Source organism: Dryas octopetala, chromosome 8 (assembly GCF_963921425.1).
Source record: "Dryas octopetala chromosome 8, drDryOcto1.1, whole genome shotgun sequence".
Lineage (NCBI taxonomy): Eukaryota > Viridiplantae > Streptophyta > Magnoliopsida > Rosales > Rosaceae > Dryas > Dryas octopetala.
In genome coordinates, this window is record NC_141373.1 from 10,664,366 (window position 1) to 10,732,623 (window position 68,258).

At 35.9% G+C, this 68,258-nt stretch overlaps 7 protein-coding genes and 1 pseudogene across 8 annotated transcripts; 5 read left to right on the forward strand and 3 right to left on the reverse strand.

The window, feature by feature from the left end:
• Positions 1-277: 277 nt before the first annotated feature.
• On the forward strand, positions 278-4,165 carry LOC147277119 (polyprenal reductase 2-like). Its single transcript, XM_086254490.1, has 7 exons — positions 278-391; positions 536-780; positions 1,953-2,305; positions 2,892-3,126; positions 3,460-3,558; positions 3,674-3,745; positions 3,880-4,165. Exons 2-7 carry the CDS (start codon positions 625-627, stop codon positions 3,982-3,984), a joined length of 1,020 nt encoding a protein of 339 aa, XP_086110616.1. The 5' UTR covers positions 278-391; positions 536-624; the 3' UTR covers positions 3,985-4,165.
• Positions 4,166-4,961: 796 nt separating this feature from the next.
• Positions 4,962-9,578, reverse strand: LOC147277120 (NADP-dependent D-sorbitol-6-phosphate dehydrogenase-like). The gene is made up of 6 exons (XM_086253480.1): positions 9,266-9,578; positions 8,137-8,231; positions 7,898-8,015; positions 6,492-6,624; positions 5,510-5,729; positions 4,962-5,381 (listed from the first exon to the last, which is right to left on the reverse strand). The coding sequence occupies exons 1-6, from the start codon at positions 9,396-9,398 to the stop codon at positions 5,151-5,153; spliced, it is 930 nt and encodes a 309-aa protein (XP_086109606.1). The 5' UTR covers positions 9,399-9,578; the 3' UTR covers positions 4,962-5,150.
• A 9,728-nt stretch (positions 9,579-19,306) lies between these two features.
• On the forward strand, positions 19,307-24,115 carry LOC147277121 (Basic-leucine zipper (bZIP) transcription factor family protein). Its single transcript, XM_086254042.1, has 5 exons — positions 19,307-19,575; positions 19,707-21,141; positions 21,253-21,385; positions 21,491-21,575; positions 23,503-24,115. Exons 2-5 carry the CDS (start codon positions 19,856-19,858, stop codon positions 23,760-23,762), a joined length of 1,764 nt encoding a protein of 587 aa, XP_086110168.1. The 5' UTR covers positions 19,307-19,575; positions 19,707-19,855; the 3' UTR covers positions 23,763-24,115.
• A 1,771-nt stretch (positions 24,116-25,886) lies between these two features.
• LOC147277122 (FMN-linked oxidoreductases superfamily protein) lies at positions 25,887-31,837 on the forward strand. The gene is made up of 10 exons (XM_086253545.1): positions 25,887-26,327; positions 26,609-26,725; positions 26,833-27,069; positions 28,014-28,353; positions 28,440-28,696; positions 29,694-29,966; positions 30,231-30,512; positions 30,714-30,834; positions 31,120-31,289; positions 31,382-31,837. Exons 1-10 carry the CDS (start codon positions 26,076-26,078, stop codon positions 31,478-31,480), a joined length of 2,148 nt encoding a protein of 715 aa, XP_086109671.1. The 5' UTR covers positions 25,887-26,075; the 3' UTR covers positions 31,481-31,837.
• Positions 31,838-33,079: 1,242 nt separating this feature from the next.
• Positions 33,080-35,438, reverse strand: LOC147277123 (amidophosphoribosyltransferase, chloroplastic-like). Its single transcript, XM_086255453.1, has one exon. It carries the CDS (start codon positions 35,308-35,310, stop codon positions 33,550-33,552), a length of 1,761 nt encoding a protein of 586 aa, XP_086111579.1. The 5' UTR covers positions 35,311-35,438; the 3' UTR covers positions 33,080-33,549.
• A 6,070-nt stretch (positions 35,439-41,508) lies between these two features.
• Positions 41,509-44,039, forward strand: LOC147277124 (uncharacterized). The gene is made up of 3 exons (XM_086254444.1): positions 41,509-41,637; positions 41,797-41,862; positions 43,703-44,039. The coding sequence occupies exons 1-3, from the start codon at positions 41,590-41,592 to the stop codon at positions 43,736-43,738; spliced, it is 150 nt and encodes a 49-aa protein (XP_086110570.1). The 5' UTR covers positions 41,509-41,589; the 3' UTR covers positions 43,739-44,039.
• Positions 44,040-45,035: 996 nt separating this feature from the next.
• LOC147277125 (ribosome-binding factor A family protein) lies at positions 45,036-49,281 on the reverse strand. 2 transcript variants are annotated; one of them, XR_015123930.1, is made up of 4 exons: positions 48,762-49,281; positions 47,113-47,286; positions 45,943-46,149; positions 45,036-45,356 (listed from the first exon to the last, which is right to left on the reverse strand). XR_015123930.1 is itself a non-coding variant. In XM_086254711.1 (3 exons), the coding sequence occupies exons 1-3, from the start codon at positions 49,104-49,106 to the stop codon at positions 46,006-46,008; spliced, it is 663 nt and encodes a 220-aa protein (XP_086110837.1). In that variant the 5' UTR covers positions 49,107-49,281; the 3' UTR covers positions 45,763-46,005. The 2 variants fall into 2 exon arrangements, 1 of the variants encoding a protein (XP_086110837.1); XM_086254711.1 differs by lacking the exon at positions 45,036-45,356 and having other exon boundaries at positions 45,763-46,149.
• Positions 49,282-56,957: 7,676 nt separating this feature from the next.
• Positions 56,958-57,741, forward strand: LOC147277126 (protein SMALL AUXIN UP-REGULATED RNA 12 pseudogene; annotated as a pseudogene).
• Positions 57,742-68,258: the final 10,517 nt, after the last annotated feature.

Genomic DNA, 68,258 nt, shown 5'->3' on the forward strand with positions numbered 1-68,258 from the left:
AATGTGTGAGATATTTGAGTAGGTCGAACATTTGGAGAGTGGGTATAATCAAATGGCTAAAAAATTTTGATTTAGGAGATTTTTTTATAAAAATGTTCTTTTTAGTGTGGCTAAAAAATAAACGGTTTAGATTATATATCATGTGATGGGCCTAAAAAGATGATTAGTTTCATATTAATTTTCTAACTAGTTAAATTTAAAGTATTTATGATAATTAGTTTAGTTGAGGTACTAAATTAGCACACGGTGGATAGATGTCACCAACATAGCTAGAGACTGAAAGGGAACAGGCAAACTGAGACGCAGCAGATCCAAACTGAAGCAAAGAGTAAAGGCGCAAAGCTTGGGAGCATCGGGCTGCCTTCTATCCCAACACTTCACGTCACGCCTGGTATCTCGACTAGTAACCCAAATCGTGATTGCATTCACTTCTTCTACAACAAATTTTCTTTTTCATTTTTCACTTTTTATTTTTATTATTTATGGGCATTGCATGCACTCTCTACTAAAATGGCGCTTATTCTTCAATACACAGTTGAGCCAGTAGTGTGTTCCTATGACAGAGACTAGCATTTTTCTGTTTTCCAACTCATAAGCTCTGTTCTGAAGTGGGTGCTCGCTAAAATGGAGGTGGGTCTTGTTGGGTTGCTTAGAACAGCTTGGATTGCAGCCACACTGCCTATACTCTTAGCTTCTGTACCCTCTTCTAGGCTGAGCTCGTTTCATCAAGCTGTTTTGGGGTTTTCCAAGAGAGGGAAGATCATGCAATCTTCCTCTCAGGTAAGTGATTGATTGTTTCACATCACTCTGATGGTCCTTTTTGGTCTATGGTCTGTTTGGTTGGAGAGAAAGTGGAAGAAAGTGGAAGAAAATGGAAAGAAAAAAAAAAGGTTTAAAATTTAAAATGAAGTTTGGAGACAATTGTTTTTTAAATCTCTCTCTCTTTTTTGATACGTCTTCAAGCTGTCTCTCTCAAGTCCTGTGTTCTCTTGGGTTTTAACTTTCTTTACTACTTTCAATGTTATTGGTTAAAAAATTCATTATTTTTTCTGTGTGGGTTTTTTTTCTGTTCATTGTCAAGGAAGATACTTGACATGAGATTATGTTTGATAATGAGTGAAAGTTGTTTGATGAAATGTTTGAGAGAAGTGTTGTTTGGCTATTCTAGTGTTTGAGTGACCCAAACCTTGGTTTATGTTATGTGAAACACCTCATAGGGGATTTTTCGACGTATGAATTTTTACCTTAAGGTATTGTGTCAACTATCTTTAGGTTGTAGAGTCGTAGACATTGCTATTTTACTATACGATTTTTTGTGACTTTTACTGAGTATAATAATCATTTCATAATATAACCCTCAAAATTTCTTAGTAATAGAATGATCATTAATTTTTAACGAAGACCCTTTGATTTGATCATTTGAGCACTTTTTTCTTTTAGCCTTTTTGAGAGTAGCATTCATTATATTTGTCATTTTTAGAAATTAGTACCAAGCTCGTTTTACTGGTTTTTGTTCTTAGAAAATTGTTTTTGAATTAAAGTGTCAGACACATTCTTGTATCTTGAAAATTTAAAATTTAAAATTTAAAATTCACTTTCTCTTTTTCGTTTTACAAAACAATTTTTGAAATATCAGTTTGTAAAATGTTATCAGGCGGGCCACCAACTAAGTGTTTTTGTCCTGGGCTGGGTAGAAGTGGAGGCTTTCTGGCACTTACTCTCATAATAATTTCCAACATTTTTTACAAGAAACGTAGTTTTGTTGAATGTGGGATGTTTCTATGGTTTATAACATGCCTTATGTTTTAGATAACTCCATCTTTTCCTTCATAGAGTTTTCAAGAATTGTAGCAAGTGAAATCTTCTCCATCTATTTATGTTCTTTAGTTCATCGCATTATCAATTTTTCTATCTTCAAGCTTCACAAACTTGCCCTTTTGCTTGAATTGCAGAAATTCACAGTTCCTCAAAAGTTCTTCTGCCATTTCTATTTGGTCGCTGTGGTATGGACAACGCTACTCCTTGTTGCAACTTGGATGTATGCATATACAATGGTTCCATTCGTTTCGGAGCCGTTCCTTTATCCTACATTTGCCAGCCACTTAACTGGAGGTTCACATATCTTTTCATGGCGTAAGTCGTCTCATCCGGTCCCTTTAAGTTATAGATATAGCGTTTGGCGTTCTGTCTTTCTACTTTTGTTGATGGAAATTCAAGTCTTGAGGCGCCTCTTTGAGACAATTTATGTATTCAACTATAGCTCCTCTGCTAGGATGCACATTTTCGGATATCTGACTGGCCTCTTGTAAGTTACTTCAGAAATCCTTTTCCTTCTAGTTTTCTTACTATGATTAGTTTTTGAGTGTGTTAAAAGACACTGGTTTTGTGCACGCATATGTTGAGCTGTAGCATGCATCTTATTAACTGTACTTCAAGGTGCTCTTAATTTATGACATCTGTAATGATATTTTTGTTGAAATAAGTATTTTTATGAGATACCCGTTTTGAATTGTACCTGTTCGGCTGTTCTTAGTAAAAACCAATTCTCAACTGATGGTGTGTCCGAAGCTGGCTGCAATTCATATTTTTCTTAACTGTTACTGCAGGTTTCCATAAGTTAGGCCTGGTTAAAACATCTATGACATTCATCTCGCTGTCAAGATATAGTCTCTTCTAAATGCTAGACATCACTTCAATAGTTGTAAAACATAATAGTTTTTTAATATCTATGGAAAGTCTTCAAAGTCATAACTGACTAACCTTTGTGTTCTGGAATGAGAAATGTTAAAATTGACTATTGCAGATAATTGTCACTTTCTCGATTTTCCTTGATGTTTTCTGTATACCTGATAGAAGTTGCTCTACTGATTTATGTTCTTTTCTGAGGTTAGTTTCTACACAGCAGCACCATTGTCGCTTTGCAGCAATAATGCTCTGGAGGTGTATAAATTTTCATTAAATAGAGTGGTCGAGTTCATTGTCAAAGGCAAGAGTAGTATGCAAGACATGGAATTTGATTGGTTGGAATTTGTGAATTCTCTTACGAAGCTTGGGTGGCTCCAGTGGACTGGTGCAGCTATATTTTTTTGGGGTTGGATCCATCAGCGCAATTGTCATGCAATTCTTGTATGTCTCAGTGCCCCCATACACACACACACATTCTGCAATTCTTTTTTTTTTCTTTTTTCTTTTTTTGGCCATTGCACATTCTGCAATTCAAAGAAACATATATTGTATGCCCTAAGAGAGCATTCTAAGTTGTTTTAATCAATTAATAAAACAATATGGAATGACATAATATCCATGAGGTGCTGCAGACGATCATATATACTTAACTGAATCATTTCATAAAGCTGAAGTAGGGAATGTAAATATTCAGTGTTTCTTACTGGAGTCCCCTTTCAATCTTCCTTGCGTTTACTTGTATGCTGTCCACTGACATTACAAATATTTTAACAGGGCTCATTACGGGAACACGGTGAACAAAATGATGAATATGTGATTCCTCATGGTGATTGGTTTGGAATTGTTTCATCTCCACACTATCTGGCTGAGATAGTAAGTTTCTCTTGCTTTGCCCCACTGCCTGCTTTAGTAGAGTCCTCGTGTTATAACTTAAAATTCTTCCAAATACTTGATTTGTAGTTTAATGGCTTTTTTGATGATGGTGAAGGTTATATATGCTGGTCTTGTTGTTGCTAGTGGAGGAGCAGACCTCACAATCTGGCTACTTTTTGGATTTGTGGTATGATTTTACTATACAAAAAATATATGCTTGCACACGCTTACAGAGACACATATGTTTTCTATAGTAATCCTCTTTCTCCATTACTCTGGTCCTGTTAAAATCACTCACCTCTCTTATTGGGTGCCTTTCAGGTGTCAAACTTAGTGCTTGCAGCAGCAGAAACACATAGGTGGTACCTTAAGAAATTCAAAAATTACCCCAGTAATCGGCTTGCCATTATTCCATTTGTATGCTAAGCGCAAGTATATTTTGCTATTATTCTATTTTTATACTAAGGGCAAATATATTGCTTTTGAAAAGGTGATTGAGTGTAAAGCTTAATAGATGCTTGAACGATCGTGTATTGTAGCTTCTTTGCTGCGCCCAAATAAGTTAATAAGATGGAAAAGTTTGCCTTCACCTAGAAGGCTTGGGACACAGGATTCTGAAATGACAATATTTCGTGTTAAACAACTACCGAATCTTAAAAGTTTAAGCTAGGGAGAAACATGCACATGCAATCTTAACTTGCACTTTGCTACAAAGAAGTAAGTAATGAGATTTGGAGGCTCCGAATTCAGGCTCTCTTGCAACTAGAGTTTTAATATGATGTTAAACAATCATTGGACCCCAAAAGCCTAAACTTTTAGGTAACGAATTGATAATATAAATGAAGCTAACACTTTTAACTGAAGTGTAAGTGAATCTCCAATTTGAGCCTCTAGCAAGTCTCGTATCGATATAACTCGTCTGACAGGTGAGGAGTATATTAAGTCTGTAACTCCATACTATTTGATTCAAAGGAGCAACAAATTGTTATGAAAAGATGGTTGCTCCATACATTGTATAGCAATTTATGCAATCTGTAGTGGTTTACCTCAACCACACATCAAATTTCCAATATAACGCCAATAATACATCCTAGAACAATTAGTCCCGGTTTTGTTGCTCTTACATGCAATCAGTAGTGATTTTGTAGAAGGCAGTGTTGCCATCAATTGTCATGGGACTCTGCTATAATTCTAATTCCTTCATGCTTTCCTATCTTTCCAGAGGAACTAGTAGGACAGAAATTTAACATTTTCCAGAAAGCTCTATTAAAAGATTGATAAATATTCCTAACTGGAGAATTCTGAGTATCTTAGATTTTTCTTTCCTTCAGTTATTTCAAGGCACAAACATGGAGCCACCGAGCCAAGAATTGAGACTGAAAAGGCCAAAAGCAAACAGGCCATGCAAGCAACGGCAATGAAATTAAAAAGAGTCAGTACATCGATATTATCTAGCATATCCATTGAGCTTTCAAGACTGATTTAGATCAGTTAAGAGTTTACAAGTCGAAAGAACGTCAAATAGCTACTGCATTCTGGTATTCTTTGCAAGCGCAATAAGAATACTCCCATGGGTAGAATTACAGGCAAATCTATGCATACAGATCAATGCCCCAAAACTTGGCAGGTTGATTGGTCCGGAGCTTCCTGTCCGCCTTTTTAATCAGGTCCATGTCCTCTTTGGTAAGCTCAAAGTCAAAAACTTGGAAATTCTCTATCAATCTCTCAAGTTTTGATGTCTTCGGGATGACAACTGTGTTTCGTTGAATGCCCCACCGGAGAACAACCTGGGCTACACTCTTTTTGTATTTCTCAGCAAGATTCTGACAGAACAGGAACGTGATGGTGAAGGCACAATTTTTATAAATTAGCATTGAAAATGATCATTCTTTTTCCTGGCAATTTGAACATGAAACTAGAGCTTCATGTGATAGAAAGAGGACTAGCTTACCTTGAGAACTGGGTCATCCAGACATGAAGCTGAACCAAACCATTCGGTGTTGGCAGCAGCACCTCCAAGAGGAGTGTGGGCTGTGACACAGATGCCATGCTTCTGACAGAATTTGACAAGAGAATCACGCTGGAAATATGGGTGAGTTTCAATCTGATTCACAGCAGGCTTCACTTTGGAATAGGCTAAGCAATCTCTAGTTAGAAAGATGTCATAGTTGCTGCAATTAATTGTTCCATCAGAGCACAATTCAAATTTATATGAACTGACGAATGAATAAAATTTAAATGCCAGAACATAGAATATGAATCTCTCACTAGGGCTGGTGGCAAATATTGCACTAAGCTGGAACAAGGAGATAAAGGTCTAATTTATACGTTTATCCAAAAATCTAAATTCTAAGTGGCAACAATAACAATCCTTACTTTCAACAGGGCCCTAGGGGCGCAGAGCAATAACAAAGTGATATGACGGGATAGGAGTCTTTGTTCATATCTTTTTATATGTTTTCAGAAGCACAAAAATATGTTACTCATACTTTCTGACTAATACAATTACAGCTCACAGAATCAAGGTTTTCAGACTATTGAAGTAAACCAATGTTATTCCCACATAATTTCTAATCTTTCTCCATCTGCACATAAATTAATCTGAAGAGAATGTGCAATGAACAGCCACAAAGAAAAAGACACAAAATTAACCCTTTCCTGAACTCACTTACTATTATTTTACTCCAACTGAAACTGTACTCATAGAAATTTATCACCATTCTAACCACAATGCAAACAATATTGCAAGGCTTCAATTTTCTTCAGCATATTCACTTATATTTTCCTGATTTGGTCTCCTAAATATGCACAGAAAAGTATGTGTAGAACCTTAATACTGCACATGGAATATAAGAAAAGGGAATATAAAGTCACACTATCATTAGTATTGATTCAAGTAGTCACTGTGATGTGCTTAGAGTTTTAAAAATCACCTAATCCCAATGCTACGAACTAAACCCATAGAAACCAGATCTTCCATAGCATGCCAGGTAGTTTCCAAAGATATAGTTGTGTCTATTTCTAGCACCCCATCCTCATCCAAAGCACTGGCAGTTGCACCAACTCCTGCATGTATGTATATAAAAACACAGATGAGACTAAAAGAAAACAGTTCGGAAACCAATTAAATATAAGGATGTATATGTTTTTGGTCGTTTCTAATCACTAAAGGTGCCATTATTTGAACCCAATACCAGTTTCAGATATAGTGATAATTTGTTAACCAACACACAAGAGAAAGGAACTAAGGTTGTGTCTGGTACACTCAAATTGGTTGTCCAGTATGTTGCGAGTGGAATGCCCATTCCCCAATACATTGGAATGAGCATTCCCCACTTTCATTCCATTCCTACTAATTCACTCAAAAAAACAAAAAAAAAAACAAAAATAAGGGAACAAAAGAAAAGGAAAACCTGATACTACCATCATCAACCCTTCTCCTCAATCTTTCTAGCTTCTCTTGCCCTCCTCACCGTCTCTCTCTCTCAACTCTCTCCTCACTCACCCTCGTTAGACTCTCTCTCCTTACCCCAATCTCCCTCACACTCACTGTGGCTCTCAGCCCTCACTGGTGAGTCATAATTTTTCTTTTTCATTTTTTCAAAATTTTAAACTTTCCCTCAAACTTCCATTTGCATTTGAATTTTCATTTTTGTTTTTTTTTTTTTTTTCTCATCTAGCTTGTTCAACTTGTGAGAGGAGTCCTGCGAATTTTGTTTTTGTGATTTTCATATATTATTTTTTCTCTTTCAGTTCTTTGAATATTTTTTTTTCCTTTCTAATATTCGATGGGATCTTTGTTTTGCTGTGGGATGAACCCTAAGTTTGATTTGATTAGTGAGTTTGGAATTTATTGATTTCTGTTTTTGATTGAGCCTATTTGGGCTGTAATGAGTTTGATTAGATTATTCAGACAATGTTCTTAACCTTCCGAAGTTGCTTTCTATTTGTCATTGCAATTTGTGGTATGGTATAAAACTTTCTTCTTCATAATACAGAGGCTTTTACAGTTTCTGCTCATGAGGTTAGTTTTGTTTATGGTTTTTTCTCATCATGCTAGTCGGTGACCACTCTTACCATGGTGGATCCGAACAAAGCCACTCGTCTCATTGGTCATGATAGTGCCACAGTTAATATGTATATTTTTCACTATTCTTGACCAGCAGGAGGGATGGGTGAGAGCTCTCCACAGTGACTCTATTTTTCCGTGGATCTATTGCATGGCCAAGACTATTTAAACTAATTGTATATTGTGTGGGTTGTGTTGAGGTTGATAATAGATATTGATGATGAAACAGAGAAGTTTGTATAAATGATAAGAAAAGAAGGAATGAATCACCAGTATGCTTGGTGGCAACAGGAAAGTGAACAAGGTACAGATCCAGGTAATCTAATTGAAGCTTCTTCAGACTGTCTTTACAGGCCTCTACAACATGTCCATGATCTGAATTCCAAAGCTGCAAAAAGGATGAAGAAACAGGGAGAAAAAAAATATATATCGTCATAGTCTGGAGAATGCTATACGCACTAGTCAACTGAAGCAGAAAAAAAATACTTTTGATTGAAAATTAAACTGGCCTTGGTGGTGATGAAGAGATCCTCTCGCTTAACAAGCCCAGTTGAAAATGCTTCTGCAAGTGCCTCCCCAACCTCTGGTTCATTCTTGTAATCAGCTGAAAGCAACGATAACTGGTCAATATATGTTACACACCCCAAAAGGTAATTTGTGCTACTAGCTACAAATAAATTACCTCCAAATAGGACCAGAAAAAAAGAAACATAGAGGAATGAGAGAGATTAAACTGGTAACTACAATTATTAAATCTTTTTAAAGTGCATAGTCAACTTTTGGAATCAAGTGAACTTGAGGAATTCGTTTAGACTGTGTCAGATTGAATGGACAGTAAATAAGAGTCGCACATATTCAATACTATAGATTGGTTGGATGCAAAACAAGGTTAGATTACTTCCCAACTTCCTCTTTACCTAACCCGATAATAAACTATTTTCACAACTTTTGGCATTCAGAGGGGTCAAGATATCAGTAGAACTAGAAGAGGTCTAATACAGTTCAGACACAAAGGAGGTATTACAAAATTTGGGCTGGCACAGTATTGTGCTTGCAACTAAATGCAATGTGTTTTATCATTTCAATTTTACTCAGTAATCTCCTTTAATTAAGTGACCTTCTGATTTCACTCAGTAACCTCCTTCAATTTTCTCTCTCATTAATCATCACACACACACACACACAATGCCTCTGTTACCCCATTCAAGGAACCTATCATTTATAAAACCCTCTTAAAATGCTCTAATTAGGACATTTTCAACTAACCCAGATCACAAATTAATGAAAGAACTTAACTACACACACACAATGCTTGTGTTACACCAGTAGCAGGTGATGCTTGGTTGCTATGGGAGTCAACTCAACTGGGAACTAACAATCTGGTACAACTCCAATTGAGCTACATCACAACCTTCTAATTCATATTTAAAGCGAAGTACCAATCATTCAAGAAACCTATCACTTATAAAACCCTCTTCAAATGCTCTAATCAGAACAGTTTTAACAAACCCAGATCACAAATTAATAAAAGAACTTAAAACAAGAACACATAGGAAGTTTGTATACGAACTATGAAATAAGCTGACCCAGTAATCAGAGAAAACATAAAAAGATAGAAAAGCAAATGAAATGAAATACCAGCGCAATCAAAATGGCGATAACCAATGTTGATGGCATTGAAGATGAGGTTTCTGATTTCATTTCCTTCCATGCGCCAAACACCCAGACCCACTATTGGCATCTTGAACCCACTATTTAATGTTATGGCCATTCTCTCTCTGTTTTTTTTTTTTTTTCTTCCTCCCTTTCTTTGGAGCTTACTCTATTATATGTGCTCTACTGGAGCTGACGACAAGAGTTGATTCGCCCTAGTGGCCGTCTATCAGTCTGTGTAATAATGCGAGTTTTTGATGTTAGGGGAGGAGAGAATTGAAATGGGACCTCTTGTTTTTTGTTTTTTTTTTTTTTTTTGCCCAGGAAAATGGGACCTCTTCTAATATTATATTTAAAAAAAATTACACTAGCTTACAACTTTACAAGTTAGATGATATGAGAATGTGATATAACATTTATTTATTTGTTTTATGCTTTTGTTCATTTTTATTTTTTATCTATTTTTAAATGTTATATCTTCAGCAAATTGAATTTGGGCATTAGGGATAAAGTCGAAATTTGGTATTAAACTACAAAAGAATTGCTTTAAAAAAATTTAAAAATATAATATAAATCAGTTTAATTCTAAAAGTTAAAGAAAAAATGTATAATATTAGGAAAATATATTAAATTATGTCGTAGTATATATTATTAAACAATTACAATCAATTATGTCGGAGCTCATATTGTTATAAATAATAATCACTAAATTTATTGAAAACAAAGCTATAAATAATTGAAATATTATATTGTAGCTTGGGAAACTTGAGATATTTCAACAAAATTAAAAAGGGACAATGATGTAGTTTGAATATTTTATCCAAAAAAATACTTATAAAAATGTGTATTATGGAGTAAACTATATAAAACAACCCAAAATATCCTTTTCTTAAAAAAATATATATAGTTGATACAAATAACTGCATTTTTCAAGACTAAATTGGTAAACTAAAATAAAACGTTAAGAAACTGTAAAAAGTGTAAGTTGGTAGTGTGTTCTTCATAAAACTGCAAAATATTGATATTCCTTTTTCTAAACTGTAAAAAGGCCAATAAGAGGCCAATCAAACTAATTTATGGATGAGACTAGGTGCATGTGTGTGCCTATTCAATCATGCACTTAATTAAGAACCCATAAAATTAATTTTGTATGTATAATGTTTTTGGGTACGTACTAATTAATGTTTTTGGGTAGACTATGTCGTTTCCAAAGCATGCTTAATTTGTTGTTCCATCCTTTCAGCAGTCCATTTGGATGAACGTGTGTACAATGAAGCCATCACCTTCAACCCATGGAGATGGATGACCTTGAAAATCAGGTTTTGTCTCTAAAAATGTATTAGAATCTTCCTAACTAAGAGAGGTTAAATAATTAATAAAGATATATATATATATTTTTTCATGCATTAACGAATTACTCATGTTTGTATCCAAATATGAATTAATTAGGAGAAGAGAAATTGGAGAAGAAGCTCATTTATTGCACCCTTTGGATGAGGAGCCAGATTCTGTGCAGGAGCTGAGTTGGCTCGCCTTCAAATTGCTCTCTTCCACCATTACCTTGTCACGACGTATAGCTAATCCTTTTATGAATCTTTCATTTTGTAGGTCTCACTTTAACTATTATCTATGTAAAAAAATTTCTAAATTAGAAGTCTTTTAGCCATTTGATGATAATAACAACCATTTGTATATTTTTATCGAAACTTAATATTTGTTTATTTATTTGATCACAGTATCACAGTTAGATAACCAAATTATTTTTTATTTGCTTGATTTTTGTAATAATAATATTTGAAGTTTGGCCAAAAAAATGAACGGTTCGAATTATAAAATTACTCATATGGTAGGCCTAAAAAAATAATTCATTTTGTATTAACTTGTTAACCAATTAGCTTTATAGCTCTACGTATACATAAATTTCAATTATATATATTAAAATTTGAGAAATCGCTTCCTAAAAAAAAGGAGGGTTTTTTTGTTTTTTTTTTTTAAGTCCAAAACGAAAAATACTCTGATCGGTCGGCCCATCTGCAAAAATATGGTGACAGGTCGATTTATTTTAATGAGCCGAGCGCTCGGCACCTTCACCGAACACTCGATACAACCCATCGAGCGCTCAGCATGGTCACCGAGAGCTCGGCAAATTGCTACTGTCAGATAATATTAATCATTATTACTCTGCGACAATAGCTATTAAAATTACAAAAATACCATAAATTTAAATTAAAAAAAAAAAAACTCATAGAGTGCTTGATGCAAAAAATACAGAACAAAACATAACGTGGTCTTTATTTGTACAAAGTGGACATATTTATCATTCCAAATTTTTAGGTGGGTTTGTTTATCATTAAAGGTTGTAAAATAAACTTTATAGTAATTTACTTTAAAAAAAAAAGTTTGAGAAATCACACAAGTCAAAAAGACAAAAATAAAAAATAGCTTTCAGCTGAAAAGGTTAATCCACTCTACATATAGTACTTCTGATTTTCCTTTTGATCTTACATACTCATCAAAGCATTAGTAAACACTATAAGGGGCATCATATGATTCATATCTAAATATATATAATTCCAAATAACATGTAGGTTTAATGATTTTAAGCTCAGGCCACATAACTATCCAGTCTATCCCATCCTCTCTAATTATAAAGGATATCCCATTGTGAATTTGTGGTGAAAAAAAAAAAAGGAAAAGAAAAAGGAAAGAGAAACAAATTGGGCCGCTTGTATGAGACCTAGCTGTTGGGCTGCTTTTATGCATCCATCTTGGGTCCTTCAAACATTATCTGGGCTTTCGAGGTGTTGGAACTTATAGTGATTGGCAGCCGAAAAAATAAACCCAAATGAGCTCTTGTACCTTTTAGAAAGTCACCAAGTATTTTGTCCAAAGAAAAAAAACAGAACCAACTCAACCAAGTATTTCATTAATTTGATTTTTCATTTTAATGAACTAGAAGAAAGACTGTAAGAGCTAGTCTCATTTTTCGTTATGTGTGAGACACTATAGGAACTTCCCCTTAACTGGATAAAATAGGTAATATGATAAAATCACAAAGAACCATAATTGGCAAAAAAAAAGTCTTCATTAATATTTTAATACTAACAATTACTCAATATCCATTGAAGTTTTATTGGAGTACATATCTCACTCATATTTTCTCTTACTGAAGATCACAAAATAAGCAGAACCAGAAACATGCATCTAATTCATTGTCAATATGGTGCAGCAAATATACATAAAATAGGATGTAAATCTAGAGGAATACCTGGAAGCCGTACTATCATCAAACAGATCACCAACATGAAAGAATACTCTAAACCCGAAGAATCAGTAATCCCTCTAGAGTAGAACAACACATGCTCATGAAATGTACCATCCATAGTAACAAAGAACTTCTTAGATCAAGGATGGTAACACTTATAACCTTTTTGAGACTGACCATAGCCTATTATGCTCGAGGATCAAATTTAGTATGCTGGTGCGAATACAAATGAACATACACCATACATCCAAATACTCAAGGCTCCAAACGAAGAACAGATGGTAAAGCACAATAATCAGATAATGCAATTACATAATGTAAAACACGTCCTTGATTCAATAACATGGGTCGGCTTATCATCATAAAAATAATTAAGTGGACATTTTTAATATCAAACCGCTTCAAAGTAGATTACTTAATCGTTACCGTTTTCAGGATGCACAATTTACTAATTAAAATTAGATATTATTAGATCAATAACTAAATTAAAAAAGAAAATCGAAAAGATATCAAATTAGATTTTTAAAAGAGAAACTAGTAGTGGACCATAGTTTTAGGTAAAGACATTTTTGCTATCCCACCTTACTTTATCATTGTACATATTTAGTGAAAGCCAAATTATTGTCTGGGATTTTTTTTTGGCAAAATTAACATAATTTGACAATCAATGATCACACTAAAACATAATATTAAGTAAATGAAGGGAAAAACTACAACAATAGTACAATACGAATGATAAATTAAAAATACAATTTCAAATTTTCTCTAATCCATTTGGCATAGATAAGGATATAATTTCCCAAACATGTCGTTTTCTAGTAGGGCCTAGTAGCTTGTGAACGATAAATATGGGCCTTCATCTTCGCATTAATTGGATTTTGAATTTGTTTAAGTGGACCCATTTACCTTTTCTTTTTGACAAGTGATTGAATAAGCTATTATTGTGTGGGGTCATGTCTAGCCTTCACTCCCATCTTAAGAAGCTAGAAATCTGACACGTGTCTCGAAAAGCTATTTTCTGTAGCGATCTTTATGTAGCTGTCACACGTGGCGGCTGACACAGTCACTACGTGGAACTGCAGGTCCTGCAAGTCAACATGAGAATGTCATCAGTGGTGGTGGCTGGTGCCATGTGTGGCCAATCCCGCATTTAACGGAGGTATCGATCAAGAGACAATATTCGAGAGATAGGCGCTACTTGGTTTTTCCTTTTTTCTTTTTATTTTGTATAAAAATTTGGGTTACCAATGATAGGCCAAATCAATCACCTTAGTTTGGGTCAAATTTTACTTAAATTTTGTAGTTTCATTTGTGTTAATTTTACATGTGTAGTTTTCTAACAGTTGCAATTCAAAGATATACTCTTAATTTCGTCAATTTATTCTATAAAAATTACATTAACATGTACAATAAAACATTATTTTTTAAAAGCCAATACAAAAATCTAGCCAAAAAAAAAAAGGCAATTACAAAGAACATCCGAAAAATTCTTTCCATGCCCCCTAAATTACTCACTATGCCCCATGTATCAAAATTTTCAATTTTAACCTTACATAAAATCAAATAAACTGAAAAACAGTTTCAAAAAAAAAAAAGGAGCAACATCACCCCATTGTCGAAGGGCCGGACCTAATGCGGTGTAAGTGGTGCGACCGCACAGGGCCTCACACTCCTAAGGTCCCCAAAATTTCCAACCCACAACTGTATATGTATATATATGGCATTATAGCCCTATAACATATATATCACTTAGCATTGAACACATCATGTCTGCAAATACATATATATATATATATATATATGAAATTTTCAAATCCAGATGTCCTTATTTTAAAAAAAGTAAGAACATCATCTTTAAACCTACAATTTAATGATCGAAATCGTCTATATTTTAGAACATCATTGAAAGGTCACCCTTGCAAAAAATCGGCCATATCGAAAACTGTTTAGTCAGTTTATAATAGCAAACATCATTTCAATTTTATCTGACTGACTGTATTTATCTGCACAATTTAGATGACCAAACAACCACCGACTTGGCTGATTTTTTACAAGAATGACCCTTGAGAAGAAACCTAAAAAAGGAACGATTCTGATCATCGAACTGCATTACCCGATGTTACATAAAAAAGATGTTCTTACTTTTTTTTTTTAAGTAAGAATATCTTTACTTGAATGGGCATGATATATATATATATAGTAGCACTCGAGGTCTACATACCGAGAGGAATAACCTAACAATCCAATATATTTTTTAAACAAAAGAATAAAAACTCATTAAATAAAAATTAAAAAGTTTTGAAGGTTTGGTTTTTAGTCTTTAGTCAATGGGATTGTATATACTCATGGGATTGCCAAAGGATGGGGTTAATTTGGTTTTTGGTCTATTCGGTTGCTAAGGTTGAGTTCATTATAATAGGATATTAGTTTATGATTTTTTTTAGTGATGCCTTTGCATCTTCGTTGATGATTTTTTTTTTTTGAAATGTGCATCTTTGATGATGATTATTTTGTAAAGTGATAATTATTTTATAAGATGATGATTTTGTAAATTAATTATGAATTTTAGCTATCAAATTAACTTTTATGGCATCAATATGCAATTTTTGTTTATAAAAATATACACTTAGAGACTGTTACTGTTAAAAATTTGCACATGGCTTCCAAAATCTTAGGAACGGCCTTGCCGCGGATGGCACAGGTTATTCTCATGTCTGTGTGGAAGACGACTCCAAGCTTTTAATTGATTGCATTAATGATGCTTGTGCTATCTATTTTGTGAGATATCAAACATCTAAGAAAAAAAGAAGTGTAAAAAAAAAAACGATGTTTTATCATTTAAAAAAAAAAACATATTTTTGAATTTTTTTCTAAAAACTGTTTTTAAAAATGATCTACCAAACACGTTTTCTTGACTAAAACTTATTTTTTTGTTTTTGAAAACAAAAAATAGTTTTTGAATAGAATACCAAACAGGGCCTTAATTGCCCCGTCCTTTGCTTGGATTTTTTTTTTACCATATTTTTATAGAGGCAAACTTTGTTACATAGAGATGCCATATATTGCAGATTTTGGTCACAAACGTGTTTGGGTGCACTCTCTTCCTGGTGTTGTTGCTAGCTCCTGCGCTTAGCTTTGACCAACTTAGGTTTGTTTTATAATCTCTTTTTTCCAGCAAATTAAAGATAATTTTCACCAAATATGCTATTTACATAGAGAGACATCATTCAACATTTCAACAAAAATCACACACACACAAACATAAGCACCTTCGTAGGAAGGTTATCACTTATCAATATCTTTCTTCTTTATTCTAAATGGTTAGGTAAGAGCATACATTTGAGTGGTAAGAGCATACATTTGAGTGATAAGACAATTTGGTGACCTTTTGTGTTGGATAAAAGTGAAAAGGGGATGTGATTGACTGATTTCTCATGTTCATACACTAAATTTACTGTGCATGCATGTATTATTATTTGATCTCTGTCGGATGGTGGGGGTTAAAAGTTGGGTTTTAAATATTAATTAATTTGTAACTTTGGTTGAGTATGAATGCTATAATTGTAAAGTCAATACACTCATGCTGTGCAATGTTAAAAAATAAATAAATAAATAAAAATCTTAATTAAGCTAATTACTACATTTCAAGTGTTAATTAAGTTACCCATTAATCACAATCACAAAATAATGTAAAAACAAAACGTCTACTTGTATGATAAGTTATTTTATTTCAAATATTCCGTCGTGAGTGAGTCGTGGGACGTGCATGCATTCTAAATTTCTAATTAATATATATATATATATATATATATTTGGTCCATTCGATAACAATCACAAGACACAAGGGAGGGAGTCTTCTCCTTCATGCTAATAAAACCATCCATCACGTCACGATATATAAACCTGTAAACAATTATATATAAATCTTATGCTTTATACAATTACCTAACCGTGACAGTATTATAAACTCAATAATTAGATACAATTATTTTTTTTTTGTGTTTTTTAGGTACAGGATACAATATTTATATTAGATTTCTTATATTAAGATTTTTAAGTTCTTATATGACTAAGACCCATGATATTATCATACGAAGATCTATCAGCTCATGAATTTTAACAAAATAAAGCCCAAATTAATTATGTTTGTATAAGATTGCTTGTGATATATATATGGGAATATTTCAAGTAAAGATGTCCTTAATTTAAGAAAAGTAAGAATATTATCTTTGAACCTACAATTTAATGATCAAAACCATTCATATTTTATAACATTATTAAAAAATTATCTTGCAAAAAATCAGCCAATCAAAAATTGTTTAGCCAGTTTATTACAATTATTATTTTAATTTTATTTGATGAATTGTATTTTTCTACAAGGTTTAATTGATCAAACAATTACTAATTTAGCTGATTTTTTTACAGGAATGACGCTTGAGGATAAACCTAAAACATGAAAGGTTCTGATTAGGGAACTATACTATCAGGTGGTACTCATAGAGAATGTTATTATTTTTCTTAAAATAAGGACATCCTTACTTGAACGAGACTAATATATATATATATATATATAAAAGAAACGATAGAACCTTCACTTTGGGGATTTCGAGTCGATCAATCGGCCTGTTATAAATTAATCATACATTCATACCTATCCTATAATTAGTCCCTAAACTTCAAATTAAATTCCTAAAATCAATAATCAATTTATAAATCAAAAGAAACATTTAAATATACTGAATTCATAATCTAAAACTATAAAAAGAAAAATTAATTTAAAAACTATGATACATAATAGTATACCTTTTAATAGATGTATGGACATCAACCAAATAGTATAAGTGACTTTTAGTTTTTGTGACAGAGTAGAAATAGGGTATATGGAAGAAAAAGATTATGAAAAAAGATGGGTGAGTGAGATGATAGTTAAGGAGGTAGGAAAAATGTTTAATGGATGAGTATTTGAGTTGGTATTTTAAAGGGTACCGTAGGAATAATGGAAGGTGAGAAAAATGTTTTTGTATTTTTTATAAATTTAATGAGGGTGTAAAAATAAGGTGAGTGGGGAAACATGACATGGATGTTAGAATATAAGCACTCTATAAATAATCATTTATTATTCGGAAGGGTTTAAGAGCTCTTAAAATTACTAAAAATGATGCAAATTTGATTTGTTACCTTACAAAACATGGACAATTAAATTTCGTAAGAATAATGACAATTTTCGCATGGGTGGATCTTAGACCGCCGATTAATCATCATAGGTACCAATCGCTTTGTAGTTGTAGTTGCAGTTGTAGCTACAGTTACCCATCAATTTTTTTCTTTATTTTTTACTTCAATCTTAATATATATTTGTAGAGTTGATTAAGATTTTTTTTAGTATGTTTAAGTATGGAGAAATTATTGTATGTGACGGTAACACCATGTGGTATGATGACATTGTGTTACCAATCCACTCAAATTATAACACGTGTATAATAATTAATTTATAAAACCCTAAAGTCTATGAAAAATCCTAAAATCTAAGAAAAATTTCTTAAAATCGTCCATGTGTTATAATTTTAGTGGATTGGTAATACCACGTCATTATGTCACGTGATGTTACAATAATTTTTCTTAAGTATGACTTAGGGATTCATTGGTTTAAGATTTAAAGTGAAGTTTTTAATGGGGGATATATATTGTAGCTGCAATGGTATAACTGCAGTTGCAGTTGGGATCAACATGATTTGCCAAGCTATTGAGCTTCCTACGGAACCTTTGACGTTACTTTTTGTCATGAAACGTAATAACACAAGTATTTTTCATTCTAGATAATAAAATTAGTGGTATATCATTCATAGTTAACGAGCCTTTATTATAAATATGAATCACATATAGTATTAACAAGAGAAGATGGTAGGTTTTAAAGGTGATAGAAAATATTTGGCATCCTTTGTGTGGCCTAAAATTCTTTCTATCGTTTCACAAGGGTTAGGGCAAACAAAAGTTCTAGATCGTGAACCTAACCAGCTTTTAACACAATTGAATTGTATAGGTAATACAAAAGAGAACAAAAATATCAAAAGAGCACTCATAAAATCCAAAGTTCCAAACTAATAAAACAATTAAAGAATTTGTATCAATATCAATTATCATAGTTATCTATTATTTTTCATAATTATTAACATTTCGATTGTCATATAATGTGTAAGATGTTCATTTAATGTGGCAGAAAATGTGGTCTATATTACATACATCACCTATGGACCATTTGCTTTAACTATAATTTGCAAGAAAATTGGATTTGGATAAGAATTTGATAGAATTGCCATAATAATCGAAAAGAATGATCTTTTCTTACCATAATAATCCAGATAACTTCCTCATCAATATTTGTCTTAAATTTACAAAAAAAAATGCCACTTCATTTTTTCTCTTTATTTGCACACCACCGTCGTAAATTGGTCAAAACCGTTCCTAATCTACATGGGAGGTGCCTTTTACGCGTTTAAACGCACGTGAGGCAAAGCATATATTTCCAATTTGGCAGATTAAAATAATTGAAAAGGTTATTTTATGTCGAGAAATCCCTTGCTACATAAGCTGCGTAGACATAGGAGCGAGTCAAATGAAGTCGGAATGAAATTGAAATTCACCCAAAATGCAAATTCCGTCCCGGAAATGAAATGAAAATTGTTATTAAATTCACGCGTAGTAGTAGTTTGAAGTGGACATGAAATCCGTGTAATATTAGTAGTGCCTGCCTTGCCTTCTTTACTCGCTTTGTCTTTGTTTGCTTTCGTCTTCGTTCACAGGCACAAAAACAAAGCGCGACGTTTTAGAGAGAGAGAGAGAGAGACAAAGACAGAGAGGAGTGAGAGAGAAGAAATACGCCACTTTCCTTCGGCATTTCCGCCACAAAAAAATAGAGAGCTTCCGCCATTTGTGGCGTAGATTTTTGAGAGCCACACCGTGTGCCGCACTTGCTAACTTGCGCTTCTCAGCCATTGCTGCTGCTTTGCTCGAGATGATAACTGGTTGCAAGGTACACTTTTTAAGTTTTTGTGCTGAAGAAAATCATGGGTTTTGTTCAAAGAATTGTAATTTTTTTTTGTTTTTGATCAGAAATTCATTTTTTTTCTTTCTGGTTTGCTTTGTTTTCTTTTGGTCGTGCAGATTTTTGGGTTTGTTGTTTGAGTTTTGGGTGGAAGTGAAGTGGGTTGAACTTTAATTGTGGTATTGAAAGCTTTTGTGAGGTGGGTGTTGATTAAAGTTGAGAGTTTTTAAAGAATATATAATTGTTATTGGTTTTGTTTGAAGTGAAAATGGGTGACACTGAAGAAGCTAACAGTGATATGATGCAAAGGCTTCAATCATCTTTTGGAACATCTTCATCATCAATCTTGAAACAGCCTTTATCTATGGACCAACTGAACATACCCCAATTCAACCCTTCACAAATTCGTTCACGCCATTTTGCACAAAGCTTTAGTGGTGGGGATAGTAGCAAAAGAGTTGGGATACCACCCTCACACCCAAACCACATCCCACCCCTTTCACCTTATTCTCAGATCCCGGTGTCCCGGCCGGTGAACCAGCAAATGGGTTCACAGAATTTTAGCCCAGGACCCTCACATTCCCGATCCTTGTCTCAGCCAGCCTTCTTTTCCCTTGATTCGTTGCCCCCATTAAGCCCATCTCCCTTTCGCGAGTCCCCGTCAGCATCCATGTCCGATGCAGTATCAGCCGATGTGTCTATGGAGGATCGGGATGGGAGTTCACATTCCTTGTTACCACCCTCACCTTTTACCAAGGGTAATTATTCAAGGGTTGGCGAGGCTTTGCCCCCTCGTAAAGCTCATAGGCGCTCTAATAGTGATATCCCATTTGGGTTCTCTACTATGATGCAACAATCTTTACCACCCATTGCTCCGATGAGGGGTTCAGGTGGTTTGGAACTCTCAATGCCTGGTACAGAAAATTCAAGGCTGGTTAAGCCAGCTCAGTTGGTTAAGAAAGAATCTAGTTGGGAGAGAGGTGGTGATAACAATGCGGAAGGAATGGGTGAGAGGAAGTCTGAAGGGGAAGTAGTGGATGATTTGTTTTCTGCGTATATGAATTTGGATAGTATAGATATGTTGAACTCTTCGGGGACTGATGACAAGAATGGCAATGAGAATCGTGAGGATTTGGATAGTAGAGCAAGTGGGACTAAGACAAATGGAGGTGACAGCAGTGATAATGAAGCGGAAAGCAGTGTCAATGAAAGTGGAGGCAGTATGCAGAGACCAGGACTGAATTCTTTGAATGAGAAGAGGGAGGGGATCAAAAGGAGTGCAGCAGGAGATATTGCACCAACCACCCGACACTACAGAAGTGTATCCATGGATAGTTTTATGGGTAAGTTGCAATTTGGTGATGAGTCACCTAAACTGCCACCTTCACCAGGAACTCGCCCAGGACATTCACCCAGCAATTCAATTGATGCGAATTCAAATGCCTTTAGCTTGGAGTTTGGAAATGGTGAGTTCAGTGGGGCTGAACTGAAGAAAATTATGGCTAATGAAAAACTTTCAGAGATTGCATTGACTGATCCGAAGCGCGCAAAAAGGTATTGCATCTTTGTGTTCTGATGCTTCACCATGGTCAACAGAATAAATTACCCAAGTATCACTAACATTTCATCAATGTGTAATTAATCTCAGTGGTTCTTTAATTATAGGATTTTGGCGAATCGTCAATCAGCTGCCCGTTCCAAAGAACGGAAGATGCGCTACATTTCAGAGTTGGAACACAAGGTTCAGACTCTACAGACAGAAGCAACCACATTGTCTGCACAGCTTACGCTATTACAGGTGGGGATTTGAACTGTGGTGGTTATGCTTCCTTTTGCCATGATTTTCTAATTCTTTGGATATGTTGGTTTTGTCTTAATTTTTTTTTTTTTTTTGTATACGCAGAGAGATTCTGTTGGTCTTTCTAACCAGAATAATGAGTTGAAGTTTCGCCTTCAAGCTATGGAACAACAGGCCCAACTCAGAGATGGTATGTTTCAACAGTGCATTAGATTTTATGGTGCCCACAGACTAGGATATTAAGTTCTTGCTTAGAAAGCATGCATGAATATTTATAACATATTCACAATCATTTTTGTTTGATTAATAATCAAATTTGTATCTTTAAATCATACTGATAGTTAAATTTGGCCTTCAACATATGTATTCTTGGTGAATATGTTGTTTACTTCTCTAATTAATTCACCCTGCCCTTTTCCACACGCAATATTAGCGACATAAATTATACCTTAGTTTGTTCACGGGCACTTCTTTGTAATTATCCCAAAGAAGCCGTTGGCATCCACTATTTGGGAGGTTTACAGATAAGTTCAAATAATTAGTGTGGATTTTTCTTTGCTTGATAAAACAAACTTCTGGGTTGCAAAGGGTAATCTTATTGATGGTAAAAAATCTCTGCACATATCTGCTCTTCAACCTTATTCTAAATTTTCATGATTCAATCCTAAGTTTTGCTGATATAGAAATGTCTGGGACGTAGATTTCTTGTTTAGAGAAAACTTGTGAATTAGTTGCATTAGTCAGCGTTCTCTTATCATCTATGTCAAAGGCACTTAGTAAATAAAAGATCTCAAAATGAAAAAGGAAATAAAATTTATTATTAAAACAAGATCTGATTGAAAATGCCCAGAAAGAAAAGAAATTCATTTCTGAGAAGGTGAGAAAATAATTAAAGCAGCATGGTCTTGAGTGCTAAGACCTAATGGAATAGGGAGTTGGACTATTTTGCTCAAGATGAGGCATATGTAGGACTGAAGAATTTCAGTTAGAGCATTTTTGAGGTGTGGGATAAAACATGAAGACATGTTGATAGTTTGGTATGGTCCAGATAAAATTTTTACAGTGAAGATTCTGAGGGAAGGCATTGGTGTAGTCTTGAGACTAACTGCTGGCAATTTGAATTTGGTTTTCCAAATTGAATCAGGCCCTTTGAAACTCCTTCCCCTTTTCTCTACTTGTAGAAAGACTGTCAAAAGAGGTTTACTAATCTTACCATGTTCACATAATCGTGAAACAGAAGATGGTACTTTGCATTGTAATGCAAACGTCTGAATTCTAAAAAAAAGAAAAGAAATGAGGATTGCTAGTAGTCTGAATGGCACTGGTTGCCTCAATGATGCACATTATGAAATTTTAAAATCTTAAAACCTCATAATGTGCATCTTTGAAATCTCACACACACACACACACACACACAGAGTGTTGGATATTTGAATTTTCAAGATATGAACGGGAGTCTTAAAATTGAGATCTTCCAATGTGCTGGCAATGTCCTTTAAATGTGAGGGAAATCATGATCTAACCTTCTTTAGTTACCTGATTTGTCTAGAAGCAGTGGAGGAGGTGAATAGGTTTAAAACTGAAGGAAACTGCTGCTTATCTGTAAGGTTGAGGGTTAAGCAATAAATGTGGATAACTTGCGCCAAGGAACTGGATTGGTTGATTACCAAAGTCCACATAGTGTTTTAAATACCAATCACACACACACACACACACACACACACACACACATATATATATATATATCACACAATTCCCGCAACCTTTTAATTTTTACCGGCTCTACCTTCAAGATGATTACTTGCAGTTGTTTCCTTATATTTATCTCTAGGCTTCTACCTCTTGATTTTGCTTAATGTCAAGTAACTGATGTTTGCTTTCCTATGTGCAAAGCTGTCTACAAACAATCCTGTTGAGTTTAGGGTTTAACTTATCTTGAAAGAAGTGCTGCTCATTTTCATCTCATAATGCTTATTTTTTATGCTTTAAATTTAATTCTAATCCACCCTCGCCATTACTCTACCCCCTGCATGGACGCTTTATTTTAGTAGTTCTTGCACTGTTATGCTGCAATTGTAGAGTGCTTGCATTAATGTACTGCTTGTTGAATATGACAGCTCTAAATGAAGCCTTGACTGCGGAGGTGCAACGTTTGAAGCTTGCTACAACAGATCTGAATGGAGACTCTCGTCCTTCTAAGTGCATGGTTCCCCAGATGTTCCAGCTGCAACAGCAGCAGCAGCAGCAGCAGCAGCCTCAGAGTCAATTCAACATCCATCAACAGCAGCAACAACAGCAGCAGCAGCAGCAGCAACAGGCATCTCAGCAATTGCAGCAGAATGGCAGCTCAACCTCAAAGCCCGAGTCGAATCAATAAGTTGTGAAGGATGGTTGTTGAATAGCTTTTAATCTTATCAATTTCTGGCTTTACTATGCAGTTTTATTTTCAGTGCATTCATTCATTAGTTGTGTCTCCAACAAGTCTTTAAGGTGTGTGGTGATCATAAGTTCAACCTGCATTGCTTGTCCAGCTCGGACTTTGGTATGGGGTCATATACAAGTTATATTATTTATGTTTTATATTTCTATTTAATTCTGGTAGATACTGGAAATTTAACATTCTTTAGGCTTGATTTATTATGTATGAAATGAGAAGAGTTACAACTCTTCTTTTGTTTCTTTCAGTAAAGAATGGACGCAATATTGATGATATATTCATAGTTTGATGTTTCTCTCCCTTTTTTTAATCAACCTTTGTCTTCCTATTAAACAAATCCTGCCCTCATCTTGGCATTGTTATGGGCTTATTGTTTTTTTTTGGACCTATTGCTAATTATGGAGGACATTATCGACTGTGTGGAGCATATGTAGTCTTGCTCTATATGATGTTACTGATGGTATCCGCCTTTTGGGACTATTATTGCTCATAGAACTCCCAATATAGGAGAGCTGTGAAGGCCTGCCAAAGTTGTAGATGGGAAGAATTACTCCTTTTCTACAATATGCTAAACTCTTTAGTGGTGAGTGAGGGTTGGTAAATTGGTTAGGATTAAGATTGGTCAAAGTGGATCCCAAAGTCCATTGTTACTCTGGAATTTCTCTCAGATAGGTTTAGGGTTCGATTCCTCAAATGTAACAAAAAAAACAAAACAAAATATATATATTATGAAACAAATGTTTAAGAAACACATTTTAATCTCCTTATATTTCTTTCCTATGTGGGACAGTGGGAGTAGTGGGAGTAAAGTATTTTCCAATCTTATTTTCCACTCCATGTGATTTTGAGTCTTGAGTAAGTGAGTACACAATGTTCATCTCCTCACAAAAGAGAATATACAATCTAATTCAAACATCTTTACGAGCCTGAAATTTTTAGTCTTGTAGATTTATATTAGTTAAAACTAGACATTAATATAAAGGTATTTTTTTTAAGAACAAACAGAAAAATAGATGGACAAATACAGGGAGATGCTCAAAAACAATAATGGCCGGTCCACTTTCAATTGTGTAGATTGTAACGGTGAGTGAGTGGTTACTGTTGGACAAATACAACCATACATGCTTGTAAACTAACCAACAGTTACACTGAACTTTCGAACGTTAATTTATAACGTGGACTCAGATTGATTTGGGAAATACTTCGTCCTTAGTTTTGAGAATGTTCTCATCCTCAGTACTAATAATCTTATAACACGTGTCATTCCTTTTAAATAAGCTTATCTTATAATTCAGTGATTGTTATTGTTTTTTTCAAGATATTAACACATGTTATAAGTTTATTAGTTTACATCATAAAATAAGGATGAGAAGGCCCTCAAAACGAAAAATTATTGGGTATAACTGATATACTCTTATGTGGTATAACCAATCCAACATATAAGTATATTATTGGACAATGTATTTATATTTGTCGAGTATAGTATTAAGAGATAATTAGACTTAAGTCCTTTAGAAAAACAGTTTTTAGATGGACCAGAAGTATTTTAAAATTTATAAAAAAATTCTTTTAATTAATAATAATTTATAAGAAAAACCTTTTAATTTATAATAAAGTCATTTTAATTTATAAGAAAATCTGTTTAATTCATAATAAAGTCTTTCCCCGATTTGAATGGTATTTCCCTCTATTTAAAGGGTATTTCCCCTCCTAGGGTGTAGAGAGGGCTTTGTAGCCCAAAATTTTGGAGTTAAAATCTAACATAAAGTCGTCAAAGAAGAATAAAAATAAAAGAATTTAATTAAAAACCCTATATCACTATCGGTTTTAGTTTAAGAAAGATTTATAAAATGGACTGTATTCTAAGTCTCCCTAATATTAATAACATCCACTTATATTACTAAGTGATAGTATATCTGATGCGCTGAATAAGCATTTTCCATATAAAAATCGTGAAATAAGCATAATTGGACCAGCCCAATAAAAAGCCTGAATAGTCTGCACCTGAGTCGGTTTACAGCCGGACCGGGCCGGGTCGGCAAGTTGCTGATGCCTATGATTCTCTTGCACTTGCATTGGTCGAGCAACGTCGTTTCAGCTCTTCTCCTCCTTATACACACTACAAAACCCTACTACTCTCACTCTCCGAGTGACCGAGTCCGAGGCCTCAGCACCGGTGTATAGTATATACCCAATGCGCCAATAAGAAGCCACAATAAACCTCCGAGTCAGCACGAGTCAACTCGGCCAGTCATGGACGAGTCACCCGCCCCGGTCCCCGAGGTCTCAAACGGGTGGGCTGGGAAAACTCCAGAGGAGCTGGTAGCCAAGTCCATCGCTCCGGTGAAGAAACAGTTCCTTCGCCCTCCACCTCAAAGACCTTGTTCTAACAACAACAACCAGAACGACGCCGTTTCGGAGGGCAAGGAGGAAAAGCCTGCCGCCCAGTCGAACGTAGTGAAGGAGAAGAAGTCCAAGCGGCAGCTCAAACGTGAACGCCGAGAGGTTGGGGTTTGGATTATTATAGAATGAATAGGAAATGCCCATTTGGTCATTTTTTCTTTATTTTTTTAAACTGAAACTCATGAATGAAAGAAAAAGGGGTTAGAGGCTTTATTTGGTTTCAGCTGGTAGCAGATAATATTCACTTGTGTATGCTAATCCCTGGTTTTGGTCTATATGCGATTAAATTCTTGGTTAAACAATGAAAATGATGAAAATTTGTGTTATTACTTATTAGCTGAGCTTAAGACAAGTTTGAGGAGTTTCTTTCTTCAACATTGCAGGCACAGAAGTCGAATGCAGGTCTCTGCCCGGAGGTTGCAAAGAGAGGAGATGCTAGTTCGTGTCCGTACAAGGATAATTGCCGCTTCAGCCATGACATAGAAGCCTATAAGGCTGAGGTATTTGAAATTGAATGCTTGTTTAGTATTTGAGTTGTTGGGTTTCTTGTTAAATGTTATGTGGATTGACCTGACCCATATGAGGCATTTGATGTTTTTGACTTCAGAAACCTGAGGATATAGAGGGAGAGTGTCCTTTTGTGACTGCCCAAGAGCCGTGCCCATATGGGTTGTCGTGTAGGTTCTTGGGTACGCATAAAGATGGTGTTGCTGGTGAAGGTGTGAGTGCTCACAGGAGAAGCTCTGAGACAAATGGATTAACCAAAGATGTTCAAAAGCTTTTGTGGAAAAATAAAATGAAGTTCCCCAAGGCAGATGCCAAACTCAAGGCTCTTGGTCTCCTGGTATTGACAGACAAAACCCTCCTATTAAGAATCCCTTTCTCTGTTTGTGTGCCTGTGCGTGTATATGCATGCTTGTGCAGATTGTGCTACTAGGAACTGTTTCCACTCCCTTGTTAATGCACTTTGAATTATTTCTAAGATAAGATCTGTCGGTTGTGGTTCGATTTTGTTATCATGGTATTTTACATTAGTTGGTATCTTGTACCATACCAAAAAGAGAGAATGTGTATTTGTATTTGATATCATGGATATTAAATCATCAAGTGAGTGCTTGAAAATGCCGAATCATGGATATTAGATCATCAAGCATGAAAAAAAATGAAATTTGCATTTATGCATCTATATGTCCTTGATAAGTTAATATGAAGGTTTCAAATAGATGCATTGCTTAAATGCAGACACAGGAATTGTACACTTTTTTTTTTAAAAAAATGATCAACTGATTAAATATCTATTGGAAGTGTGGGGGAGGTCTAGTGAGTGCTTGAAAATGCCGAATCATGGATATTGGATCATTAAGCACGAAAAAAAAATTAAATTTGCATTTATGCATCTATATTTCCTTGATAAGTTAATATGAAGGTTTCAAATAGATGCATTTCTTAAATGCTTTAAGACACAGGAATTGTACACTTTTTATTGAAATGATCAACTGATTAAATATCTATTGGATGTGTGCTTTGTTGCAAACTGCCTCCATCTCATCTCATTAATTTGGTTCAAGTTCCGCACTGGGCTTTGGCTACTGCTAAAGGATAATGAAATCCGAAGATTACGAATAAGTCATAGTTGGGCTCCACACTTGTAAATGTCTTATAATATTCATGGTTCTTTCTTGTCTTAAAGATTAGTTATGCTGACTTTGAATTTGTGTTTGGTAAATGCATCATTTTGTGAGTTCCACTTGGTATCACTATTTCATAACTACTGCTATTGCGTTGCAGGGGAATGCCAATTCAAAAACAAAGATATTAGAAGCTAAGGAGGATGATCAGGTTGCTTCAAATAATTGCCATGTTACTGATGGAAATGGCTGTACTGAAGTTCCCAGTAACACAGATAATAAAATGGAATTGTCTGCCGAAATAGGAGAAGAGATTGTTACTGATGGAAATGGCGGTACTGAAGTTCCCGGTAACACAGATAATAAAATTGAATTGTCTGCCGAAATAGGAGTCGAGGTTGTTGTTGATGAAACATTTCCATCTGATGAATCTCGGCCTTCGAAGAAGCCGAAATCTGTAATTGAAGAGAAGGTTTGCTCTGGTGAAGCAGATGATGGAGGTTTTGTCCCTTCTTTTTTCTTTACTTTGTTTTCTTTTGTCCAAATAGTTGGAGGCATTGAGTGTAAGTTGATTATACTGCAACAGGCGCGAGTGCTACAGGAAAAGTTGTTGGGCAAAGCTGCACACAACCTGAGCCACAAGCTACTTCTAATATTGTATTCCCAGAGAATGATAGAAGCCTAAAAACACACCCGCGTGAAAAGAAGCTTATTGATTTTAGAGAAAAGTTGTACCTTGCACCTCTGACCACTGTTGGAAATCTTCCATTCCGAAGGGTTTGCAAATTTTTAGGGGCAGATATAACATGTGGTGAAATGGCAATGTGTACGAATCTTTTGCAGGTTTGTTCTATACTTTTTCCAGCTGAGCATTATTATTACTAGCCTCTTGACGTGCGCTCCCACGCGTATCAATGGCTTTTCTACTGTGCATGCACCAAAATAAAATTGTAATTTAATGTTTTTTTAAGGAAGAAACTGCAATTCTTTTATTGAAATGTTATTTTACTATTTCATAAGTGCATCTGGTGGGCAGTAAAAAATGCTGGATTTTTTCTTACCTAACTTCTCATTTTCTTTTATCTTTTAAAAATGTAGCTATTTTGTGTTAACCACTTTTTATAACAGTAGAGATTTTATAAGCTGACCTTATTAAAATTAGTGCAATGCCACTTAATGCTGTTGATCTCATTGACTTCACTGTGTGATAAATGTGATCAACAGCCCATGATGATCCACGTGGATTGCGACGTCCTGCAACTAAAAATCTGTGTATGGCTTTTCTTTTTTTGAGGAAATATGGAACACACATCCTTTGATGTGAAATAAAAGTCCCTGGACTTGGTAGTACTTTACGTCATTCCCAAAACAAATTAAATCTTTTGTGTGGGGTTTATGGAGTTTTACGCTTAAAAATGTGGCTAATGAAACTAATACTTCATAAAATTGAACTTCCCTTAGATGGGTATTAGCATCCTTTGGTATATAATTCTTAAGTGTGCACCGGAAAGCATGCCTTTTCATCTTCCCCGTGACCTGCTAAGAAAAGTAATGGCTTTATCTCTGCAGTTGCAATGTATGCCACAACACATAGGCATTGCATTCATTATTAGCATGGTACAGTGTCAGGATTAGCAGTGGTTTCTCTTTAATTTGCTGGGGGATGAAAGTGTTCTTATTCACATTTAAGTGGAGCTGGGGCTAATCATTTTTCTTCGTTTCATATATTCCTTTTTTCATTCACAATTTTTTTTCCTGGTTGTGTAATTTGTATTGTATATGTTACATAATCTGCCATTCAGTGTCAATTTTTCTAAGTGCAATTTTCATATGGGAATAGGGGCAAGCATCGGAATGGGCACTGCTGAGGCGACATTCATCAGAGGATTTGTTTGGTGTTCAGATATGTGGAGCATATCCAGACACTGTGGCACGCACTGTTGAGCTTATAGAACGGGAGTGTACGGTGGACTTTATTGATATAAATATGGGGTGCCCAATAGATATTGTTGTGAACAAGGGTGCTGGCTCAGCTCTCCTTACAAAACCAATGCGGATGAAAGGCATTGTACAAGCAGCTTCTGGTACAGTGGACAATCCTATAACTATGAAGGTACTAAATTTTATGCCAGCTCTATACAATTGTGAACAAAACGGTCTGCATCAGTTTCGAGATAGCAAGTTTAAACTGAAGAATGTCACATTTTTGTTTAATTGCTTGGTTCCAAAATGATGATGCATGTGATGTTCAATGCATTCATTGCTTCCTTTGGAATTGCTACCTTTATTTTTCTTTTCTGCTTAATTTCTTATGCAAACTTCCAGTCTTTAAATTTTGTCCAAGAAGTGTTATGCTGCTACTTTCTTGTTGCTCTAGGTCCGGACAGCCTATTTTGAGGGGAAAAATCGCATTGATTCACTTATTGCAGACATGGGTAACTGGGGAGCCAGTGCAGTAACAATACATGGTCGATCACGACAGCAACGCTACAGCAAGCTTGCCGATTGGGAATACGTATACCAGTGCGCCAGAAAGGCCCCTGATGATTTGCAAGTCCTTGGAAATGGAGATGTATTTTCATATTTAGATTGGAGCAAGCACCAGGCTGAATGCCCTGAGCTTTCGTCATGTATGATTGCTCGAGGAGCACTAATTAAGGTATGTGTTTTGCAGTTTGACTTGTCCCATTGCAATTTGTTTATTTTTCTATCTAGTTTTATTCATTGTAGTAGACTCCTGAAATTTATATCTTTACATTTTGTGTGTTTCGTGCACATGCACCATTGTGAGCTTTAGGTTTTTTTCTCAACCCAGTTTGAAACCTGCGAGTACTACTACTAACCTTCCTGTGATTTGCAGCCTTGGATTTTTACTGAAATAAAGGAGCAGAGGCACTGGGACATCAGTTCTGGGGAGCGATTTAATATTTTAAAGGATTACGTACGTTTTGGCCTTGAACACTGGGGATCTGACACAAAAGGTTTGTATTATTAGTTTTTTTTTTTTTTTTTTAATATACTAGGTGTAAATTAATTTAGTTGACCTTTTTAATCTTTATTTTATATGTGATTTTATATAACAACTATGCCCTTTTAGGATGTTTGGCTGCTTTTATAAAATTATATGGTCTTTAGCTGAACTCTTACCCAACTCTATGTTGGTTGCTACTTTCTTTTCAGCAGCCAATATATGGCGTACCTATTCCATCATCTGTGTTTATCCTTGTTCTGTTTTTCATGGTCTTTTATTCTGTCTTATGTCCCAGGTGTAGAGACAACTAGGCGATTTCTGTTAGAATGGCTTAGCTACACTTGTAGATATGTGCCAGTTGGTCTGCTAGATGTAATCCCTCAACGACTGAGCTGGCGCCCCCCCTCCTATTTTGGTCGTGACGACCTTGAGACGCTAATGGCCTCTGATTCTGCTGCGGACTGGGTATGGCCTTGCCCTCTCTTTCAGATGATCAAATCCACTGAACCGACCTACTAAGCAATGTAGTTTGAATACATTTCTTCTTGCTTTTGCAGGTTAGGATCTCTGAGATGTTGCTTGGCAAGGTTCCAGATGGTTTTACATTTTCACCAAAGCATAAATCCAATTCTTACGATCGAGCAGAAAATGGCTGATTCTGCATGGATGAACCGGATAATTTCCCGCTGCTCAAAATTTGTCTACTTGCCTCATGCCTCATTTAACTTAATTGTCCCTTGGGTGATGGCATATATGCTAAATGCTCTCAACAATAATTCTAATGACGTTAATGATTGGAAAAATGCAAGCCGGCAGTTCATATGTTAAATTTGGCTAGATGCCAATTTCTGGCCCTTGAATTTTTAAGTTGTTCGATTAAAATGCTAATTGTTATGCTATTATTCTTTATTAAAGAAAACAAAACACATTGTTATGTTATTATAAAGAAGTGGCATACAACTGTTTTTCAAGGTTAAATGCTATTGGCTTTTACTGCAGCATCGATCGTTATAGATTTGATGTTTCTGTTAGTGTGTTTTTTTTTCATTCATTGGTACTATTTTATGGTAGTTGTAAGATAAGAATCTACTATAAAATGCAGTGTACAATCGCTTGTTCTTTCATTTATCACTCTGATCAAAGATGGAGTTCTTAGAAAAAGAAAATTTGTTTGCAGTGAGCAATAAGTGCAAGACTGAATTTTTTTTTTTTTTTTTCATTTTCTTAATAATTTACCCAAAAAAATTTGATAACAATGGACATGTGGCCCAATCTCCTTTCTTTTAGGGCTTCCCACCATCTCTTTAATCTTTATTCGGTTATTCCTGTCCACTGGTAATATTAGAATACAAAAATGGGAGGAAATTGTCTCAACCTCAATTCCGTCTTTTTTTTTTTTTTTGGATCATCTCAATGCCTGTCTAATGTCTATTAAAGCGTTCATCAAGCCAAGTTCTGCTAAGCCTATGACTACTGAAACTTAATACGATTGAGTCTGTAAGTCAATTTGCTCACTGAGCACGTTACAAATTTGTGGTTCCTGGAGATATAATTATCATGCCATAATAAGAATTAGGGAGTTACCCTGATTTCATACATGTTTAATAAGATATGTGGTAGAACCATTGCACAAACAAAAACTAGATTAACCCATTGCATGTAAGTCCATAGATGTGTAGAATTTCAAGAGGGACAAAAAACATAAAAAAGGTATTCCAATTTTTTGATTGGACATAATAGCATAAGCATAAAGTCCAACTGCCTCACTTTTTTTTTGGGGTGAAAACTCCATCACTTTTTTCAGTGTGTGCTTGTGTTGATGGGTACTCTTATCATTATATATAGATCATAGCATCTAAGACCATTTCAATGAAATAATTCAGCCAACCAGATAATCAGAGACACGAAAATGATATTTTCTATTTATCCCATTAATCAACTCACCTAGCCCTAACCTTTCTTGCTTTGAATTGAAATCTTTAACAACAGAGAACAAAAAATTAAAATGCACTATGAAGCAATTTTTGAGCTGCATTCTAGAGTTTTCAATACTGAACTACAATCAAGAAACGTCATCAACAAAACCATAAATATTTTAAAATTTGATGCCAAGGAGATTTATTTAATTTAGTAATATCTATCAGTTGAATGACATGCCAAGTTAGATTATAAAGTGATTGAGACTCAAAGTTTCAGTGTTTATAATAGTGAATCAAGCAAATCCACAATATCAAAAAATCAAAACCACCACTAAGTGTGGTGTGGGGTAAGCGTGCGCCTCCAATGTAAACTGTTTCATCATGTATGCAATCAACCTTGCATAATCAAATCAAGTGGCTAACATCCTAAGCAACCAGCTAATACATGGACCAGAAGATAAATATAAACAAAAGTGACAACTAGAAGGATACTAACTAGAAATTGGTAACGTTAAAGCTGAATTAAAAAAATGTAAGCTTGTACAACAACTCAACCAATTGTATATCATCAAGAAAACAAAAACCAAATAATTATCAGATGCAAAATTGAGAAGGCACCCAAAAAGACTCTAATAGTCTTGGATTTTGGAACCCAAAATTCAAGGAAGCACTTAACTATAATTTAGATCATTGAAGACATCAGTCACTCACTGTAATGAATCCCCTATTCTGCTCTGTTGATCACAAAAAGCATCTATACCATAAACTGGAGGCATCGCAGGCAATGGCATATCAACCACTCACTATTAGAGAAGACTACCCTCCTCATCCATCTCCTTCTCCTCTTTCTGATTCAGATTTGCATTAATCCAACCACCATCAATGGACTCAAAACTACCATTCAACCCATCATCCAAAAAATCACCGACCCGTTTGACTTTAATCTCTCTAGGCTCCACAGGGTACTCTGCGGTGAAGCAAGCATAGCAAAAATTAGGAGCTTGACTGGCCAACATATTCTTCAATTTACCAATTGGCAGAAAAGCTAGTGAATCTGATCCAATAAAGTCCCTAATTTCCTCAACACTCATCCTATTTGAAATCAACTCCTCAGAACTTGGTGTGTCCACTCCATAATAACAAGAACCTATAATTGGAGGGCTTGCAATCCTCATGTGAACTTCCTTAGCACCTGCCTCCTTCAACAACCTAACGATTTTCGAAGATGTGGTCCCTCTCACAATTGAGTCATCCACAACCACAACCCTCTTCCCCTCCAACACAGCCCGGACCGGGGAGAGCTTGAGCTTCACGCCGAAGTCCCTAATCTTCTGTGACGGCTCAATGAAGGTCCTCCCAACATAGTGAGACCTAATCAAACCCTGCTGAAAAGCCACACCAGCTTTCTCAGCATAACCAAGTGCAGCCACCACACCAGAATCAGGCACTGCTATCACAACATCACAATCAACCGGGGCTACAGTGGCCAGTATCTTACCAAATGCACGCCGGGATTCGTACACTGACCGCCCGTAAACCACAGAATTCGGCATAGAAAAGTAAATGTGCTCAAAGATACATTGCTTTGGCTGAGGATGAGCCATAAGGCAAAGTGATTGAACCCCCTCTTTATCTACCACAACAACTTCTCCAGGAGACACCTCTCTCTCATATGTGGCTCCAATCAAGTCAAGTGCACAAGTTTCAGAGGCAAACACAACAGCGCCATTGTTCATCTTCCCCATCACCAAAGGCCGAAACCCATACGGGTCTCGAACCGCAACAAGCTTATCTTTGGTCACAAAAACCATGGAGTATGCCCCCTCAACCTGCTCACAAGCATCAACAATCCTCAAAAGAAAAGGCCTATGCTTTGAAATTGCAATAAGGTGAAGAACAACCTCAGTATCAGAGCTGGTATTGAAAATAGACCCGTTATCTTCAAGCTTCGCTCTAAGGGAACGGTAATTTACCAAATTGCCATTGTGGGCAACCCCAACAGACCCAAACCTGTATCCTGCAACAAATGGCTGGACATTCTTCAGCATAGAGGACCCTGCAGTCGAGTACCGGACATGCCCAATAGCCAAATCTCCGGGCAACTGATCGAGCTTGGTCTCATTGAAGACCTCAGATACGAGCCCCACACCAGTAATCGATTGAAGCACGTCGTCTTTAACACAGACAATCCCAGCTCCTTCTTGGCCACGATGTTGAAGCGCATGGAGGGCCAAATAGCAGAGGCGAGAGGCTTCTGGGTCGCCGTATATACCCACAACGCCGCACTCCTCCCTGGGCTTTTCGTCATCATCGTAATCTAACAAACGGCCACCTGGTGGGAGTTGTCTGTTTTCCGAGCAGATGTCGGAAATTGGGTTTTTAGAGTGGACGGTGAAGGGGGTTTTGTGGGTATGTAAGAGGGCGGAGGAGTGAGAAAGAGAGGTTTTTTGAGAGGGTTTAGGGAGGGTTTTGGGGAAGAAAGAGGAAGGGGTTTGGAGTGGGGTTCGAGGGAGAGGAGTGGGTCTGGAGAGAGAGGAGGAGAAATGAGAGGGTTTGGTGGCAGCCATGGGAGAGTTGCAGAGAAGCTCTGTTTAGTGAGGCTAAAAGAGCAAAGCAAAGAAACAGAGAGCGGTGGAGCAGAAGAGAGCAGTTTGTTCTAGGTTTTTGGAGTTTGGAGGAATTAGTAATAGTTGCGTCACCCTTTGGTGAGATAGCTGCCTCACAAACAAATTAAGATTCTTATTGGATATTTTAGTTAAGAGCATTTTTTGGCCACTATTTTAGTTAAGACTTAAGAGCATGATTAGGACATGCGGGTGCTTTTTGGCTTTTGGCAATGCCAAATGCTTTCAAATAACCAAAAGTCCAAAACCATTTGGCATATTGTTTTTATTTTGACTGAAATAGACCAAAGTGCTTTTTAGGGTTATCTAAGTATTATAAGTGCTTCCCTTGATAAGTGTTTTTTTTTTTTTTTTGGGTTTTTGATCTAGAACCCCATGAACAACTAGGCCCGGATGCAAAAAATCGGTACCAAGCCGGTCCTTCGTCGTGCCACTCCACCTGCCCGCGTCGCAGCTGCCTCGCTGCCAAGCTCCCTGCCAAGCCAAGTTGCCCTTCGTACCTAGAAGCCAAGCTCCAATTCCTCCCTTTTCGCTGCCACTAACTGCCAAGGTACTCCCCACCACCATCAACGCCACGTCCTGTTTGAGTTTTTTTTTTTTTTTTTTGAGAACTAAGTGAGGGACAGAAGAAAGAAAAGAGAAAGAAAAGAGAAAGAAAAGAAAAAGAAAAGAAAAAGGAGGAGGAAGAATAAAGAAATTAAAATTGTCGCACGCAAAAAAAGAGATTCTCTTTGCCGCACGCACAAAAGAAAAAAAAAATAGAAAAGGTTTCTTTTTGCTTTTTATATTATATTGGAAGAAGAATAAGTTGATTGGCAGTAGTAGCAGTTAATTGTTAATTGCTACTGTTTGGTAGTGGCAATTATTATTACTATGTGACAGTAATTATTTAAATTACAAAAATATTATATTAATTGCTGATGGTTGACAGTATCAATCATTGTTACTATGACAATTTGCTTAATTTTTTTTTTTTAAATCCATGGAAAAAAACATCACATGGACTTATTTGTACAAAATGTGGACTTTATTTGTACAAACTAAATCTATTTATCATTCTAACTTTTTAAGTGAATTTTTTTTTTTTTTTGTACAAAGGGCTCTAAAATAGACTTTTTAGTAATTTACTTATTTTTTGTGTAGAACTTGATAAGCATATTTAGGTCAACATAAGCACTCAGTTTTCTTTTTCTTTCTAGAATGCATTGTTTTAAGACCAAATCAATAAATACTATGGTAAAATATGATAATTCCAAAAAAAAAAAAAAATGAATCAGTTCACTTCCAAAGTTTTATTGTCGAGCATTTAAACGCTCGACGAACATAGTCACTTAGACAGTTTTTTTTAGCATGTTACTTGTAGAATGCTGATATACAACTACAAGCAACTAATACACACAAGTCCAAAGAAGAATCATTTGATGGGTAGTCCGGTTGAAAGGATCGTGAAATTGCCCTACTTGCACTCAAGTTTGATCCCTTTTCTCTTTGAATAAAAACAAAAGTCTAAAAAAGAAAAAAATTCTTAAACGGTCAAAAATATGATTGAAATTGTTGGTCAATTACAACCACGTATACTCAAGTAAAACCGTCCTTAGAAAAGAAACGTTGGACGTTCAAACACTCAAGTAATACGGTCCAACACTTTGTGTTTTATAATTAAAATTAAACAGAAAATTGTTTTGTAGCTTAACAATAAATAGAAAAAATGTTTGGGTTTATTGCTAAAAGTCCCAAAAATATTTTATTCTTTTAAAATTTGTCCTTTTAGTCTTTTTGGAAAAGGGTATAATTGACATGGTGGTCTTTGGCAAAGAAAAAAAACCATGGGGGTCGAAAGTTTAATTTTGGGATGTCCATTTTAAAGCTCATACTAGCTAGAGCCTAGAGTACTAGTAGCTTTATTCTCTCTGTTAATTGAGACTCAAAAGTCACGGTCAATGAAGTCAATCCATGATTTCATGGTCGGTGGGCAGGTCCAAGTCCAACCCTTTAAAATGAGCCGCTTGTGAAATGAATCAAATGATGTTGTTGTCCCGATAGTCTATAGTCTATACTATATAAATTTATAATTGCTTTATACTCGGATTACTTCGCACACTTTTTCAAAGACCAGCACTGTATTAAATTATTATGACACTTTTTCCTTCATCGTTACAGGTTTAGGAAATTTCTGGCATGTTTTTTTTTGTCTTTTTTCAACCATGTTTTTTTGTCTTTTTTCAACCATGTTTATTCCGGTGTAAATCATATATAAAGCAAGCGACTTATCTAACCCACTGTGTATGATCTTCAAAAAATAGATTTAGGGTTAATAAAATGAATGGACTACTATGCAAGTATGCATACCTTTGTATAAATTTACCAATGCCAGAAGTTATTTGCAATTTTGACGTACTTCTGGCCTTGCCCTTGGAGAGCTTCCAATCCAACATATCACACCTTTGTGACAAATACATGGTGTTCATGGTGTTCCTTGAAGGTGCTCTAATAAGATAGAATTGATCATCATCTTAATTTGTTCTCGAGTGAAGTATGATATCACATTTCAGACTCACAGTTAAGAGCATAATTTATAACTTATATCTTTTGGTCTTCTAATTGGTAAACTTTTGAGTCCAATTGACATGAGAACCCAATTAACTTGATTGATATTTTAGTTTCTCTTGGCCGCTCTACTAACTACTCTTAAGTTTGACATCATGTGCTTTTTTTTTAAGAAGAATTCATGTGTATGGTTATCATATGTGACTTTTCTCTCACAAATTACACATGAGTAGTCTTATCATATAAAAATGAAGCTCATTCACATTGACGGTCATGCGCTTTCTCCTCCAATTATTTTAGATTTTAATTTTTAAAAGATAGAGTCTAGATTGTTGTGGTCATGTGTTATGATTTTCATTTGTCTTAAGGAAGAAGAAAAGAAAGAAAAAACAACCCAGATAGATTAGATAAAGTACTAGTTTTGGTTTATTTGAATGGAGTCATGCCAACCAAGGTAACTCAATCTTTTCTTTCTTTTAATTTGTGTGAAACTCGAGAAATTAAGGATTTAATGAGATTATACCTTCAAGATTCAGTTTGTGGTCAATTAATGGCTATACAAGTCAATGCACAAGGGAAGCTGTCTAGGACTCCAAGTCTCTCTCATTTGGACTCACTCCATTAAAAGTTGCCAAGAAGGCAAGAACACCTTTTCTTGAGTTGTCTTTTGAAAGTGAGCCCTAAACTCGTACAAACCAAGAGAAGTGGCTAACCAATTATACGGACCACAACGAAGCTGCCACAGCTTCAAGACAAGAAGGGATATACCACAACCCACAATCACTAGGCCACTAGGGAAGGAGATTCTTTGCGTATTTGTTTGTACTCATTCACTTACATGAAAATGATATCATATATTTTGAGGTTGAAACTTAAGCGTTTTAGATTTTAAAAAGATAACTAAAAAAATTTAGCAGAGAAGCTGAATCTAATCACTACTGACTCCATGTATGCACCACATAATAATTAAACTATATATGTATGCGGCTATCAATGGATGATGGAAAAACCAGCAATGAGATTAATTTAATTTCATGTAACACCATGTTGTGCAAAACAACAAAAACCAAATTGAAACCCATCTCAGATTCTCATCCCTACCTTACTTATCTTTCTAAAATCAGCATCTCAAGGATATTCTAACATGTATGAATCTTCTTGTAGGCTTGTAGCGTCTTGGCTGCAAATTAAATAACAAAGCTGCAACAAGATCACCATTAAGTTGATAACCACGATAGGCATTCATAATACCTTTTGTTCAACTCACAATAAAACTCTTTTATTTTGAAAATAGAGCTATATAAATACTTATTACAAAGTAATTATTATTATTTGGACCTATGGTTATTGGGCCAGCCCTTAAATGATTTTGCACTTCCTTACATTGAACCATGGTCTGGGTGGATATGTAATTAATTTTGATGCATTAAATTTGGATCCAAATACGCTTTTGGGAAATTGGGCCTCAAAGTTTAAGCCCATTCAAAATAGTCCATCACGCTTTCACTCTTCATCGTCTCCTTACTCATTTCTAACCTTGAACCAACCTATCTTACTCATCAGTCATTTCTATTCTCACACTTTTTTTTATTGGGATTGCAATGCAATTCAATTTTCCTATCGTACAATATTCTGATCACATCAATTTTCCTATGCAGTCACCTTTTATAAACAGGAGCTTCTCTTAAGGGATTCATTAGATAAGCTAATTTAAAAGATATCTTGTGAGGCCTAATTTATAACGTAGATTGTATTTATAAGGAAAATATTGAATTTTACTAAGAATCAAGATCAGTTACAGGATACATAGATCAAATACAATCCATAAACCCTTATCCTCTAACCAAAAGAACATACCACGTTCCTTCAACACAAAGCAAACAATCTTATTATGTTATCTCAGCTAATACCAAAACCCCAGACATTGGCTAGAGCCAATAATGATCTAACCTCATTTGATGAATGATTTAACCATTAAGCATATGCAAGAAAGTTTGACTATATGATAAAAAGCAACTAACTCGCATCTACAACAAGTTGCATGCCTTGTTTGATTGCTAAGAATCCAAAATAAAAATCCCTTAATCCTTGGATTGAATCGCAGTCATTCTTAATTCCGTAGGAAAAACCACAATATGCTTCTTATCGATCTGCTTCATACCCTAAACCTCTTTATTCCTTCTTGCTTCAAGGCTACTAAATATGAGGTAGAATTAGGAAATACATGACCACAATCGCTGCGAGAGGCACAACGACGAACAAACTAAAACAAAACTAGAGTTTATGATAAAACTCTCTCTAATATCAAGCAAGGGACTCACCCTCTCTAAAATCAAGAAAATGACTATCCAAATTGCTAGCCTACGAGTGTCTGAGATACCAAGATCGTCGCAAACAAAATTATAGAGTTTTTTTTTTCTCTCTCTAGTGGCTAGGGTTTTTAATAAATAAATAAAAAATAAAACTACATTGTGAAGTTTTTTTACTCCACGATGTAGTTTAATGATTGGTATCGTCTACTTCCCAGGTCTCCATCTAAGGTCGTACTTACAAAAAAAATTAAAATAAATCGAAAACCATTAAAAAATTTAATTGTGACAAATAAATATACGAAAATAGTGTTTTTCATAAACATTAAAACTATCACGCTTTAATTAAATGTTTAAATGAGTTTCAATTTTTCTAATTTTTTTTGTAGATAATTTTTGAATAAAAACTTAAATAGTAGACAATTCCAATCATCCAATAAGCTTAAAGAATTTAAAGGATTCGTTATGAAACTCCTTTTAGAGATAGAATTACAATAGAATTATAAACTATTTTCTAATTGGCCAAATGATATTTTTGGTCACTGTACTTTCATAAAATTTTTACTTTGGTTATATTCTTTTAATTTTGACTATTTCAATCATGTACTTTCAATATGATAGCAATTAAGTCTAAATCATTAACCTCGTTTAAATTATGATAGAAAATTCAACGTACTTTGCACGTGAGTGTCATTTTAGATATCTTACTCTATCTAAATGCTTATGTAAGTCCATGCCTGCCATTAAATGCAATCAGTTTAGAAAATTTAAAAGTTTCAAAGTTAAACTAAATATGTTAAATGACGGTAAAGACTTGAATAAGCATTTAGGTGGACTAAAATGATCGAAATGCCACTCATGCGGGAAGCATGTGCTTCCACATTAGATTTTCCGTCAAGATTTTAAATTATGTTAATTATTTGAATTTAATTGCTATTATATTGAAAATATAAGATTAAAATTGCTAAAAATATAACTACAGGACCAAAATAGAAATTTCGTGAATATACAAGGACAAAAAATGTCATTTGGCCTTTCTAATTTTTATCCCCCCCTACAGAAGGAAAATGCGAGCAAGAGAAAATATTGGACTCCCTCTCAGACCAAAAATAAAAAAAATAATGGACTCCCACAGTCCCACCCAAAAAAAAATAATAAGGACACGTGGTGGTGTTTGATTGGTTGACTCAATATTGGTGGGCCCAACCCGATGGGACGGGAGGACAGACGACGGTGATCGCATTTAGTTGATATATAAAGGAGCGAAAGCCGCTGTAGTAGGGCTCGACCTTGAGACTTTGGAGGTTTTACAGATTTTCTTCTTCTTCTTCGCTTCGTCTATTGTTTGACACTCTCCACAACAAAAATGACGCCGCCTCCTGGACCCTATTCCGGAAAAAGCACCCTCGCCTTGGTAATCCCTTTTCAAATTTCTCTTTTTTTTCTTTTTTTTTTGGATCTAACTTTTTATTGATTTTTTTTTTTGGTGAAAGAGAGGGTAAAGCGTGTGAATTTCTGACCAATTTGTGAACTTTTAATCTAAATTGTGATGTGGGATTTCTGGGATTGGCAGGTGGCTCGTGCTTCTGCATTTTCCTTTGGACTCGTATATGGAAGCATCAAGCTTAAGGTTCTCAAGGTACTTACTCGTTTGCCTTTCCTGTGTTTATTTTTTTTTTTTTTGGGTTTTGTTTAAGACCCATATCTATTTGTTATTTGTAAATTGAGTGCATATTGTGTTCCCCATCTTAGACATATCCCTATTACTAAAAGCTTCTCTGTGCTGTTTTTGTTTTGTTTTGGCTTTTCTTTTTCTTCCGGCAATAATTCACATTGCAACAATCAAACTAATGGTTTAACAAACAGTTCTTGTTGCATCTAATTATTGCCTTAGTTTTTGTTCTAACATCGATGATTTACGGACATATACCATAATGGCATATGATAACCATAAGAAGTATGGATAGTATGACACAGGTTATATGTGCCTTTTAGCAATAATGTGCCTTTTAGCAATAATGTGCCTTTTAGCAATAATCAAGAAATAGTTTGGTGTGCATCTATGAAGGTGTAGCTTTGTTGTCTCTTTTTATTCTTTTTCTTATCTCCTTTTGTTGATGTTTTCTTGATGATCTTTTGTTCTCCTTTCGTTCTGTCCTGGTTTAGTTAGGTTCAATTGCTTATATTGTCATCCAATTCCGTTGAAATTGATTTGAAGAGGCTGCTTGGTGGCCGGGATAGTCGACCATATGAACATGAACTATAGGCTGACCCTGGTTGGTGAACCGAAATACAAAAAATAACCAATATAACCACTTTTTGATGAACTAAAAATGTCAGTTTTCTATGGGGATGACTTCTGTAACTTTTACAGATTGTATTCGCCTGGCATGAAAATGATCTGAGCCATGAATCTTGCAATTTAATTGGTAAACCAACAAAACTAGCCTCTAATTTGAAATTCAAAATTTCATTTCTATTAGCTAACAAATTAAATCAACTAATCTTCCATTCAAATCTAAATCAACTAATCTTTTATTCAAATATAGGTTTCTTATTTGTCTCCTTTCAATTTATGCAAACTTGAATGGATTTTTAGGTGGGTAACCAATTGTAAAAAACCGTGATACCAAACCAGAATGCAAACCGGTCACTATAAGGAAACTAGTAGAAAGTTAGACTAGACTCGGACTTACTAATCAATTCAACACCCTGATTGTTACGTCAAAGTCATCCAGTATATAGCCACCACACAGCCTTCCTAGAGATCTTCTCGATGCTCCTATTGATCACTCTCCCTTATCTTCCAGACATCGGTGCTGGCGTGAGCAAGTTTCAAACCACACATGTGTTTCGTCCACTCCTAATTGGTGCAAGAAATAAGCTCTTCATCTCCAGCTATGGTCCATCACATCACAAACCCTGGATGTAGGAAAAACATCTCCTCCAAGCAAGTGACCAAGTTCGCATGGTGGATATTGGTGTATAAGGGTGTTTAAGAGGGATTCTGTGAACTGAGTTTCAAAACGACCAAGTTTGCTTCGTTTCAAATCACATGCTTGTGTTCCAAAACGACCTAAAATGTGTATGTAGGCCATCATTGTCATTTTTCATGTTTTAACATGTCTGCTGGTTAGGGTTAATTGATGGGATGAGCAATGTAACCTGACGCAGCCCTCTTTATTTAAAATGCTAAGCTGGTTAATCTGATTTTTTTTCTTGGACTGGGTTAACCTGATATTGATGCAAACATACAAGGCTAAAATCAATCACTTATTTTGTCTTGTGTTTGAGTTGTGTTTGTGTGTCTAATATTACACGTCCTACATGGTTCTTTTACAGTTGTTATGGAGTGAGAATCTTGTGCTTGTTTGTTGGATCGATTGAACCATGTACAAACACACACTTGCACATCACCAAAAGATGTATATGGATGCTGATTTTCTGTTTCTTGTTTATGTTTTTTTATTCTCACCAAGGCAAAGGCTAAATCTCAAGAAAAGGCTCATCACTGAAGGAGATGGGTTCTATCAGAAGCTGTGATTGAGGAATGAGTTAAATTCGGGATAGAAATAATGCATAAGGGTGGACTGTACCAATATTTCACTTCTTAAAGCTTTTGTGGATTATGAAAACCTTGCTTGAAGGTCCAAGGTTTTATTTTTTGTTTTTTAATCGAGAATTATGAATTCAGTACTTTAGGAATGGTTTATGTAGTTGGCCTTACCTATTGTAAGGGCAGTTCAATTTCCATTACTTAGTGAAATTATGAGGGTAATGTTCCCTTGATTAATAAGATGCTTATCTTTTTGGTCATGATTTGGCTTCAATTTCAATAGAGTGGTTTTTCTATAACCGTTATTATCTCTTAATGTTGGTCTTTGACATGTAATTACTCTCGGGGTGACTGAGATTCATACAATATTCATTTTAATTGAATGTGTACCCATGTTACATGTCAGGAGTTTCAGATGTGGGTGCATGTCCAAGTGTCAGATTCGGACATGAACCCTAGACATTTGAGTGCTATTGGAAAAGGTAAGTTTTGGGATCTCTGGGAATATTGAAATTGTGCGCTCCCATTTGAGTTTGTGCTGTATTATTCATACGCATAAGGTTCAATTTCTTGACATTCATCATTCTGGAAGCTAAAATGAATTGAGAGTTTTGGTTATCAGGTCGGCTGCTGCTACTTGTTCTTGATTATAAACTGTTAGTGCACCACTCAAAAAATACCTAACTTGTCATGTGCATCCTTGTCTCTACTCTTATAACAAAGAGAAAAACTTGCTGTAATGGGTGTATACATCTTCTCTCACAATAAATAGTCACATGACTAATATGTGAGATGTTGTGAGAGAGTAAATGTATACTACACCCATTACATGAAAGTTTTACTTTATATAACAACATATACATCATACATGGACTGCAGAGTGGAAAAATTCTTGACTAAACACATGTATACAATGCCTTTCTCACTAACCAGGAAATTGCTATTAAACAAAATAAACAAGTGAATTCTTTCTCTTTCTTAAGTGAAATTAGGTCTAAGATGGTCCTAGTGACAAGTAACTCAAAATAGAAGCCAACAGAGAAACTATCAAAAAAATTCAAGTCATTCTTGTTTATCAGCTGTCTATGCTGAATGGCCAAAACTAAATTTTCAGTTACATTCTAGCAAACAGGTTTAGTCAGTAAAGCGTCACATGCTGTCCTTTGAACTTGACCAATGCATGATTAACAAGTGCTAGGGCCTGATGGTCGTCCGATTGACAATTAGGATCAATAACTAGTGGACATTTTTTATGTAAGGGACAATGGTAGAACAGAAACAATTCACTATCCCAAGGCAGACAAATTTACATGATAATTCCATTCACATCATGTGTACTGTCATATTTGTGAAGGCCTTGAGCCTTGAACTATCTTGCACTTAAATCACACAAGGGCTGCTTCTGGTGTTTGGCTAACAAAAACAAAAGGCAAAACACAAGCACAACAGGTCAACAGAACAACATATTTCAAGTAATTTTACAAAATGTGACATGGTAAAAGCTCATAATCAGAAGATGGCTCCAAGCGCGAAGAGCTGCTTCTGTACATGTTAGCACTGTGGCTTATTGCAACAGCCTGCAGCAGATAAAGTAAATGAAATATAATATACTTCTGCCATGCATAATATTGTTTCTGAAAAGTGCTTAGGGTTTAGGGTTTCATTCTGTTATGGACCTATTGCATTATTGCAAGCAGTCCCAATTCCCACGACACATCCATTAGAGTGAGAACTGTTGAGAGATAATCACCACCAAAACACAATTGATATCTTAAGTTGAGCCATTTAATAGGTCCATAACAGAAATCCTAATTTTCAACGTACTATGCCATTATTTTAAATCCTAAGTAAACATACTATGCTACTATTTTATTACATCTGAATTCTAATAAATACACAATGACAATAACATTTCTTTTCTAAAGTTTATCCAAAAAACTATTCCTGGATTGCACCCCAATCCACCATCACCATCAAACCAAATTTCAGCTAATTAGTTTCATTTGAACTATGTTTGGATCTCAATATCAGTGAGAAAGTGACAAGAAACAATGAAAACATAAATATTTGTAATACTAATATCTATTTGAAGGGGGTGCTACATTGATTACAATCACTATACCAGGGTGCTGCTTCATTGAAACTCATGAAAATAAAACAAACCTGTGGAAAAGCAAAGCCATGCCTCAATTCAAACAAGCATAATGCTAAGCAAGTAGGGAGAAACTACTTTATGTATATAATGTCTTCATCAGGGTCATCACCCTCCCAATCTCTGTCATCCTGAGGTTCCTCAGAACATTCCAATTGCTCCTCTTCTTGAATTTCTGGATTTTGTTCATTCTTTATCTTATCTAATATTGCAATCACCTGAAAGTTTGACAAATTAGCATAAATCAACACCCACCATAGAAGAAATTCTACAAGCACAAACCCAAGTGAGATAAACCAACTAATTAAAAAAAACTGAATGTGTGGCCATTGACAAATGTTCAAAAAATCATTATATCGTGACAAAACTTCCCCAATCCATGGATGCATAAGCAACCCTAATGGGGACTCACTTTTTTGATATCTAACCTATTAGAACCAGAAAAACTTAATCGGTAGCATAAGTATTGAAGTGCTTTCTAAATTTTTTCTCCGCTTGAAGTCAAGGGAAACTTTTACATTAAGTAATCAACGAAACAATAAAAGTTTATTATTTATGAGATACAACTTGTACAGAGTTGCATATATGAAAGAGGTCAATCACTGGCATCCAGGGATGACCCTGTTTGTCACCAACCAGATTTTCTACAGTAATGGCAGACAAACTACAATCATAGCAGTTGATTGCCACACCATTAAAATAACGTGGGAAAAGACAAAGGAAACCATGTACAAGACAACTTACATATATACAACTCTATTAACAGCTCAATGATTATAAGAGGACCTACGAATGGATGACTTAGCTTTGGTCAGATTGCTGTGTGCCTAACTATGCCATTTACAGACCATACTGACAGTCCACTCAAGTCATTGTTTTAGGAAATGAAGTTATTTCCTTGCATAAGTTTATACGAGTGAAGACTTGGTTTCTGAAGTAAAGATCCTAAGCACAATAACATAATAAACAGTCTCCTCAACCCTTATGTGCAATCATAGACTTTGCTTACCTTTGACCAACCTATATGGGAACCTTAATTAACGAAAAAACTACCAATTCAAGAACATCAGTCCACAGAAAAAGTTGGAAAAAGAATGCAAGAGGGATCAATCACATCACTTCCCTAATTTATAGATGTATGGATAATCATATAAATTAAACAGTGTATGATAAATTATTACCCTGCTTCCTCTCTCTAAAGACTCATCTTCAATGAAGCGTATCTCAGGAGTCAACCGCAGCTTCATACGCCTTCCCAATTCACCGCGAACATATTTGGCTTTTGACTTTAGCCCAGCAATGGCAACTTCCTTCCCTCTTTCATCACCAAAAACAGATACATACACTTTAACCACCTGTAGTCAAGGAAATAAACTATAATTAACCAAGACCATAATTTCCCTCAGATGATGAACATTACTAATTTACTATCATCGCTGAAACATTGAGGGGATCTACTATTAGACACAGCCAAAATTACAAGTAAACAAATTTCGGTTTCCTTAGTATCATTAAGATGGGAAATGTGTAGGGAGTCATCTGACCTTGAACAATCAAATGCAGTTTCTAATTCTCAATCAGTACAATGAAAGTTTATGATTGGTTCTAACATGTGCCTCATGAGGCATAATATTAAGAAACATTAATTGATAGGAAAATTTTGGACTTAAAGGTATCAAACTGTCCATCTTTAAACACTTTAGCCAAGCCCTAAAGCTAGCATGCAAATAGCTAAGCCCAAGAGTATAAAATATACTTTCACATACAAGCATGATTGCAATGTATATAAGCTACAACAGGAGCTTGTGAAGTAGCTGTCAATTTAATCAAGGGGATCACTTGAGAAAATAGACTGTCAAACTATTTGAAGAAATAAAAGAAGTTCACCTAATGATGACCACTCAAAGGAGTTTATCTTGACTATTTCAGGAGCTAGTACTAGAGAGTTTCCACACATAAATGAGAAGCTGAAACTAATGCAACACCCTCCAAATACTGCTCTAATATCTAACAAGGCATTGGGGGACACTTCAGCATTGTGTTCAGTCAGTGTCAAGGAAATTGGTAATACCTCTGAGAAATAGTAAATCAAAATATTTTAACTTGGTATTGAAAACGGATCACAGAATGCTGTTTCGGCTAGAAGTTATATAAAATCTAAGAATTCACCTTCAGATAACTGATAACAGCAGTAAAACAGATTGCACTACAGAAACATTGATATATTTTTTCTGACTGTAACATAAAAATCAATCTCAAAAGAGTAAATAACTCCAGCATAATCTACTCACTTATGTCATCTGAGCCTCCTCTGGTCAATAGAAGCATGACAATTTAAGGAATCAATTATGGTTTCAAATGCATTCATGTTCCATGTCACGTTTCTTATGCTCTACACCATAAACAAAGCAAGACCCGCCGAGGTTTGTAGCAATATAAAGTTTGCAACTTTTTCTTTCCCCAAAAATAATCTTAGTAACTTACTCTACTCAGTTTAATAGAAAAGGGCACAGATGCAGGGCTCCTAACTATCCATAACAAATGAAAAAGAAAAAGAGAAGCAATTACCTGCAACAAAATAGATGACTATCTTTTGCAAAGGGAAAAAACACAAACACAACCAAATTTAAAACTATTCCATTTGTTTCCACTTCCTCCCATTTTCCTAAAACACCACCACAGCAACGAAAAGTTATACAATTTATGAAAGACAGCCTCATAACCACCCAAAACTCTAACCAACACACACATACCCACAAAACCCAATATCACAAATCCAACCAAACCCACATAAAATTACCACAATAAAAAAAATAGATGTAAAGCATACCTGCAAGTCAGTAGAGACTTCAACATCACTAATGGTGGTCAAAGAAGAGAGGTAACGGTCAGCACCCAAAGAAACCTCTGGTAGAATGGCGTACTGCAACACCTTATCAGTTAAGAGCATGTCAGAGAGCTCCCTCTGTATCTGCTTGGCCACCATTGCCACTCTGCGCGGCTTAGCCATGCACCTTATGGAGTTGGGACGCCAACGGAGCAGACCCGCATGATTCCTCGGGCGAATCCAGGCCGTTGATTTCTGGGTACGAATTGGGAAGCTTGATGAAGATGGTGACAGAGGGCGAGAAAGGGAGGGCGCAAGCGGTGGGTGGTGGAGGACCAGGTGTGGCATTGCTGTAGTCGATTTTAGCTCTCCTCCAGTTTGGTTTTATATTAATTTTTGTTTTGGATTTTTATTTATTTTTCAAAGAAATTGTTTTGTGGATTAGTAGCCTCCTGGAGTCTCCAAGAACGAGAGCGAGGGCTTGTGAAGGCAAGAGGAAATGAGGAAGATAACTTCTGTGATAGTCCAGAATATCCGTTGCATTAAATATAAAGCTTACTTGTGTAAATTTATAATAACCAAATTGTATTTTTAGTCCACGTAGTGTTAATCATTTTTCACTTTCAATTGACACAATTTTCAATTTTGACTATTTTTAGTCAATTCATAATCATAGCAATCAAGTCTAAAATATAAACGGCCTCTACTTTGAAGACAAAAATCTGACATAATATGCACATTAACCCCATCTTTTTAAAATAAAAATGCTCAAAATGCTGGTGCTCAAGTCAAACACATATGTGTTACATCGAATTTCTTTCTTCAAAATAGACAAATTTAATATTTTAAACTTAATTATTATGAAAATATATGACTAAAATAAAAAAAAAACAATTAAAAATTTAAAACTACAAAACAAAACCAAAAAATAACTAAAACCACATAAACCAAAAGTGCCATTTGACTAATTTAAAATACTAAAATATAGAGGGCTTTTCTAGAGCATATCAGTAGCAAATGCTTAGAGCAAAAGGTCACTTTACTAACCGATGTGGCTTGTATGATTGTATCAGTCCCAAAAAAAAAACCTATTCTTGTAAAAATTTGCAATCTAGAAAATTCGTTGCTCCAGTCCACCCTTTCAATTTTTATTATTTATAATTTAAAGAATACTGAATTATTTAAAATTCAGTTTTCAGTTTGCATTGTTTAAATGAAGCAATTTTTGCATTCCCATTTTCTCCATTTACATTCCTCATTTTTAATTCTTTTTATATATTCTTATTATTTATATTTCCCAATCTACCCATCATGCTCTCTCCCTTTTTTCATTTAGATTTTCATTGAGATTCAATCACTCTCTTCATTTAATACCACAAGAAAACAAAAAAGAATATTAGAGTAATACCCCTCCATGTCACCTCGCAAGATGTTAATGAGTGTTTTGGAATGCAACATTTGTAAAAAACTTTCTTGACGATGAACAAGAACCAGAACATTGTTCATTTCCAATCAACTCACAAGGAAAAGTATAATTACAATTTACAAGAAGAATTTGTACGAGCCCAATTATTTTTTTTTTTTTAAATTTTTTTGGCCAGGAGCCCAATTATTCTAAAATGGGAATTTATCGAACATGTCGCAAGTTACAGTTACCAAGTAAATGGTCTTAGTCAAGAAGGCATTGTATTCTCGCTGCCTGTTAACATGGGCCTGTAATTTGTGATCTACATGTTGCCTATTGGGCTTTTAAGTCTTTTTTTTTTTGGCCAAGGGCTTTAAGTCTTTAACCAATGTAGATATAGTTAATTCAAATAGAATAGTAACCAACAGTAATGATCACTCGCTCACTATAAAGCAAGAAATTTCTCATTCATCTAATTACCCAGTAACGACTTTCAATGATCGAAACTGTTCATATGATAGGGCATCATTCAAAGATCACCTTTACAAAAAATCAGCCCAACTGGAAGTTCTTTAGCCAGTATATTACTGCAAACATCATTTACCCCTTTATTTGACGGACTGTATTTGTCTACACAGTTTGGAAGACCAAACAATTATAGATTTGAATGATTTTTTTACAGGGATAACCCTTAAGAAGGGACCTAAAAAATGGACGATCTCGATCATAAAATTCTCAGCTCTATGATTGCTGGGTGGTTAGGTGAGCATTGAATTCTTCGCTCTCTGGTGAGCGAGGGATCATTTTAGTAACTAATATTCAATTTTCTTATTATTATTTTTCTCATAGTTAATGGAATGAGATTCAAATTTTGATATTTTATTTATTGGGAATTGGAATAAAAATTTCTTTCTTAAATTTTTTGGATTGAAATTGAAACACCTTATTTTTTATCCAATTCGGCCGAAACACACACCTAAATAAGTCCATTCTTATGGGTGCTGCATGCCACCTTTTTATTCTGGGTCCGAAGTCATTCACTGCAGATGGCCCAAAAACGGCCCGTACAGAGAAATAAACCCCTTGTTTTTTATTTTATTTGTTTTTTAGGTCCATTGATTTTAACTATTAAATTTCAATAATTTTTTAGTTTAGGTACCAAAATTAAATAGCATTTTAGATTAGGTACTAGTTGGAAAGTCAAACAAAATAATAAAGTATATTAGAATTTACAAATATTACATCATATGCCACTACAATAAAAAAAAATTACATTAATTTATACTATATTGTATTAAAAAAAAAAATCAATCTAGTCACAACTTAACTGTGACTATCTTGGTAAATTGAAAGAGACAACTCACACCACTATACTATGTATTATTTTGAGTAAAAGTATTATTTTGACCTCTATTTATACTATATTGTTATATAATTTCTCTAAAAAAAAATTTAATTAAGTCTCAACTTAACTATGACTGTCTCACAACTTAGATGTGACTGTCGTTCAGTCACAACTAAATTTGAAGTTGTGATTGTCGTACAGTCACAACTAAATGTGAAGTTGAAACTACATTAGCAAATTTTCAAGATAATATAAAAGCCTCAAGGGCAATTTTGTCAAAATCTTATAAATTTTAACTAACACCCATCATATGTGGGCCAAAGGACAAAAATGTCAAATAGAAAAGACTCAAATCAAAGGAGCTAACATATTTGTGACCTAATCTAAAAAACTACATTTAAATTTGGTAGTTCAATTGAAATATTATATAGTGTTCATGTTATACTAAAAAATTATTGGAATTTAGTATTTAATCTTAATTTTCTATTGTTTTTTTGGCTTTTTTTTATTTGTTAAAGAAACCAAAAATAGGTACTGGCTAAAAAAAAAAAAAAGAAACAAAAAATGAGTGAGGGCAAAATAAGAAAGTTTTGAAATTTTTTTGAGTGTTGGCTGTTGAGTGTAGTGATCAAGGGTATAGTTGGCAATTGCCATAATATTGTTAGGAAAAATTAAGAGGGCTGCTATTTGCACACCATTTTCTTCTCTTTGCACACCCTTTCTTAAAAAAAAAAAAAAAAACTCAAGGGAAAAGACCTTATACCCCATCTATTTTTCTTTTTGCACACCCTTCCTAAACAGAAAAAAAAAACACACACACACCCAAAAATCACACACCCCATCTCCATCTCCCGCCCCCCCCCCCCCGTACACACCCCCTCACCCACACACCCCATCCTCATCTCTCCTCTCTCCGGCACACACCCCACCCCCGCCGACCACCCCAGCCCCGGCCCACCCCACTCTCTCTCCTTCCCTCTTACCTCGCCGACCACCGCACCCCCATCCCCTCATCTTTCTCTCTCCCCGAAACCCAACCCCAGCCCCTGCCCGCCCCACTTTCTCTTTCCCTCTCCCTCCTCCGACCACCACCAGTCACCCCACCGGTCGGAAAATACTCCCCAGATGCCGGCCATCACTCCCCAGAACACTCCTTACCGGCCAGCCACCCACACCCACAAAAAAATTGCAGTGGGTTCGGCGGACCAGTGCCGAACTTGGTGGTTTCGTTCGGTAGGTACCCACCGAACAATCCTATTCTATTCGGCGGGTACCTGTCGAACAAAACCACCGGGTTCGGCACTGGTCCGCCGAACCAGCTGCAATTTTTTTTTTTTTTAATGTTTGGTTGTCTGCTTGGGCGGTGGTGCATGCGGGGAGGAGGGATTGGGAGGTGGCAAGAGGGAAGGGGGTGCGGTGGTCGGCGGGGTAAAAGGGAAGGAGAGAGAGTGGGTGGTGCATGTGGGGAGGAGGGGGAGGTGGCAAGAGGGAAGGGGGTGCGGTGGTCGGCGGGGTAAGAGGGAAGGAGAGAGAGTGGGGCGGGCCGAATAGAAAGGATGGGGGGTGGGCTTCAACGGTGGGGTGTGTACGGGGGGGGGGGGGTGGGGTGTGTGGGTGAGGGGAGGGCCAAATGGTCTTTTTCCTTGAATTTTTTATTTTTTTTCAAAAAGGGTGTGCAAAAAAAAAGTTAGAAGTGTGCAAATAGCAGTCCTCAAAATTAAACAAACCTTTAAGATGGGCCCGGATAAATCAAATGGATAAAAAGGAAAAAGATTTTTTGAGTGTCTTTAATCCATCCATCACGCTCCTCCAAAAAGAACACTTTGAATGTCGGAACAAGAACTTCTTCTTTTTTATATATATAATACTTGGATTTCCAAATATATCCTTGGCTCTAAATTAACCCAACTAATCACCCCCATAAATTGGTCCCATCAAATATTCCCTAAATCTTCAATAGTCCCAATTGTAATCAACATTACTGTGATTAAAATATGCTGGTCGACAAAAGATCATGGGGATAGGAAAAAACCAAAAAGCGTTAGAAAAAAATTATATCTGTCAATTTTATGTTTAGTATAATATTTTTGTGAAATTAATTAAGAACTGAGCACCAGTAAATTGAGATTTTTCAAAGTTGGTAGTGATTAAAGGGAAATCACTCATTGAGAGCCACATATTGCAGGCCCCTTTTCAAGGGAATCAACCTCGATCTGGTGCCAACAAGAGTGAAAAATAAGTTCGCTGTCAAAGAAAATGATATAATTTGCAAGCTGTTGGTCATTAGGAGAAAGGCACCATTTTTCTTTTTCTTTTTTTCAGTATTTAATTTAAAGTCAAATATGTGGTGAAATGATTAGGAATAACTCAATCCTACTTGTGCTTTGATTGGAAACTATGAAAGGTAGGGGTAGTGTACAACCAACTTTCTTTTTTTAAGACCCAAAAAAAAAAAGAGAACAAGCAACTTCAACTTCTAAGTGTGGCTGTCCACATTTGAAGAAAAAGGCAAATGTCCATCTCCCTGTGTATGCGGTTTAATGTTTGAAATTGTTATTTTTAAGTTCTGTTTTAAAATTAAACTAAATCTGAGCCATTTAGTCATTTAATTAATACATTGTCATTTTGGTTATATCAAACTCATTTAATTTATCTATTTATTTAATTACAGTTGGTTGACTAAACGATTTTTAATTTAAGTAATTTTTTTTTTCAAGAATAATCCTTAATTGAAGATTGAAGGAACTAAATGATTGATGGTCCGGATTTTTTTCAAAAATAATCCTTAATACATCCATATATTTTTTTGTTGTTGTTAAAATGTGGATTTTCGTACTTGAAGTTCTCTAAGACAGAGTAATAAACTTTTGATACCATGTGGGCTATATACAATAAGCAAACACATAGAGTATCTAATCAAATCAATTATCAGAATGTATAATGCCAAAAAGAATGGCAAAGAAATGGGGAAGGATTGTTTAATCAAGTGTTTGTCTTAATTTGTATATACACAATAGGCTACTAACTGATCATTCAGACTGAGAAAACTGCAAAGGGGATCGAGAAGGCTAGGGTTTCTAGCAGGTGTTTCTGCACATATAAATAATTTATTGATCATGTCATGCTCCAAACTCTGTTTGTTGATTTTCTGCTTGGGAGAAAATCTTATTGATCAGAGTCTGTTTGTTGATTAGTTAACACTTTAAATTAAAACCGATGTCTTGCTCCCAAGGTTGCCAAGACTAAAGCATTAATAAATAATTTTCATTGATTCCTTATTAACTTGTTTTGGATTTATTTCCTAAGGTATATTACATGCACATGCATCTCCAAGCATAAAATTGTATGCACTATACGTACGCACATTTTTATATCACAGAAGATTAAGAAATGACATCGATCAAATGATTAATTTTTCACTTGAAAATTAACGATGAGCATGCATGCACTTTAAAACTTGAACTTGTTGTATTAATTGCAGAGACAAATAGAATCTAATCGAATCATATCAAGATAGTCATATATATATATATGCAGTATACAATGGGGAAAATACAAATATATATAATATCGTCAAGCATAATTGCTTAAAAGGCTGTAACATTTGGAAATACAAAAATTTGGTTATTGAAAACTCTGATTGTTTTTTTTATATTTGTTTTTGCTTAATTTTAATGATAACGGTGAGATTTATTATCCATGAAAGCACTTAAGCTACGAAATTCTCGTATTCCCTTCCACTCAAGTGGTTAATGAATCTGCTTGACAATGAAGCAAGGATATAGATACGGATACAGTAATACGATACGACATGACACGGTGATATGGCAAATTTCTAAAAATTAAGATACGATACGTCATAGATACGTCAATTAAAAATATATATTAATATATAATAATAAAAATATAATTAATTTAAAACATACTTTCTCATCCACCTTTCTTATTCAATATTATTATTATTTTATCAAAAATATTAATGATTATTACTTTTAAATAAAAGTACAAAAGTAACAAAACTTTCCAAAGTCAGGACAATCAAGAATTTGCTGCTTTGCATCAATTCAACCATCCAAATCCAACTCTTAGTTGAAACGTTTCAGAGTCAGAGCCCTCAAAGAGAAAACAGAGGAAATCAAAAACCCATCTTCATTTTCTTCACCTTCTGCTGATTCAACTGACGGAATTACCAAGAACTCTAGAGATGACTAGAGATTTAGAACAAGAACAGAACAGAAGTATAGAATTATAAACATACCCCTCGCTGAAAGAAGAAACACTAGAGGTCCAGACGAATAGGTATTGGCATCGTCAGCGTCCAATCTCTCGTAGTCACTTAATTCTTCATAAACGTATCCAATTTTTTGGATACACGTATCCAACTAGTCAATCACGTATCCGTTGACCCAGATACGTATCACACGCATATTTGAGCGTATCATATTCATTGGTGTATTCGATACGGGATACGCCACTAAATTGGAGTATCCATGCTTCAGAACTGCTTGAGTGGCTCTTGTATCCACTAAAAAATAGCTAGAGTGATAGTTGTTAATTATGATATAAACTGTTAGGGCGATCTTAATTGAATTTAGGAATGGACCTCAAACAAACTATAAAAATGAGGCTCTTAATATTTGATATACATTACTTAAGCATATAAATGGTTTCTAAATTTGAGGGTTGGAGATAGTTGCCTCCTTCGCCTCAGTAGGTTTTGTAAATTGAAAAAGTGTCAAACTTTAAATCTTAAATTCTTCTAAATTATCTATTTACACTCTAAATCGAATCTAAAATATTGTACTATTTACTCACTCTACTCATGTTACGTGATCTAAAGTTCATGGGATCACCTAGGTTTTGTTTGTTCTCCGTCTCACCCTACATGAGATAGAGCTGATGGACCACTCCATGTTCCTTGATTGTACCTAAAAACATAACTAAATCCATTGCACTTGTTAGTTAGAAGACATTACCGAACTTAACTAAATGTTTCTTTAATGATAAAAAAACTAAATGTCTTTTAATGAAAGAAATATATATGTTTTATTTTTTTGGGGTTGCTGGAGAGAGTCCAATTGACAATAGCTGCTTGTTGGTCACTGAACAGCCCATGTCAAGCTCCAAAGCTGACAAAAAAATAGTACAAACAATTGCCTATTTAATCATAATCTGTTGCCAATCAATGAACCATATCTATCTCCAAATAAATGAAACATATATATATGGCACATTCATCAAGAAACTATACATTAGTAGACTAATCCACTAATCCCATGTTATCATCTCAACTTTCTGGTCTACCCATCACATGGCCTTTTGAGTCTTGACAACAACAACTTAATCAAAACAGACACAACAATCTCGTAATTATCTACAACTCCAGGGGCATTTCCCATGCCCACAACCCATATAACACCATTATTCCTCCCCACCAACAATTCTCAATTTCTCATTCTGAGTCATTCATAACCCATCAACACTTTTCATCAACTTTTTCCCACACTTTCCGGGAAAAAATGCCACCGCTGGGAATCAGCAAATGCAACAAACTCCGCCGCATCGTGAGGCTCCGCCAGATGCTCCAGCTCTGGCACAAGAAGGCGCGCGTCACGGGCGCCGCACGTGACGTCCCCGCTGGACACGTGGCCGTCTGCGTGGGCAGCAGCTGCAGGCGCTACGTCGTGCGTGCGTCGTACCTGAACCACCCCATCTTCAAGAAGCTTCTCGTGCAAGCCGAAGAGGAGTACGGCTTCGCCAACCAGGGCCCTCTCACCATCCCCTGCGACGAGTCGTTTTTCGAGGAGGTTCTCCGGGTCCTCGCCCACTCCGACTCGGGCCACTCGGGTCGCTTCTTGGGCTTGGACGATCTCCGTAGACCCTGCCACGTCGATATTTTGAATGGGCTTGAATTTATGGGCGAATCTCGGCCGTTGCTTCACGGGTTTGCTGATAAGTCGATATGTTAGAACCGAGTTTGAGTCGAGCGTCGAGTTTACGATGACTCGGCTGAGTTTCCGAGTTCCAAGAACTTCTAACTAGTTTTAGTTAATTAATTATTTTTTAATTAATTTTAGGGCTTTTTTCAGATGTGGGTTATTGTAAAATTTGGTGCTTGTACTAATTGTACAACAGGGGTAGGAATCTCCAACAAGATGTTTGTTGTGATTGATTTCCATGATTTGTGTCATGCTTAATCTATGGAAGTGTGCATAGGTATTACACATTACATATTTCATATTTGTATTAAGCATTTTATTTTCCTTTACTGTTTTTATATTCTAAGGTAGTTAATTAATGGGATAATTGAGCGATAAGCCTAAATAAGAGCAATTATACACACAAAAAAGTTTATTATAGTTTTTCATTGTTAAAAAATTCATTTCTTAAATCTATATATTGATCAAGTCTACTTTTTACTAAGCATTCGAACCCTCTTGTAATTGTTATTCAGTAACATTTGTTGGATACTTGAGTAACAATTACAATTATATTCTAAATTAATTTATTGTAATGGCAAATTAACGTTCGAAAAGTAAAATATAACAAAAAGACCATGCAATAATTATTATTTGATGTAATTATTAAGTGTAACTGAGCAACTTGGGTTGGGCATTCGAATGCTATCGATCATCAAACACTTAAAAAATTATCGATAGAAAAATTTACTAGTGGACTGGCCAGTATGGTTTTTCAGTATCATTCATTACTTTTTTTTTTTTTTTTGGATTGAATATCATTCATTACTTATTTACTTGTTTACCTATTTTCCCATCTGTCTCTGGAAAAAAAAAAAAAAAACCTTTCATTTTATTATGAGTTGGGTTGGGAGTCCGAATCTACCTACAAAAAGTAATGGTTTTTTTAGTAGTGAAGATAAGGTTTAAGGCTAAAAGAAAGGAAAAAGTCCAGTAAATTAAATAGAAAGGAAAGGAACAAAAAGGGTCAAGGATCAAGGGTAAGGTCCTACCAACATGTGGAAAAAGAGTGAAAAACTGCGACTTGATAGCACTATGCGTGTGTGCCATGATCACAAAGTGCTTTATCTGTGAAAAAAAAAAATCATCAAGATCTGTGGTAAAGTCATTCAACAATCTACATCCTTGGATTTGAAACCTACCACATTCCTCAATTCCTGGTGGAGAGTAGGAATGACAATTTACAATTGTAGATAATTAATCAGTACTTTATTGAATCTCACTTTGGTTTTTTAATTTATCTTTTTAATTTTAGAGTTTTCAAACTTTCTCACGTTCTTACTTCAATCATTTTTCTTAATTTATGTTAATTTTTCGTAAAAAATTGTGACGTAGTAATGGGAGGTTCCACTTTTTATGCTTACATGATCAAAATATTAGAAAAATACAAATTACATAAAAGACGTAATATTATTAAATTTTTAAATATTAAACTCTTTTTTTGTGTTCTTTCGAGTCATGTCCAGAATTACTACCTTTAGCGGACAATCTTACTATACAAAGGCCATTATGCACACTCAGAAATGACCTACCGTATATTAAAAAAGTATTATAAATCTACTACTCTTAATGTTTTTTTTTTTTTAAGAAAACAATAACATTATATTAAGAGATTGTTTGACAGTGCTTTTAGAAGACTTAAAAACGCTTTCAAATAGCCAAAAGTGTTTTTACTTATGTTTGGCCAAAAAAATAAGAAGTGTTTTTGGGTTCTAAAAGCACTTAGAAGCGCTTCTGGGTAAAAGCACTTTCAAGTATATTTAACAATAAGCACTTGAATTTTTTTCAAAAAATTCTATGAATTTCTAACAAAAGCGTTTGTAGTGAAAGCGCTATTGAGCAAAAGCGCTTCATACATAAGCACTTCCAAATAAGCCCTAAATCAACCAAAAAGGCAAAGAGAATACAAGGTTATGGCAAGAAGCCCTACAACAATAGGGCCAAAAGCTAAACGCTTACAACAGAATAAGAGTCTGGTATCGTAACGTCGGCATCGAGTAGACACTATAGTCACCAAACGGAGCCAGTGAAGCACCGTAGAAATTAGCGAACTAATCGCATTTAGGTCCATAATCCAACCAACATATCTAAATCGAGTCTGACAATAGCCCAAGGTGGCAGATCGGGCAGTAGTAACCGGCAGGACCAGTATCGGCGAGTATAGTGACCTCCCTACATCGTGTGACGAAAACCAGAGCCAAACTAGAAGAAAGAGCTCTAGAAAGCAACTAAATGTCGCTAAAGCAGGATTCGATGCTGCGCAATAGAGCGATCGGAAAAGCTTTCCTTTATTGAGATGAAAAAACTCTCACACTGAGGAAGGAGAGTATTCCATAAATGAAGAAGAAAATGAGAAGGAAGAGGCGTGGGTATGAGCGGTGGGCCTGTGAGGAACACAGGAGCCACCACCCCCACCCCTGGAAATACTTGTCTGCGAGAGATAGGAGTGAGGAGAGAGAAAAGAGCGTTTAAGGATGACGGCTAGGGTTTTCTACTCTTAATTAATGCTTACACACAAGGAGTAAAATTTCGCCGAAAATTTTGATTTTTGGGGGTATGAAAATTTTAACACCATACCAACTTAAATTTGTTCAAATTTCGAAAACTTTTTCTGAAATTTAAAAAAATTGCTGAAATCCTCGAAATTTCGAAGAAATTTTCTGAGGTAGAGACCTGAGGGAGAGAGGGGAGGCAGAGACCGAAGGGAGAAAAGAGATCGGGGAGGGAGAGAAGGAAGAGAGGGAGATCGGGGGAGGAAGAGATTGGGGAAGGAGAGCGAAAGGGAGGAGAGAAAAGAGATCAAGGAAGGAGGAGGGAATGAGGGATTTGGGAGAGAGAAAGAGAAGATTTCATTGTTCAGAGAAACTGAGAAATGAGAGGAAGAATGGAAAGTCACATGGGAAGAAAAGGAAGGAAAGAAAAAAAAAAAAAGTTTAGGGTTGATTGGAGTTTGGGGCCTTTGGGCAATTGGAAAGAAAAAAAAGGGTTTGGGGTTTGGTTTGGCCGTTTTAGTGTTTCGTTTAGTTGTTTTTAAACCCTAATACATTTCTATATAAAAAATACCTTAAAAGACCTAAACCCCAATATCTTATACCATATCCTAAACAATATAGAGTATAGATTATAGAGTATATAAGATTTAGTGTATAGATATAGAGTATAAAGAGTATTAAGGTATATAGAGATTAATTATTAATTAGTGACCCATTTTTTTAACAGTATTTGTCTTCAACGCGTATTATATTCACCTTATATCACATAAAACCTACTATATAATTTAGTTTTTTTAATATTTTTTATCAATGTAGTAGATAATATGTTAAAAAAACATATGATCAAGTTTCATTCAAAATTTTCGTCGTTTTTATCTAATTTTGTCAAAATCAAAATTTTAAACAAAATTTCAGCAAAAATTTCCGTATAAATTTTCATCGAAACCGAAATTTTAATCCTTCTTTTACACATATCCTTTATATATTAGTATATATACATCAATACATGCTCTTTAGACTAGAAGGGCCAATTCATTCCGAGTAGATAAGCTTAAACAAACTCTAAGAATTGACAACATGAAATGCGTCAATCAGTTCCATTATCAGGCGTGCTTGATAGAAATTGGAAATTTGTACAAGGGTCAAGCTTATCTGACTGCGAAGTCTGCAATCGTGGCAATTAATCAACTTAATCTACAGGAAGTATGACAACGGATGGTTGAGCTACTTGGTGTACAACATGCATGCCCTTTTCTTGGCTTTTAAGTACTCATGAACCATAGGTCGCATGACCACCCTAGTTGAGAGTTGAAACCTAACTATATCTGAAAAGGAGATGATGCAATGATATGAGGCCTACGTGTATAATAGAATACATCCCAGTTTGGTAGATCGATTGACACATCTTTACTAATTGATCTTTCGCCTACTAAACTTGGTAACAAAGGCATTCATATATTGTAACCGTAACACAAGTTATTACGATGACAACCCAAGCAGTTGGTTCGGGGTTGCAAAACTATATGGATTTTTGTTCATAAATGAGTGAATTTTCATCATGATAAAATCATATCTAGCTAATTTTGTCATGTTTATAAATGTGACATGCAAAATATCTTAACCGTGGATTCGGTTATTAATCATCCTTCCTTAGTGTCACCAAAAGGCTCGTTGTAGTTCACTATAAAAGAAATGGGATACTATGCTTGGTCAAGCAATAGAAACTAATCTAGTCATAACTTTAAATAATTATGGTTGTTGTTGGAAGATCGAGTTTGTAATTGACATTCTCTTTATCTCGAGAAAAGGGATTCGAGCTTAGAACATCTTTAATATTGTGAAGAGAAATATTACTATACTAATAACTGAGATTGATAATATTATTTTGAGACATTAATTTAAAGCAAGGTTCGTCCAAAATAAACATTTGTCTAGTTGACACAAAGTCTTCCTTTATTCAAGCAAGTCCTGAGTTCAAATCTAATAGACCCTAGTTAATTATAAAAAATAAAAAACACCCATGAATATATCGCAAGATTCACAACCACAAATACCCAATTCCCCAATTTTAAATCCCTTTGAAAACCATAAAGCTCCAAAAAAAATTTCCTTTGAGGTAAAAAGACTTCTAAGCCCCTACAATTGTTAATTCAATTGACGTAAATTGATAATTATCCCATAATTGTTAAGGAAATAAAATACAGTGACCAAAATTGCAAAATAAAAAACAATCGTAAGTGATCATGATCTTGTCTTGCTGAGCAACTTTTAGGAAGCTTAATTTTTTCAAGGCTTAAGGTACCAAACTTTGCCATAGCACCGTTACCATCCACAATCGGATGATCGACTAGATTTGAGGTTCTCAATCAAACCTTGGAACACTATCTTCGTTGCTTTGTTGGGGACAAGCCTTCATCCTGGACCACTGCTATCCCTTGGGCTGAATGGTGGTACAACACAACCTTCCATACAACCTTCCATTCGTCCATTAAAATGAGTCCTTTCTAGGCCCTGTACGGCTACTTACCTCTTGCTATAACCACTTTTTTACTTACCTGCCACCACCTTTGTTCATCAAGTGGACATGGCTTTAAAAGATAGATATTCTTTGTTTGCTGCCCTGAAATTTAATTTACAACAGGCCCAATCTAGGATGAAGACTTATCTTGACAAGCATATATCGTACTGAGAGATCGTTTCAAGTGGAAGGTTGGGTGTATCTCAAATTATGCCACTTCCATAAGTTAGCTGCTCGATACTATGGCCCTTTTTAGGTTGCAGCTAAGGTGGGTACCGTAGCTTTCCAGCTCCTTCTACCCCCATCTGCAAAACGTACTTCACCCTGTATTCCATGTTTCCTAACTTTGAGGCCTGAGGATAGGCCTACTTATGAGGGGGGTGAACTGTATAGAGCTGGCGAACAGATATGCATAAAGACGTATTTGATTATTATTGAATAGATACATTTATACAAACCAAACAAAACTAATACTCCTTAAAAGGAGGAACATCCAAACAACGTTGCTGATACTAAAGAGATAACACACAGAATTCAAATAAACCCACCACACTAGCTAGAGTGAGAAACGGTTACAAGGAGACCAAGTCAGAGAACAACTCTTCAACATGCCCCCTCAAGATTGGCCACGGCTGTGCAGCCCAATCTTGGTCTTTAACTGACTGAACCTGTGAGAAGCGAGAGGCTTAGTAAGAGCATCAGCGAGTTGGTCGTGAGAAGAGACATGAGCAATACGTAAGGCACCTGAGTGAACCAGGCCACGAATGAAGTGAAAATCAATGGCAACATGCTTCATTTTTGAGTGAAAAACTGGATTGGCACACAAGTGAGTGGCTCCAACATTATCACAGTAAATAACAGGTGCAGCAGGAAGGGGGAACTGAAGATCAGTGAGGAGAGAGCAAACCCAGCTAATTTCAGCTGCTGTGTCAGCAACAGAGCGATACTCAGCTTCTGTCGACGATCGAGCAACCGTGTGCTGCTTGCGAGAGGACCAAGAAATGGGTGTCCGGCCAAGATAAAGTATATATGCACCAGTGGAGGAAAAATCATCTTTGTTGCCTCCCCAATCCGCATCAGAAAAAGCATGAAGAAGGGAAGGAGAATGCCGATGTATGACTATACCTTCACTGACAGTACCACTCAAATAACGAAGGAGTCGTTTAGCCAGCTGCCAATGCACGTCAGTGGGCTTGTGCATGAATTGCGACAACTTGTTAACAGCATACGAGATGTCCGGGCGAGTAAGGGAAAGATATTGCAAGCTCCCAACCACAGCTCGGTATTGAGTGGGATCAAGGAGTGGCTGGCCCATGAGAAGACACGGTGGCACACCAGATGGCAGCGGCGTGGAAGTGGGCTTCGCCCCAGTCATGTTGGTGCGCTGCAAGAGATCCATGATATAGCGTGATTGAGTGAGGAGCAGGCCCTGAGGGTGCGACTGAACTTCAACCCCTAAGAAGTAAGACAGAGGGCCCAAGTCTTTGAGTGAAAAACGTTGTGCTAGGTCCTGCACAAATTGAGCTACAGCAGCTTCATTACTCCCTGTGACAATGATATCATCAACATATACCAAGAGATAAATTAAGTGAGAACCATGGCAAGAAATAAACAAAGAGGTGTCAGCCAATGAATTTTGAAACCCAACGGAGATCAGAAATTGGCGTAGCTCATAATACCAGGCGCGTGGCGCCTGCTTGAGACCATAGATGGCTTTTCTAAGCTTGCAAACATGTGTGGGCTTGTCTCCATCAATAAAACCCTGAGGTTGAGCCATGTATACATCCTCATCGAGATGGCCTGCAAGAAGGCATTATTGACATCAAGCTGGCGTAACGGCCACCCATGACTCACGGCAAGACTGAGAACTATCTGAACCGTCGTTGGCTTGACGACGGGGCTAAATGTCTCGTGATAATCAAGACCAGGCCTTTGATTGAACCCCTTTGCCACAAGCCGAGCTTTGTAGCGTGCCACTGTACCATCCGAATTCCTCTTGATCTGAAAAATCCATTTGCAACCTACAACATTGGAAGCAAGATGTGAAGGTACTAAGTCCCAAGTCCCATTTCGGACAAGGGCATCAAATTCTTCGGACATGGCTTGACGCCAATGATGGTGTTGGAGGGCTTGATTTACGGTGGAGGGCTCAGAGGTGTTTAATGAGCGAAGGTGAGTGTTTAAGGTGAGTTTTTGTGTAGGTTTATGAATATTATTTTTTGAGCGAGTGGTCATGGGATGTGTGGGTTGAGGTGGAGGGTGGGGCAACAATGGTGGATTTGAAGGAACCAAGGAGGAACTTGTAAGAGGGGGAGATGGGGGTGAAGAAGTGGTAGGAGAGGGAGTGGGCGTTACCTGTGGTGTTCCTTGTGAAGTGATGCGCACGGGGGGAGGCAAAGAGTGGTCTGCAGGTGGATGTGTAGGAGGACAGGGTGAACATGTAGAGATTGGAATGGTGGGAGGAAACCACACGGCAGAGGAGTTGGTGATGGAGGACGACTCTTGTGACAGAGGAGTGATTGAAGGAAAAATGGACTCAAAAAAGGACACATGACGTGAAACAAAAATTTTGGAGGATTCTTTTTCAAAACAAAGATATGCATTTTGGGATAAAGAATATCCCAAGAATATGCAAGGTTGGGATTTTTGTTGTAGCTTGTGAGTGGTATACGGCCGGAGCCATGGATAACACAAGCAGCCAAAAATCCTAAGCTTTGCATAGTTTGGGGTTTGTTGAAAAATGAGTTCATAAGGGGAAGAAAAATTCAACTTTGGGGTAGGCATTCTATTGATTAAATACACTGCAGTGGAGAAAGCATAGGACCAAAATTTTTGTGGGAGTGAAGCATGAGAGAGAAGAGAGAGTCCTGTTTCAACTATGTGCCTGTGCCGACGCTCCGAGAACCCATTGTGTTCAGGAGTATGAGGGGGTGAAGTCATATGGGAGATGCCATGGAGAGCAAAATAGTCCTTAAGTGCAATAAATTCTCCTCCGTTATCGGAATAAAAAGTGACAATTTTTTGGTTAAAATGATTTTCAACAATGGGTTTGAAACGCAAGAAAGTGGATTTGACATCAGACTTATTTTTTAACGGGTAAAACCAAATGTATTTTGTGAAATGATCAACAAAAATAACATAATATTTGAACCCATCTAAAGAATATACTGGTGATGTCCACACATCAGAGTAAATTATTTGAAGAGGATGGACAGATTGTAACGTTGAAACTGAAAAAGGAAGCTTGTGGCTTTTATTACATTGACAAGCATTACATACAAAATTTTTTTGAGTTGAAGGAGACGACTCTAAATGAAAACGGGACAGAATGTTATTTAAAACTGGAAGAGCAGGATGGCCAAGTCGATAATGCCAGTTTATTGGTGCTATTTTGACACTTGAAAATGCAAGAGGAGATGTGGACGATATGGAGAGGCCCGGCCATTCATACACTCCATCCTTTGGTTCACCCTTTGCTCGAACTGCCCCCGTGAGAAGGTCCGTCACAAGAAAACACGAAGGTAAGAATTCTATAGACACACTGTTAGCAACACAAAATTGATAAATAGAAATCAAGTTCTTTTTGATTTCAGGAACACAAAGCACATCAGTGAGATTAAATGAATGAGTTGGGGTTTTAAGTGATGCAGAGCCTGTGTGCGTTATTCGGAGACCAGTACCATCACCAATCATCACATTATCCCCACCAGTGTATGGAGAATGAAGTGACAAGTTCTGGAGATCAGAAGTGACGTGGTGAGATGCACCACTGTCAAGTAACCAAGGTGAGTTGTCGGATGGAGGAGCAGCCGCAAAATTTGCTCTGGGTTGCCAAGGACGAGAGTTGGCGTTGGAATTCTGATTCAGAGAGCCAATAGGTGTAAACCGAAAAGAGGGACACCGTTTGGCTGTGTGCCCTTGAACGCCACAGATTTGGCAGTGGCCAAGATAGGGTCTCGGAGATGGGCGATTTGAAGCAGCAGGAGTGACAGGATATTGAGGTCGAGACTGATTATTGTACTGTGGCCAGTTTGGTTGATGATTGAAGGATGGGCGCTGAGTGTTGGGACGAGACTGATTGAATGAACGTGTGGTGGGATGAGCAGTAGGTGGAAAGGATATGGTGGATTTGTTGATGATGCTGAGGGAGGCTTCGAAAGTTAGAAGCTTCTCATGTAGTTCGTCAAACCGAATTGGTGTGTCTCGGGCTTGAACAGCACGCACTAGCTCCTTGTAATCATCGCCAAGTTCTTCAAGGATCTTTTCGGTGAGATCTTCATCATCTACTGCATCGCCTAAAATGCCAAGCTCGTCTGCGCGAGCTTTGACAGCTTGCAAGAAATCAGTGATACTAAGAGTACCCTTAGTGAGAGCTTTGAACTGGGCTTTGACTTGCTTGATGCGGCCCCTGGAAGGGGTGGCATAGGTGGTGGCGAGGACATTCCATGCTTCTTTGGAGGTCTTGGTGCGAGCAATGAATGGAATGATTGTTGGGGATAGAGATCCAACAATGGCGTTGAGAATTAATTGATCCTGACGAACCCAGGTGTGGTACGCTGGGTTGGGAGTGGTTGTTGTGTCTGTGGTGATTGTCTCAGGAGGACAAGGTTTGGATCCATCAATGAATCCTTGAAGGTCATAACCAGTAAAAAGTGTTTGAAATTGAAATTTCCAGGATATGTAGTTGGAGCTTGTGAGCTTGAGAGGGGCTTGGATTGCTACATTTATGGTGATGAGATTAGTGTTTGAGGGAACAGGGACATTGAGAGGAGCTGCTTGTGCGGACATGGTGGTGTTTCAGAGAAAAAAAAAAAAGGCTCTGATACCATATAGAGCTGGCGAACAGATATGCATAAAGACGTATTTGATTATTATTGAATAGATACATTTATACAAACCAAACAAAACTAATACTCCTTAAAAGGAGGAACATCCAAACAACGTTGCTGATACTAAAGAGATAACACACAGAATTCAAATAAACCCACCACACTAGCTAGAGTGAGAAACGGTTACAAGGAGACCAAGTCAGAGAACAGGTCTTCAACAAACTGAATGAGAACCCCAAGTTAATAAGGTGTATGTGGATTACTATGGCATGGACCAAAGTCATGTGTATTGGGCTGGTTATTGCTTTTTGGACTGCTTATTTAGCTATTATGATATTTTGGTCAGTTCATTTTTAGGGTTTTCCTACCATATAGAAGAAATTGCACCATTGGTCCATTTATTTTTCAATTAGTTCCATATTGGTTCATGTTCTTTTTTTTGTTCCTTATTGGTCTACTAACTTTGTGACGTGTTCCATTATGGTTCAAACCGTCACATTAGCACAAATAGCCGTCTATTTTAGTCATGTGTTGTACACGTGGAGGCATTGTTGTGGACTAATATGAAACTAAGTGAAGAATTAGTGGATCACAACAGTGCCTCATGTCGCAACACATGCATTACTAAAATATATGGCCATTTGTATTAATTTGACAATTTGAACCACAATGGGAAATGCCACAAAGTTAGTGGACTAATATGGAACGGAAAAAAAATCGTAGATCAATATGAAACTTTCTAATGAAAAAGAGGACCAATGGTGCAATTTCCTCTACTATATATAATGTACTGTTGACTGAGATCATATTATAAATGAATGTTAAAGAATAGTTTCCTTGTTCCTTCCTTTTTCTCTCGATTTCTTGCAAGGCTCTCGTCATAAGCGTATTATTTTCTAGGTTCAAGAATTTAAGAAAAGTTCATATTTGTTT

What these genes read in the sequence shown, in the direction of transcription:
- LOC147277119 (XM_086254490.1), top strand. Translation starts at nt 625, where the DNA reads ATGGAGGTGGGTCTTGTTGGGTTGCTTAGAACAGCTTGGATTGCAGCC. An exon ending in TCATGCAATCTTCCTCTCAG is followed by an intron (nt 781 to 1,952) that starts GTAAGTGATTGA and finishes CTTGAATTGCAG; the next exon opens with AAATTCACAGTTCCTCAAAA. An exon ending in GGATATCTGACTGGCCTCTT is followed by an intron (nt 2,306 to 2,891) that starts GTAAGTTACTTC and finishes TTCTGAGGTTAG; the next exon opens with TTTCTACACAGCAGCACCAT.
- LOC147277120 (XM_086253480.1), bottom strand. Translation starts at nt 9,398, where the DNA reads ATGGCCATAACATTAAATAGTGGGTTCAAGATGCCAATAGTGGGTCTG. An exon ending in TCGCCATTTTGATTGCGCTG is followed by an intron (nt 8,232 to 9,265) that starts GTATTTCATTTC and finishes CGTTGCTTTCAG; the next exon opens with CTGATTACAAGAATGAACCA. An exon ending in GTTCGTAGCATTGGGATTAG is followed by an intron (nt 5,730 to 6,491) that starts GTGATTTTTAAA and finishes AATTAATTGCAG; the next exon opens with CAACTATGACATCTTTCTAA.
- LOC147277121 (XM_086254042.1), top strand. Translation starts at nt 19,856, where the DNA reads ATGGGTGACACTGAAGAAGCTAACAGTGATATGATGCAAAGGCTTCAA. An exon ending in GATCCGAAGCGCGCAAAAAG is followed by an intron (nt 21,142 to 21,252) that starts GTATTGCATCTT and finishes CTTTAATTATAG; the next exon opens with GATTTTGGCGAATCGTCAAT. An exon ending in ACAGGCCCAACTCAGAGATG is followed by an intron (nt 21,576 to 23,502) that starts GTATGTTTCAAC and finishes TGAATATGACAG; the next exon opens with CTCTAAATGAAGCCTTGACT.
- LOC147277122 (XM_086253545.1), top strand. Translation starts at nt 26,076, where the DNA reads ATGGACGAGTCACCCGCCCCGGTCCCCGAGGTCTCAAACGGGTGGGCT. An exon ending in TAGAAGCCTATAAGGCTGAG is followed by an intron (nt 26,726 to 26,832) that starts GTATTTGAAATT and finishes TTTTGACTTCAG; the next exon opens with AAACCTGAGGATATAGAGGG. An exon ending in CTGATTCTGCTGCGGACTGG is followed by an intron (nt 31,290 to 31,381) that starts GTATGGCCTTGC and finishes TTGCTTTTGCAG; the next exon opens with GTTAGGATCTCTGAGATGTT.
- LOC147277123 (XM_086255453.1), bottom strand. Translation starts at nt 35,310, where the DNA reads ATGGCTGCCACCAAACCCTCTCATTTCTCCTCCTCTCTCTCCAGACCC.
- LOC147277124 (XM_086254444.1), top strand. Translation starts at nt 41,590, where the DNA reads ATGACGCCGCCTCCTGGACCCTATTCCGGAAAAAGCACCCTCGCCTTG. An exon ending in GAAAAAGCACCCTCGCCTTG is followed by an intron (nt 41,638 to 41,796) that starts GTAATCCCTTTT and finishes TGGGATTGGCAG; the next exon opens with GTGGCTCGTGCTTCTGCATT. An exon ending in TCAAGCTTAAGGTTCTCAAG is followed by an intron (nt 41,863 to 43,702) that starts GTACTTACTCGT and finishes ATTCTCACCAAG; the next exon opens with GCAAAGGCTAAATCTCAAGA.
- LOC147277125 (XM_086254711.1), bottom strand. Translation starts at nt 49,106, where the DNA reads ATGCCACACCTGGTCCTCCACCACCCACCGCTTGCGCCCTCCCTTTCT. An exon ending in AAGTCTCTACTGACTTGCAG is followed by an intron (nt 47,287 to 48,761) that starts GTATGCTTTACA and finishes CCTTGACTACAG; the next exon opens with GTGGTTAAAGTGTATGTATC. An exon ending in CTTTAGAGAGAGGAAGCAGG is followed by an intron (nt 46,150 to 47,112) that starts GTAATAATTTAT and finishes TCAAACTTTCAG; the next exon opens with GTGATTGCAATATTAGATAA.